The 71,457-nt window shown below is 37.3% G+C and overlaps 6 protein-coding genes and 1 long non-coding RNA gene across 8 annotated transcripts; 3 read left to right on the top strand and 4 right to left on the bottom strand.

Moving 5' to 3' along the window:
* Positions 1-31,467: 31,467 nt before the first annotated feature.
* On the bottom strand, positions 31,468-33,084 carry LOC103513476 (immediate early response gene 5-like protein). Its single transcript, XM_008478310.3, has one exon. The coding sequence runs from the start codon at positions 32,918-32,920 to the stop codon at positions 32,036-32,038; it is 885 nt and encodes a 294-aa protein (XP_008476532.1). The 5' UTR covers positions 32,921-33,084; the 3' UTR covers positions 31,468-32,035.
* Positions 33,085-33,676: 592 nt separating this feature from the next.
* On the bottom strand, positions 33,677-48,989 carry LOC113469164 (intraflagellar transport protein 81 homolog). Its single transcript, XM_026826660.1, has 14 exons — positions 48,841-48,989; positions 48,118-48,237; positions 47,815-47,951; positions 47,326-47,662; positions 46,808-47,003; positions 46,483-46,576; positions 45,914-45,992; positions 45,587-45,637; positions 39,440-39,653; positions 37,070-37,196; positions 36,317-36,330; positions 35,484-35,607; positions 34,059-34,117; positions 33,677-33,918 (listed from the first exon to the last, which is right to left on the bottom strand). Exons 2-14 carry the CDS (start codon positions 48,223-48,225, stop codon positions 33,875-33,877), a joined length of 1,584 nt encoding a protein of 527 aa, XP_026682461.1. The 5' UTR covers positions 48,226-48,237; positions 48,841-48,989; the 3' UTR covers positions 33,677-33,874.
* LOC113469162 lies at positions 42,225-43,873 on the top strand. Its single transcript, XR_003392667.1, has 2 exons — positions 42,225-42,459; positions 42,605-43,873. It is a non-coding gene; the product is annotated as an uncharacterized LOC113469162 (long non-coding RNA).
* LOC103513477 (myb/SANT-like DNA-binding domain-containing protein 3) lies at positions 44,531-46,443 on the top strand. The gene is made up of 3 exons (XM_008478311.3): positions 44,531-44,928; positions 45,437-45,701; positions 45,912-46,443. The coding sequence occupies exons 1-3, from the start codon at positions 44,719-44,721 to the stop codon at positions 46,214-46,216; spliced, it is 780 nt and encodes a 259-aa protein (XP_008476533.1). The 5' UTR covers positions 44,531-44,718; the 3' UTR covers positions 46,217-46,443.
* A 1,106-nt stretch (positions 48,990-50,095) lies between the features above and the next one.
* LOC113469163 lies at positions 50,096-51,239 on the bottom strand. Its single transcript, XM_026826659.1, has 2 exons — positions 51,073-51,239; positions 50,096-50,347 (listed from the first exon to the last, which is right to left on the bottom strand). Exons 1-2 carry the CDS (start codon positions 51,229-51,231, stop codon positions 50,096-50,098), a joined length of 411 nt encoding a protein of 136 aa, XP_026682460.1. The 5' UTR covers positions 51,232-51,239.
* A 189-nt stretch (positions 51,240-51,428) lies between these two features.
* LOC103513479 (intraflagellar transport protein 81 homolog) lies at positions 51,429-54,629 on the bottom strand. Its single transcript, XM_026826655.1, has 5 exons — positions 54,422-54,629; positions 53,666-53,802; positions 53,177-53,513; positions 52,081-52,344; positions 51,429-51,692 (listed from the first exon to the last, which is right to left on the bottom strand). Exons 1-5 carry the CDS (start codon positions 54,527-54,529, stop codon positions 51,429-51,431), a joined length of 1,110 nt encoding a protein of 369 aa, XP_026682456.1. The 5' UTR covers positions 54,530-54,629.
* A 2,905-nt stretch (positions 54,630-57,534) lies between these two features.
* Positions 57,535-63,160, top strand: LOC103513478 (PQ-loop repeat-containing protein 1-like). Of its 2 annotated transcripts, none has more exons than XM_026826657.1 (2): positions 57,535-57,588; positions 62,565-63,160. In XM_026826657.1, exons 1-2 carry the CDS (start codon positions 57,536-57,538, stop codon positions 62,755-62,757), a joined length of 246 nt encoding a protein of 81 aa, XP_026682458.1. In that variant the 5' UTR covers position 57,535; the 3' UTR covers positions 62,758-63,160. The 2 variants fall into 2 exon arrangements, with proteins under 2 accessions (XP_026682458.1, XP_026682457.1); XM_026826656.1 differs by lacking the exon at positions 57,535-57,588 and adding an exon at positions 57,689-57,748 and having other exon boundaries at positions 62,565-63,061.
* The last annotated feature ends 8,297 nt before the right edge of the window (positions 63,161-71,457 follow it).

The raw sequence follows: 71,457 nt of genomic DNA, 5'->3' as shown, positions 1-71,457 counted from the left end.
GCTACCACATGCACATAGTTGCCGGGTAACGGTGATTTATAAAACCTATACTGGCCTTGACTTGGGTCTTATCTCTTTTGTGATAAGCACCATATTACCTCGCTGGGTATATTCCTTACTAGTTGCTTTATCTCAATATTATGTTTGGTTGTATGATAATTTATTGTACGCCTTGTATAGCAAATCGTATTTCCAAGTCCTTACTAGTATGCTTACTTAGAACCCTACCTAACATTAGATCATACACTACAGTGAATACAGTGTCTGTTAGATCCGTTTTACTTGAGGTATGTTATTGGGCAGGTATGCCTGCTAGATCGCATGCTACTGTGCCTCTCATTTACACCAAGCTACATACGTGTTTCCGCGAACATTCAACATTCTAGGAAACTTACACTACATCTTTCTCAAGGAAGTAATAAGGTACCAAGGTGTAGGCACAACGACTACAGTAGATACCCAAGTTCCTGTGATCAAGCCTGTGCTTCTTCACATGAGAGACAACAAAAAGAACAACTAGACAAGATACGAAAGATATTATTATGAAGAAGCTCAACATTGCGAACGTCATCCACGCCTCTGACGTATTTTCCCAAGTTGTCCTCCTCACGGAAATACAAGAATACTCGGACTTGAGATAAAAATGTTCTTATCATTAATCAAACTTTCAAGTAGGTATCTTTTCAATGTTGATTTTCAAGATACCTGCAACATTATGAGAACAATTCCGAGTCTTGGGAATCCTTGAGTTGTTTACTTTGACACACGGTGAAGTTTACTTTCAGGTAAGATACGTCATTCCAAAATTCCAAGCGAATTAAAAGAAAATTCAGTGGAATTGTGGGTTTTTCTAGTATGATAGAAAAACATATTTTACTGAGCACCGTGGTGCCGTCTAATGTGATACAATCAGGGATACCATCACTGTGATTAGCGAAAATTAATCTAAATTTAAATTGACAAACTTCAGGCAAATCAACTTTGTCACATCGTAAAACTCAGAGATACATAGGTACTTCTCAGGTTTAGTAGGAACAGTAGACAAATTAACTTGTGTACCATCAGATTCCTAGTTTCTCAGTCTTCAGCTATTCCGATAAGTTACCTTTCATAAGTCAGCCAAGGATCCCTACAAGAACATTCTTGAAATTTAGAGAAGCGTTAATAACTTCCATAAGTCATCGAACCTCACAATGTTACGTATTCTCATGGCAACATTGGCATCGCTCGAGAAACTTTCCCTAGCTTCAATCCAGTTGTTATACATTAACATGGGTTCTATAGCGGCAAACTAAATTCTATTACGCTATCTGCTATAGATTCTGTACACTGTTGTGTGATGTACAGAGTACAGCTTTGGTTCATCAGCTCATCATATCTAGTCTTCAGGATGTTGTTGTTGTTGACGGCAATTTGCTCCTCTTCAAGGCTAAGGAATGTCGCCGCATTGACAGGGTCGATAAAGATGTTGGGCCGACTTGAGTGGGATCCGCGGGATAGTTGAAATGATGGTGTGCCAAGCATTCCCTAACTCAGGACAGGAGTCTGGAATACAAGTTTCTCTTGTATTCATGTTATCTTCTACTGACCTAACATAATTATGTAGTCTTGTATCAATGGATATCTACTCTGTTCCGCAATTTATTGTCACAAACTCATAGCACACGTTTGTATAATGCATTGCTAATACCTATTGTCATCCATATACTATCCGTTCCAAGATCTGTAGACGCCACAGTCTATTCATATAAGTCAATCCCTACATTCACTATAGGACAAATATCTACATCTACAAGTACATTACCTGTGGCGATCAAGTAGGCACATGCCATGAAAACTGATTTCATATGCATCCGATATTTCAATTGGCTTGTGATAAAATTGATAACACTCGCCATGATTTTTATCCAGTGTAGACTCTCTTGTCACCAATGTTACCTACTGAGAAAAATTGTTATCAGCCAAATAGGAGATCTGCCTGCGCGAGTGTTACATCAGTACCCAGTGAGGGTTCTCAGAATGGTATATTATGTATGTATGTACTTGAATAAATTATACAATACGGCTTCATATACATATTTATAAATTGGATACCTATACACCTGATCATTATTGTATCTAATCTAGCAGTATAGTGTTACGTCTGGGTTATATTGAAATCTGTCATCTGTGTGACCAAAGTTTGCTGGCTGTGATGTTATCCAAGCCAAAGTTTGATGTTTTCTGCCCTTATGTAAGTACATAGGTAGATATGTACAAGTAGTGTCCACTAATGCAATGCTATTGATTTTCATAAATCAAACTCTTACGGTCTGGTAATTGTAAATGATTTCTTTGATTACACGTACACGTACAGTAATAGACTGAAAGAATCGTCTACATTCATTGAAAGAATCGACCACCTTACGTGGAGTGTCCACTAATGCAATGCTATTGATTTTCATAAATCAAACTCTTACGGTCTGGTAATTGTAAATGATTTCTTTGATTACACGTACAGTAGTAGACTGAAAGAATCGTCTACATTCATTGAAAGAATCGACCACCTTACGTGACAAGGTTTCAATATTCTAGTAGTGGGTATCACTTTGAGTATCACTGGTTATTAAAATTGGCCTTGACTTGGGTCTTATCTCTTTTGTGATAAGCACCATATTACCTCGCTGGGTATATTCCTTACTAGTTGCTTTATCTCAATATTGTGTTTGGTTGTATGATATTTTATTGTACGCCTTGTATAGCAAATCGTATTTCCAAGTCCTTACAAGTATGCTTACTTAGAACCCTACCTAACATTAGATCATACACTACAGTGAATACCTACAGTGTCTGTTAGATCCGTTTTACTTGAGGTATGTTATTGGGCAGGTATGCCTGCTACTTGCTTGCTGAACAAATCGCTGGCCTGCTGCCCATGAAATCGGTTGAAGAATGAATTGGTTCTTAAAACGGTGACACTTTCTCATTTCACGGGAATGAAATCGGCTGCCTCAATATGGTCCTCATGATGCTTATCTGAAATCATCACTAATCCTCTAATCCAGTTGTCAAACGGTGGTATCACATAACTTCAGGGTAGAAGAGAAATGCCTGCTAAAGACCTCAAGGTCGCTCTCAGTCTTCCAAGGGCCATTACACAGCCGCTATCAGTAGATCAGTAACTGTGTAGGTATAATGCTGACAAATGAAAATCTCTTCTAGGCATATCATGCCATTAAATAACAAGACACGAGACTTTATACCACCAGGTACCTCTATTACCACCTACAACCTACAAGTGTGACATTTATATTTGCTCATAGACAGTTAATCTTTAGACACCTGTTACCATCCATACAAAGAATCTCTGCTACAAGCAGCAGGTATGTCTATTCTGCTATGTGCTGCATGGATCATAGGAACACGTATACGTATTGTGTTATTGATTAATACAAACATATTAGGTAGTAACTGTGTAGGTATAATGCTGACAAATGAAAATCTCTTCTAGGCATATCATGCCATTAAATAACAAGACACGAGACTTTATACCAGCAGGTACCTCTATTACCACCTACAACCTACAAGTGTGACATTTATATTTGCTCATAGATCACTAATATGAGTAGATGAGTAGGTACTGTACTTAATGACAATCCAAATGAAATAATAAGTGTATGAGTACCGATTAAAATTAATTCTCAAATAGACGAAACAGTAAACAGATAGGATGGTAATCTCATAAGAGAAATGCTAACAAAAGAGCCACATCTCTTTTCAATGAACGTAACTCAATATGGAAATCAATACAGACAACACCTCATCCAAACAAATTCAATCAGCTCAAACACTAGTAAAAGTAAATCTAGAGCCCCAGCAGGATGTACAAATCCACGCAGCGGAGGCGTTCTATCATTGTGGGTTTTTTCACCGAGCATGAAAGACACGAGCATCAAACAAAGTTAATCTTTAGACACCTGTTACCATCCATACAAAGAATCTCTGCTACAAGCAGCAGGTATGTCTATTCTGCTATGTGCTGCATGGAGCATAGGAGCACGTATACGTATTGTGTTATTGATTAATACAAACATATTAGGCATGATTGAATCGTTCAACACAATCTTCAATGACTCACGCTCTCACTATCAAGTTCAAATGAACAATATTGAGGGTTAATAGGGAGTTGGAAATGATTATCAACATACGTACGAGGGGGGGAATATTCTCTGTCACTTGGGAAAACATCAGGGTGTATTTAAAGATTTGTTTTCGTACCAGGATTACACCCATCAGTTCCGGAAATATCGGCTGCAATCGAGATTCAATCATTTTCTATACGTAGGAAAGAGTCTTCACATCCCCCAGCAGTTGATCTATTGGTTTCGTGATAACTCTCATGAGAGAAATGCTAACAAAAGAGCCACATCTCTTTTCAATGAACGTAACTCAATATGGAAATCAATACAGACAACACCTCATCCCAACAAATTCAATCAGCTCAAACACTCTGGTAAAAGTAAATCTAGAGCCCCAGCAGGATGTACAAATCCACATAGCGGAGGCGTTCTATCATTGTGGACTGTCACTTGGGAAAACATCAGGGTGTATTTAAAGATTTGTTTTCGTACCAGGATTACACCCATCAGTTCCGGAAATATCGGCTGCAACCGAGATTCAATCATTTTCTATACGTAGGAAAGAGTCTTCACATCCCCCACCAGTTGATCTATTGGTTTCGTGATAACCAATAGCTCCAATGTTAAGGATTAGTCAATAGGGTAAAAATAGCTAATAGACACACAGGAACACAGGTCGGTCATTAAGACCAGACGTACAAGGGTCCTGGAATATTTGACGGACTGTTAGAACTAGACAGTTCAGATAATAAAATGAAACACCTTATTTTTTCTGAAAAAATACTGATAACTAATAGCTCCAATGTTAAGGATTAGTCAATAGGGTAAAAATAGCTAATAGACACACAGGAACACAGGTCGGTCATTAAGACCGGACGTACAAGGGTCCTGGAATATTTGACGGACTGTTAGAACTAGACAGTTCAGATAATAAAATAAAACACCTTATTGTTTCTGAAAAAATACCGTACTTCAGCAGGAGGCTAGGTATACCATTACTGTGGTCACAAATTATGTTGGGGACAAATTTCATACCTCTTCTGGGAATTAAGCGTCTTGACCACTACTCAGAGTACTCAGGTGTCTGGGGTTTGAGACATCTCCACTAAAAAAGTCTTCAATAACATAATAACATGTGTCCATAATAAATTCCATATGTTTCATTTATCTGCCCTTCTACATAAAATAAATAATTATTCCAATACTTTTGACTCAACAGCTTGATTTATGTAGATGACTCAACCTTCATAAGGTACAAAAATATAGAGTTACCTCAGTTCACAGGAGAATCACACGAGAGTAAAAGAGATTATGATAATAGCAGACCAGTATAATGACATCAAGAACGTGAATTCTGGGTATTATCACGTGGTAATTTTCCTCCTCGTCAACTTCCTTCAGATGAAAACAATTGAGTTAAAAGTTTGAACAATAATGAATACAAGGAATCCAGTCAGTATTTACAATCATTTGCCAGAACTTCCCCTCGCTATAAAGAATAATATTGACTCCCCCATCTTCTGCACCTTCAGTTTTTACAAATATTTCCCCTACGTTTCCCGCAATAAATAGTAAAAATGAGGGTCAAGAAATGATTTTATTTTCATATGGAGGTAGGAAGAATAAGCTAAAGATTGAAAAGGAGGGTGTTTAATAGAAGATATAGGGAAGAAGGGTTGCAAGCCCCCTTCGAAAAGACATGGAAGTGACTCAGTTGTGAGTCATGGAATATGGAAGATATATCACAATATTAAATTTACTTGTGTGGATAATCATGAAAGCCTCCATCATTAAGTGACTCAGTTGTGAGTCATGGAATATGGAAGATATATCACAATATTAAATTTACTTGTATGGATAATCATGAAAGCCTCCATCATCCAATAGTAAGAAGAATGAGGAGCTATTGATTTTTCAAAGGAACAACAGGTCTTGTTGGAATTGTTCTTTTATTTGATGTCCTTTTATCATGAATTTCACAAGATACGTCTCTCAGTTGCTTCTGTTTGTTTACACTTACACCTGACATGAGTAGTTATTGAAAATAGCAATAGTTTATTATCAGCTTTATTTACTTATGCCTTTTTGTGGTATGGGTATAGGAGGAATTTATATTGTCACTATTCTCGCATCAATCAGAACAACAGGTCTTGTTGGAATTGTTCTTTTATTTGATGTCCTTTTATCATGAATTTCACAAGATACGTCTCTCAGTTGCTTCTGTTTATTTACACTTACACCTGACATGAGTAGTTATTGAAAATAGCAATAGTTTATTATCAGCTTTATTTACTTATGGGAGCCTTTTTGTGGTATGGGTATAGGAGGAATTTATATATTGTCACTATTCTCGCATCAATCACCTTTTTGTCAAATTTGCCAAACTTTTTGCGTCATCTTAGATAGATATTAGATAATCTTAGATAATACATAATAACTTTGTAACCACTAACCAATAAAATTTCCAACATGATTGGTCGAATTTGAATTTAAGCCAGACATTTTTCAGACTTCATCTGCGACCTGCACTGCGAGCGTGCAAGTGTTGTGAGTTTGAGAAACAAGACCTGGGTGTGGAAAGCAAACCTCGTGCATTCCTCTAAGAACCAACACCGTCAGTAAATTCTTGTCCATACTGACTTCTTTTGACGTGTGTAGTAGATACCAGAGATATCAAACATGTATGTAAGTACTTCATCAACTGGGTATACTAAATGCCCCTCCCCTCATCTCATTATCTGAAGTTACGGTACATGTGAAGAAGTTACGTTAGGTATAGGTAGATTATAGTGATATTTACAACTTGAAGCTCGTACCTACGATATAGCTAAGATGTTTATATTCCGTAACCAGGCTCGTAGTTGAAATCTTTGGTTCGATGAAATTATTTACGAAGATAGGGGGAAGAGTGTGGAGAGTCGGCGCGAACGACATGTACAAAACATTGTTAAAGCGCCTAATGGAAAAAAAAATAAAAAAAATAAGAGTGTGGAGAGGGAAGTATGTAGATTGCACTATGGTACAAAGTGACTCAGTTGTGAGTCATGGAATATGGAAGATATATCACAATATTAAATTTACTTGTATGGATAATCATGAAAGCCTCCATCATTCAATAGTAAGAAGAATGAGGAGCTATTGATTTTTCAAAGGAACAACAGGTCGTGTTGGAATTGTTCTTTTATTTGATGTCCTTTTATCATGAATTTCACAAGATACGTCTCTCAGTTGCTTCTGTTTGTTTACACTTACAGCTGACATGAGTAGTTATTGAAAATAGCAATAGTTTTATTATCAGCTTAATTTACTTATGGGAGCCTTTTTGTGGTATGGGTATAGGAGGAATTTATATTGTCACTATTCTTGCATCAATCACCTTTTTGTCAAATTTGCCAAACTTTTTGCGTCATCTTAGATAGATATTAGATAATCTTAGATAATACATAATCTTTAGATAAAACACCTTAGATAATACATAATACTCTACTCATTCCTTTCTATCATTATCCTAATTCTCCCACTGCGCTGTGAGAAGCCTTCAAGCCGGGGTCAATAGTTAGAACTTAAAGTTGTCATCATCATGTCAGAGGGTTTTCTCTGCCCTTGTCGTCCTTTTGCATGTTGTCATTTAATCTCTTATGGGAAAACATCATTAGCATGGCAACTTGTTTTGCTGTTTATGCTATGCTTAGTTATCCGAAACTATGAACACCCTTCTGCTTTCACTTCACTCTCTTCTCTTCTCCTCAGAGCTTTTGGTGTTTTCTCGTACCCTACATTTCCTAATAACTCCAGGTCATGCTTCAGGTTAATTAGAACTGTGTTCCATATTTCTCATCTTGTCCTCGCTTTTTCCTTCTTTGCAATGTTTTCTTTTTTCGAAAAGCTGTTTTCTTGAACATCTCAGAATGTATTTTTGAACTCTATCCTACTAACCCACATTTGCTGGATGAATGTCCCTTAATTTAAGAGCTGCTGATAAAGAACTCAAGATATGTTTATTTTCTTTCAAACAGTAGGTAACTAGGTACCCATTGTTTGGCCTAACTACCTAAAAAGTCCTTAACTATTGAATGAAACTTTAGAAGACTCTATACCTACCCGAAAAAATCACCAGGTGCTATTGCCGCTACTGGCCCATATGGAACAATGAACGTGTCTTACCCATAGACAGGCTAAAAATCAACAAACATAATAATAAAAGTACCTACCTACATACATTTTATATTGCATAACCTCCTCCGAAGAGACGGTAAAGAGTAGAGAGCATAACTGCTCCACGAGATTCCTACTTGGATTTGTAAAAAAAATAGAGTGAAATTCGTGACACCAAAATTGCCTGAAAGTTGATAAGGTAAAAGATCGGATTCGTCCTTCAAAATGGCTGAACTGTGTCAGCTGTGTGATATCGTCTTGACCTTTTTAGAACGAAAGTCAATAACTGTGAGACTATCATGGAAAATTGTTCAGTTACAATGTTTTATTGGTAGAGGAGCCCACAAAACGGCCTGAGCTAGGTTAAGGTAATTTTTCATACATTCATAACGAAAATATACTCGTAATATGGAGAGTCTCTTCTGTGAAAGATTCAAATACTCGTGTTACTTCTTCAAATGTAATTTATTTTAAAGAGAAAGTTCATTTGGTAACATGGATGGCTCTGAAATTCAACAAATGTTAGATAGTTGCTCCACGTTTCGTTAAAGAACAATGATACTCGGGTGTCCATTCAGACCTACCTTGTACCTTGTTGAAAGTTGTACAATTGTACATGGTCGAATCAAAGAAAGAGCTGATGGTGATGAATGACTATGAGCTACTGATCGCTGAAGTAACGATTAATACTGTTTTGATAGAACCCACAAAAAGTACAGTGTCTGTTAGATCCGTTTTACTTGAGGTATGTTATTGGGCAGGTATGCCTGCTACTTGCTTGCTGAACAAATCGCTGGCCTGCTGCCCATGAAATCGGTTGAAGAATGAATTGGTTCTTAAAACGGTGACACTTTCTCATTTCACGGGAATGAAATCGGCTGCCTCAATATGGTCCTCATGATGCTTATCTGAAATCATCACTAATCCAGTTGCCAAACGGTGGTGTCACATAACTTCAGGGTAGAAGAGAAATGCCTGCTAAAGACCTCAAGGTCGCTCTCAGTCTTCCAAGGGCCATTACACAGCCGCTATCAGTAGATCAGTAACTGTGTAGGTATAATGCTGACAAATGAAAATCTCTTCTAGGCATATCATGCCATTAAATAACAAGACACGAGACTTTATACCACCAGGTACCTCTATTACCACCTACAACCTACAAGTGTGACATTTATATTTGCTCATAGACAGTTAATCTTTAGACACCTGTTACCATCCATACAAAGAATCTCTGCTACAAGCAGCAGGTATGTCTATTCTGCTATGTGCTGCATGGATCATAGGAACACGTATACGTATTGTGTTATTGATTAATACAAACATATTAGGTATGATTGAATCGTTCAACACAATCTTCAATGACTCACGCTCTCACTATCAAGTTCAAATGAACAATATTGAGGGTTAATAGGGAGTTGGAAATGATTATCAACATACGTACGAGGGAGGAATATTCCCTGTCACTTGGGAAAACATCAGGGTGTATTTAAAGATTTGTTTTCGTACCAGGATTACACCCATCAGTTCCGGAAATATCGGCTGCAATCGAGATTCAATCATTTTCTATACGTAGGAAAGAGTCTTCACATCCCCCAGCAGTTGATCTATTGGTTTCGTGATAACTAATAGCTCCAATGTTAAGGATTAGTCAATAGGGTAAAAATAGCTAATAGACACACAGGAACACAGGTCGGTCATTAAGACCAGACGTACAAGGGTCCTGGAATATTTGACGGACTGTTAGAACTAGACAGTTCAGATAATAAAATGAAACACCTTATTGTTTCTGAAAAAAAAAAAAAAAAAATACTGTACTTCAGCAGGAGGCTAGGCAAACCATTACTGTGGTCACAAATTATGTTGGGGACAAATTTCATACCTCTTCTGGGAATTAAGCGTCTTGACCACTACTCAGAGTACTCAGGTGTCTGGGGTTTGAGACATCTCCACTAAAAAAGTCTTCAATAACATAATAACATGTGTCCATAATAAATTCCATATGTTTCATTTATCTGCCCTTCTACATAAAATAAATAATTATTCCAATACTTTTGACTCAACAGCTCGATTTATGTAGATGACTCAACCTTCATAAGGTACAAAAATATAGAGTTACCTCACTTCACAGGAGAATCACACGAGAGTAAAAGAGATTATGATAATAGCAGATCAGTATAATGACATCAAGAACGTGAATTCTGGGTATTATCACGTGGTAATTTTCCTCCTCGTCAACTTCCTTCAGAAGAAAACAATTGAGTTAAAAGTTTGAACAATAATGAATACAATAAATCCAGTCAGTATTTACTATCATTTGCCAGAACTTTCATCAAACATTCTAACATAAGAGTCTACAGCAGGTATAGTAGAGTCTGCAGAATTGTCGCTAGCATCCATATGTTCAGGAGTGGAGTCCGCCCCCCCACTCCACCAATCTATTCTGATTCTGTTATTACCAATTATATATTGGTCAATGGTCTCTGTAGTCTCGCAAGTCAGGTTATTCACCCGTTACCAAACTCCAAGAAGTTTCACCTGAGTATTCTCCCTCTACCTTGAGTTCTGTTCTGAGCTGCGAGGATTCTAGTGTTCCCCTTACTCAGTTCTTTATCCATTCCATTCTCTTCTCTACTTTCTTAATGTAAATGAACCCGGAGACCTAACATCTCTGCCTGTTGTAATGCTTCTTCTTATTCTAATTTCTTGATTTCTTACGTTTTTATAGTCACTACTGTCTTGTGTCTGCAGATCTTTCTTGGAGACTTGGACTCTGGTATTTCTTCTCCAGGGACTGTTTCATATAGACCATTTTTGTATCAAATTCAACAGACAGATTTTGTAGATCTGTAGATAGATGTAGATAAGTTGTGAAAATATTAAATTTAAGACTTCATTAATCTGCATTCTGATTTCTGAATATTCTTCGTTTACAAGCCTACCTATAATTTTTAATACCTAGCGGCTGTATTCACAATTTGGAAGCTGATTCTCTTGTAGATTAACATGTTTTTGAATTCATAAGATCAAAATAATGTCTTTATTAAGTGGGATAAGAGTGCTCCTTACAAAACCATTAAACTGTAGTTAGGTATGCAACTTCCTCATATACACAATCCACAATCAGCTTAAAACTGCCGAATGTAAAGGAAAAGAAAATGTACTTGGAAGCTGATTCTCTTGTAGATTAACATGTTTTTGAATTCATAAGATCAAAATAATGTCTTTATTAAGTGGGATAAGAGTGCTCCTCACAAAACCATTAAACTGTAGATAGGTATGCAACTTCCTCATATACACAATCCACAATCAGCTTAAAACTGCCGAATGTAAAGGAAAAGAAAATGTAGCCGATGATCATATAAAACATTGGTTCTGATTTCAAGACATTCCATAATGTTTTCGTTGGCGAGATTGTAATCTAAAAGTACCTTCATAATATTCATATTAATGAACGAATACTCCATGCACTCATGCAGTAACCACTAGTGGCAAACATATCAATCCGCTATCAATACATGTAGCAAAAACCATAGTGAAAGTTGCATTCACATTATTCAGATTGAAGAGAACATGATCTTACCTAGGTATTTCCTCCACTAGTGGCAAACATATCAATCCGCTATCAATACATGTAGCAAAAACCATAGTGAAAGTTGCATTCACATTATTCAGATTGAAGAGGACATGATCTTACCTAGGTATTTCCCATTATTTTATTTTAATTATTATTTATGAATATAGAAGTTTTATTTTAAAGAAATCCCCGTTCATTAACTTTGCACTCACCTCGAGCTAAAGTCTGAATTATTGCTTCGTTTGAAGTAATTGAAGTAGATATACTTATGTATTAAAGTGAAATCTAGCAAGCTAAACCAAATAGCAGACAAAATTATGGGTGGTATGATCTTGATCAATGCAAAGAGTTTTCTTAGTATTTTGTAGATGCTTAAGATTCTGATAAATATACATAATAGGTGACATGAATTTTAAAGGACTGGCAGTCAGTCCACACTACAGTTGACTGAGTTCGAATATCCTCTGGAACCCATATACCTAGAGTAATTAATTTCCGCGAAGTCCATTTTTCTCCTATATGCTGGCAGAAGAGTACCTATTGAAATATTTGTTCAGAAGTTAGAAGTGATGAGTAGATTATTGAGTTGTGTTATTGTTTCGCCAATTCCGCGAGCTATTTCGAGCATTTCGAACTTGAGCTTGACCCATTTTTGATGAATTCTGTTCGCATCAGCTCCGTATTTTCGAATTAATTGTGACGCAATCGGAAAAGCAATTGGACGATGGAAAATTTTCAAGTTCACGAAATGAACAATGAAAAATTGAAAATAATGCTTTGATTTTATCTACAAGAGGTAGGTACATAATTATGAATATAATGTGTATGTCCATTTGTTCATATTGGCATATTAGTGCATCGTTTTCACAAAAGTTTAAAAACCGGAAGGACGATCTGGATTATTAGCAGACAAAATTATGGGTGGTATGATCTTGATCAATGCAAAGAGTTTTCTTAGTATTTTGTAGATGCTTAAGATTCTGATAAATATGCATAATAGGTGACGTGAATTTTAAAGGACTGGCAGTCAGTCCACACTACAGTTGACTGAGGTCGATCGATATCCTCTGGAACCCATATAGAGTAATTAATTTCCGCGAAGTCCATTTTTTAGTCCGTCCTCCTTTATTATTACTAATAATAAAAGGTATAGTGGACGGACTATTGTATTCGCTTCGGTGTCTGTCTGTCTGTCAGTCAGTCAGTCTGTCAGTCCGTCAGTCAGACATTCTCCTATATGCTGGCAGAAGAGTCCCTATTGAAATATTTGTTCAGAAGTTAGAAGTGATGAGGAGATTATTGAGTTGTGTTATTGTTTCGCCAAATCCGCGATCTATTTCGAGCATTTCGAACTTGAGCTTGACCCATTTTTGACGAATTCTGTTCGCATCAGGTCCGTATTTTCGAATTAATTGTGACGCAATCGGAAAAGCAATTGGACGATGGAAAATTTTCAAGTTCACGAAATGAACAATGAAAATTTGAAAATAATGCTTTGATTTTATCTACAAGAGGTAGGTACATAATTATGAATATAATGTGTATGTCCATATTGGCATATTAGTGCATCGTTTTCACAAAAGTTTAAAAACCGGAAGGACGATCTGGATTATTCTAGTCTAGAGCAAAGTGGACGACGCAATGTATTCAAATAGATACACAAAAGATAATATTTACTCACATATTTAAATTTAGAATAGGTAATTCGTTTGACTAGCTCTTTACTTTCTATTACATTATTATAATCATTATCAGACTAGTGCCCTAGTGACCACTTCTCAAGTTGAAATTGTGCGTTTACTCGCTTGACTCTATTACATTATTATAATCATTATCAGACTAGTGCCCTAGTGACCACTTCTCAAGTTGAAATTGTGCGTTTACTCGCTTGACGCATGCATGACACAAATAAGCGTACATTTACAGCTAAGTTTGTGTTTATGACTCAGTAACTCTAAACATGCCTCTACAAATTACATACCTAGGAACAAGTAAGCAACAATGTCAACGTGCTAAGTTTATGAGGCAGTTAAAAACAACATAAAATACCAAAAGATTTAGAAGTTAAATGAGTATGTTATGACTCAGTAACTCTAAACATGCCTCTACAAATTACATACCTAGGAACAAGTAAGCAACAATGTCAACGTGCTAAGTTTATGAGGTAGTTAAAAACAACATAAAATACCGAAAGATTTAGGAGTTAAATGAGTATACCCCGTCCGCCGGACCATCAGTCTGTTCTGATTCGTCTCTAGAGAAAGGTGTTTCATATTTGGTCCGACGGACGCGGTCCGTCTAATGCTAATGTCTAATGTGTAGTCCACTTTAGTCTGAGTTACTGGTCCGACGGATCAAAAATCAAAAGTGTTTTGATTTCCTCCGGACCAGACCAATGGTCCGATAAAACGTAAAATTTGGTCCGGAGTAAACTACACATTAGTCCGTCGGACCAAATTTTGGTCCGACGGACGCGGTCCGTCTGATGTGAGTGATGTGTAGTCTGCTTCGTATAGGTTTTGCACAGGTTTCTGGCCTGGATAAAACTTGCAACGATAAACGGCATAGTTTGCTCAAATTCTCGTTTGGAGGTTTCATACGTCTTTCGTTGGATGAGCTGGTCATACTTTTTAAGAAAATATTGGTCCTGGTATGAGTGAGTGACCTTATTCCTAAGTAATGTGAAGGTGCCAAGACTACGATGTCTAAAACTCACAGCTTCCCATTAATCCCACCCATTTCACCCTCCCCCAAAGTGGATGTTGTCTAAAGGCTATAATGAAAACTAAATAACTTTTTAAGAAAATATTGGTCCTGGTATGAGTGAGTGACCTTATTCCTAAGTAATGTGAAGGTGCCAAGACTACGATGTCTAAAACTAACAGCTTCCCATTAATCCCACCCATTTCACCCTCCCCCAAAGTGGATGTTGTCTAAAGGCTATAATGAAAACTAAATGGAGAAAATCAAGTAAGATAGGTAGTTCTTTTCTGTAAAATAAAATAAAAAACTGATTTATTTTTCGTTTCTTTTAAAAAATAAATAAACTTAAAATTCAAAATAATAATAATAAATCATAGATAACGTCCATTTTTCCTCTATTACAGCACGCAATCGATCTAGCTTACAAAATAAGGAGGGTTTTAACACTTATAAAGACGAAATGAAAATGTAATGGAAAATTCAAATAAAATCATCGGCTTCGGGTTTGGTTTGAGTTTGAAATAAGTTCCACGGGATCATATTCGAAATTGACAGGTTTAGGGGAATCGAATCGAGGGAGAACTACCTATGAAATAGTAGGGTAACCTATGTATGACGTAAAGCAGAGAGAGGGGCAACTATCCTTTACACCTGGTTCTTTGTGTTGTCCCTTAATCTGGTTGAGTCTCTTCATTTTACAAAGGTAAAAACAAAATTATTTTTCTTGGTCTAGGCCAGGGCTACCCAAACTTGCATCCTTAGGCACTAGATTACATTATAGGGGAATCAGTTCAGAATCAGAGGAATACTTCAGAAGAATGAAAACCACCATGAGATTGGTACAGATGGATTCAACAAATACAAAAAATATTGGTAGGTATTTTTATTTTACTATATTTTTCACTGGGAGAAGGGATCTTGAGAATGAACAACTCATTCAACATTTGGAATTCTGAACTGATAGCCTCTCAATTTTACATAACTTAGATCTTTATTTACAAGGGAAATAAAAATATATCAATCAGGTAAATAAAACAATTAGGAAATCTTTGTGAGTGATTTCATTCCAAAATGGGAACTTGAGATCCAGCCGAGAGACCCCGTTAATACACCTAGGTCCTAGATAAATCTTGCGACTTGACTTGGACTCGAACCACCAACCTCCAGATCCGAAGTCCAACGCATGTTCCTTGTATCTCATTGACTGACAGCACAAGTAGTGCTTTTGATGACGACATCGTCATTTTCTTCTAGCTCATCATAACCTTTCACCTTCCTGATACTTCTTCTACTTTCTTCGAAATTTCTACCGCTTATTATCACACAGAAACATGGTTAGGTTGGTTAGGTAGATGGTTTGTTGGTGGATTGGTTGACCAGCTTCCTATAAAACGTACAAATAGCAACCAACTACGAACTACGTACCCCTGGTTGTTTATAATCTTCACTATAGTCAGTCGTCAACTATAACCCGGTGGGTCCGCATCTACTCGTATCGTTTCTATAAAAAGTGGTGACTTTCTTATCAAATCTTCATCTTCATATCTTGTCGAATCAAACAAAACATCTAACGTACCAAATGAAGCAGAGATTGAGGTGTTCATAGATCAGGAAGAAAACACGTTGAGTACGTGCACCAGAACCTTCTGCTAATTCTTCAGATCTGCTTTAGGTGCTACGTAATGTGAAAGTTTCGTTGAGCAATTTAAGTGCATCATACGAACATATGCGAGCGAATATATTGAACGCTTATTCCTACAGAGTTTTGTCACTTTTGTCTGTATTTGTAATCTGATGGTTGGATTTGGACTATTTGGAGTAAACTTGATTCCTCATCGCCAGCACCATCAGAAGAACGCCAGAAAGTGTCTCTTTGCTGAAATAATGCTGAAATAAGTGGTGTTTTAAAAATCATGTTGTCATTTAATCTCTTATGGGAAAACATCATTAGCATGGCAACTTGTTTTGCTGTTTATGCTATGCTTAGTTATCCGAAACCATGAACACCCTTCTGCTTTCACTTCACTCTCTTCTCTTCTCTTTTCTTCTCTTCTCCTCAGAGCTTTTGGTGTTTTCTCGTACCCTACATTTCCTAATAACTCCAGGTCATGCTTCAGGTTAATTAGAACTGTGTTCCATATTTCTCATCTTGTCCTCGCTTTTTCCTTCTTTGCAATGTTTTCTTTTTTTCGAAAAGCTGTTTTCTTGAACATCTCAGAATGTATTTTTGAACACTATCCTACTAACCCTCATTTGCTGGATGAGTGTCCCTTAATTTAAGAGCTGCTGATAAAGAACTCAAGATATGTTTATTTCCTTTCAAACAGTAGGTACCCATTGTTTGGCCTAACTACCTAAAAAGTCCTATTGCCGCTACTGGCCCATATGGAACAATGAACGTGTCTTACTCATAGACAGGCTAAAAATCTACAAACATAATAATAAAAGTACCTACATTTTATATTGCATAACCTCCTCTCGAACATATGCGAGCGAATATATTGAACGCTTATTCCTACAGAGTTTTGTCACTTTTGTCTGTATTTGTAATCTGATGGTTGGATTTGAACTATTTGGAGTAAACTTGATTCCTCATCGCCAGCACCATCAGAAGAACGCCAGAAAGTGTCTCTTTGCTGAAATAGTGCTGGAATAAGTGGTGTTTTAAAAATCTAATTTGGACACGAAATTGGTACATGTATGCAGTGACTTTTTCGGGGCCCCCGAAATGATTTGACCAGAGACCCCAGGGTCAATCAATAGTGGATTGATGGGGCGATGCTCCAAATGTTATCCAGATTGACAACATGTTTTCAGTGACTTTAAATGAAGGTAACAACAGATTGACCACTAACTACAACATGATAAAAAGAACATTGTAAATTATAGTCTGCATATTATTATGTACCAGCAATGATAAGTGACTGATTAAGAATGGACCTTAAGATTATAGTCTTTGAGTAGCGGTTGAAAATCTCAAAACGTCTAATCAGTTCAAAATAAATCGCTTGGATTATTGGCTTTGTCATATTGAAGTATTAATAGCAGTTTGTTCTTGTGTAGGAAGGCGTATGTTGATGATGATGATCTAGGTAGGATTTTGTCTGCAAATTTGAAAAAATCAGTATTGGGCACCTAATATTGTTGACATCTTGAAAAACTTGTACAATTCGTATACAATAAGTGATGGTGGTGGTAGATACCATTTTAATCTTTCTTTGGCCTTTGTCCCTTAAAGTGGACTACACATTAAGACGGACCGCGTCCGTCGGACCAAATTGGTCTGGTCCGCCGTGGTCCAGCGGACCAAAACAAAATTTGGAAGGACTACACATTAAACGGACCCCGTCCGCCGGACCATCAGTCTGTTCTGATTCGTCTCTAGAGAAAGGTGTTTCATATTTGGTCCGACGGACGCGGTCCGTCTAATGCTAATGTCTAATGTGTAGTCCACTTTAGTCTGAGTTACTGGTCCGACGGATCAAAAATCAAAAGTGTTTTGATTTCCTCCGGACCAGACCAATGGTCCGATAAAACGTAAAATTTGGTCCGGAGTAAACTACACATTAGTCCGTCGGACCAAATTTTGGTCCGACGGACGCGGTCCGTCTGATGTGAGTGATGTGTAGTCTGCTTTAGTAAGTTACGTAGTTATCTACCAAACCTAATCACCTAAAGTAGTGGCAGTAGTAGTGATCCTTCGTCTTACTAGCCTAGACTATTCCTGTTATTAAACAAGTGTTCTGCTAAAATTCATTCCATGCTTTATGATTCAACGTGTACACAAATGTAAGCGAAACAGTCAACAGTCAGTGTATAACTTTACTTCAGGACTGCGTCTCTACATTAGATGAGAAGGGTTTCCTATATTACACCCTCCTGTTTAGTAGGAATTTTACCTTATGAAGTTTTCTCCCGTCTCTAATATCTAAATAGGGGTGGAAAAATTCTCTCTCGCCACTTGTTTTGTTGTTAAATGCGCAATTATTTTATTGTGTTTGGCTTATTTAGCTTATAAACCGATGCTAGGAGATTTAGTTGAATCACATATCGTCAAAAGAGAAAATAGAAGATCTGGAGGTCGATTAAAATAAGCAACAGTTCTTTTATGAGGTTAATGTATTTACAGTGTACAAGATATGTAGTTACTACTGCGTTTTTACCTTTGAATTATTTTCTTCAATCAATACCGTTTCCTTTTGTTTTCGTTCAAAGGAGGTAGATTCAACACATCCACCAATATTGGAGGATGTGCAGATTTTCCATTTGATTTACGATCGTCACTATTTCCCTTCGTTGGAATAATTTTTAACTTTAACGCTAAAGACATCAATGAAAAACACTGTCTACAAGAGCTTGTAAAGCAGTATCTAATAAAAGATTACAGTTTGACTTGCAACTTACTACAGATCTACTGGATGAATATGAAGAGCTACCACATGCACATAGTTGCCGGGTAACGGTGATTTATAAAACCTATAATGCTTGCACTGAACAAAGAGTATGGTGCTCAAAGCGTCAGTCAGTAACACTAATATGAGTAGATGAGTAGGTACTGTACTTAATGACAATCCAAATGAAATAATAAGTGTATGAGTACCGATTAAAATTAATTCTTAAATAGACGAAACAGTAAACAGATAGGATGGTAATCTCATGGTCCTTTGTGTTAATCTGGTTGAGTCTCTTCATTTTACAAAGGTAAAAACAAAATTATTTTTCTTGGTCTAGGCCAGGGCTACCCAAAATTGCATCCTTAGGCATCAGATCCTGGCCTTTCTTATGGATTACTGAAGATCAACATTGTTGACAAGCGCGAGTAAGATGGTGAAATTTTTTCGACGTAGGGTACGTTTGGCTTCATTTGGATACCATAAGGTGGACATGAGGGAGCTATGTACTTGTACTTACCTACCTCCGTGACCGATGTTCCTTGTATCTCATTGACTGACAGCACAAGTAGTGCTTTTGATGACGACATCGTCATTTTCTTCTAGCTCATCATAACCTTTCAACTTCCTGATGCTTCTTCTACTTTCTTCGAAATTTCTAACAAGCGCGAGTAAGATGGTGAAATTTTTTTGACGTAGGGTACGTTTGGCTTCATTTAGATACCATAAGGTGGACATGAGGGAGCTATGTACTTACCTACCTTCGTGACCAAAAACGCATTTGAAAACGGTTTCGGCAACTCGGCAAGTCAATATGAGTAAAACGACGAGATAGTATTAAACCTGGTTTCACCCCTGACAGCAAAGAATAAACAGCTAGCTCATGAACGCTCCTTCGAGGTGAAAAAGACATCTTATTAAATAATTTACGGCAATTACGAGTATTGACATGTTTTTCCTTTACAGAGGTTTTCGCGGGTAAATCCAACACACCAAAACCCGTCACTCTCTGAAACTCTGAGAACCCCTCGAGCTATCGAGGGTTGAAGGGGAGGCCCACAAATTAACCGTGAATTTCGATTTTCATTTGTACAATGTGCGTACAGAAAGCGGATCTTGTTATTCACCCTCTATCATCAGGTCACGTAGGCACTAGTTTATCAGATTTGTAACCGAGAAAAAAAATCGTTCATGCATTTTACTGCTCAGTTATTTCTCTAATAGTTTGATATGCACTTGTTGCAGCTCCTGTGCACTTGTCTCAACAATGCAATTATCTCATCAGTGCTCTCCATTATCTCTATTAGGTCAAGAGTAGAGAGCGACCTCATTCATTGAGCTCGATATTGCTGATTGCGATAGGAACAGTCTCAACTCTCATTATTCTGAATATTCCTGTCCATAAAGTACTCGGATGTGGTAGGCGGCGGAGACAAATGAATATTAATAGACCGGTGATCAGGAATGGTCAAGTTTTGACGGACAAAGGGATTTGTCCTTCTGAGCCTAGCGTTCCTTGTTATCTTCTCCCCCAATCTTACCTATTTGCAACTCCTTTATTCCACACTTCGTAGTGCTTTAGATACAAGCAAAAACCAGGGAAATACAAGGATCTTGGTTTACCTGGAAATAGAAACCGGAAAGAAAGAAGAGCAGGAAAAGGATCAAGAGGAATTAACATCTCAGAAAGGAAGGAATTAGAACCCTCAAAAGAGCTCTTGAAAATCAGAAGTAACAATCGCGAACCTAATATCCCAACCCCCCCATCAAAACAAGAAAGGTTATAACCGATTCTAGAGCATCCATCTCCTCCCAAACCACGTGCTCAGGTATACTCAAATATCGCTGGTGGCTGTCATAAAAGCAACTCATGTACTCAAGCCACACAACCCAGTAATCTAATGCGGGAATAGTCACGACAGAGTATTTGCACGAGTAAATCCGATGATAATGATGCTGCAGAACCAACCAACCAACTCTTGCTGATAACACAAGAACGGAACACTTCAGGTACCATTCTAATTCCATAGCACCAAATACCTTGAGAGAAGATGAGCCAAGGTAGTCTCGAGATTTTGGCAAAGTCATCATTCCAGTGTTGATTTATAGAATCTACTTGAGCTATTATTATCTGTAGTGAGCCAGTGAGTGAGGAGCCATCAGGTATGCGGTTTATCCTACAAAGCTCTCGCCATACATAAAATGATCTCATACTAAAGACTCCCAAGTGCCAAGGCTCAAGTAGGTATGCGGTTTATCCTACAAAGCTCTCGCCATACATAAAATGATCTCATACTAAAGACTCCCAAGTGCCAAGGCTCAAGTAGAAAAAAATCTATTAATCTATGAAAAAATGTTTGGCTCAATTCCTCACACAGTTTTTCAATTCTTTTGACTTTAGTGATTCCAGTGCCTCTTCTAAACCTTGAAGATTGGTGAAGATCTTGTGCAGGAAAAAGCCAAATCTCCGTTGAACCGCCGCAAAAGATATATTCTTACCAGACTAACATAATAATTAGGACAAAGAGACATGAGACTTCCTACTTCAAATTCAAATGAGACCATCAGAAGTTCAGCCCCCGTTAAGGATCACTTTCTAGGTACTCCCCACGTAAACACGATTGTAATACAAAGTACTTACACGTATGTAATAGTAATCCTAGGTGCTATCTCCGTTGAACCGCCGCAAAAGATATATTCTTACCAGACTAACATAATAATTAGGACAAAGAGACATGAGACTTCCTACTTCAAATGAGACCATCAGAAGTTCAGCCCCCGTTAAGGATCACTTACTAGGTACTCCCCACGTAAACACGATTGTAAAACAAAGTACTAACACGTATGTAATAGTAATCCTAGGTGCTGAAACAAAGCTACACAGAACAATCACTCTACATGATATAGAAACAAACGATAATTCCCTAGGTGCTGAAACAAAGCTACACAGAACAATCACTCTACATGATATACAAACAAACGATAATTCAAACAAATACTCAAGTACCTAAGTAATATCAAGAATGCTGAATCCTGAACCAAAGCAGTGTGTAGATGTAGTAGACACAGGCACTCGAGAACTCAGAAGTAAACAGGCTAGCTCTAGTTGTGAGTGAAAGAGGCAGTCAGGCAAAGAGGCACCTACAACCTACAATCTCAGGCCAAGTGGTAGAGCACCAATGGTTATGCACTCTATGCTGGCTTCAGATAACCTTCTGTTAGATTGGAGATCTTGGCTTCAAGGTTTTATTGTCCTATTTGTATAGTCTTCGGAATGAATTTTATGTTGCATTGCAGAATGTTAGGTTAACCTTCTGTTAGATTGGAGATCTTGGCTTCAAGGTTTTATTGTCCTATTTGTATAGTCTTCGGAATGAATTTTATGTTGCATTGTAGAACCTTCTGTTAGATTGGAGATCTTGGCTTCAAGGTTTTATTGTCCTATTTGTATAGTCTTCGGAATGAATTTTATGTTGCATTGTAGAATGTTAGGTTTTACTTGAGATGGCTTGCTGCAGATTTTATTGAGGAATAGGTAATGTAATGTAATGTAAAGTTTTTTCTTTATTTTGATTATAATACAATACAATGAAGAAGGTAATAATAATAAACAAAGGTATTATGATTTTATTAGCTTTGGTGTCTGTGGCTGTTGTCTTCAGTTGGTTTTAAATCGTCGGAGATGTTCAGATACCTCTTGTTATCTGTACTTGGAAATGGCAACGTAGGAACAGACAGAAAAACAGACTGACTGATGGTACCAACCACCAACGTTCATTCTTCAACCAAACTACAATTCTATAAACTACTCGAAATTCCATAGACCTTGGTAAGTCAGTATCCACTGAAACGAACAAAATCATAGCGCTAACAGAAGTGATCGCACCTGAAATGGCGTGTTGATTCCAAATACATAATGAAACGAGCACTAATGACTTAATGACTAACATTACAGGTATCTTGTCTTCAGTTGGTTTTAAATCGTCGGAGATGTTCAGATACCTCTTGTTATCTGTACTTGGAAATGGCAACGTAGGAACAGACAGAAGAACAGACTGACTGATGGTACCAACCACCAACGTTCATTCTTCAACCAAACTACAATTCTATAAACTAATCTGTACTTGGAAATGGCAACGTAGGAACAGACAGAAAAACAGACTGACTGATGGTACCAACCACCAACGTTCATTCTTCAACCAAATTACTACTCGCATCTCGCAATTCCATAGACCTTGGTAAGTCAGTATCCACTGAAACGAACAAAATCATAGCGCTAACAGAAGTGATCGCACCTGAAATGGCGTGTTGATTCCAAATACATAATGAAACGAGCACTAATGACTTAATGACTAACATTACAGGTATCATAAATATACAGTTCCAGGTTACAGTCTCATTAATAGATTTAGAAATGGAAACATACAACTCTGGACATAGGACACCGGACATACAAAGAATATTCTAATAACCAGGTAACATTATTGTAGGGGGAGGACAAGAGCATGAGAAGTTAAGGGGCAGCTCACACTGAGGTCATTGTTTTGTACCGGAAAGTGATTCACCCTCGAGAGAGACCCGGCTTGAAAACCGGTAGGGGCTTTGTTTTTTGTTTCCCATAGCGTTGGAATACCAATACATAATAACATATTAGTGTGTATTAGGATTGTGTAGCTAGGACATCAGGTATTTTGTTATGATGTGTGACTGTGAGCAAGTTCAGTACCGCTCTTCCATATTTTTCAACTCAATGTTGGTCACCTTTTGAACGTTTCTCAAATGTGTATGCTTCTGCAGAAGCTAACATTTAACATTATGTCGACCTCATCAAGGGTCTCAGGGTTAGACATTAGTTCCTGTACATCAAAACTTGCGTTGAACTTTCATGAGCCCATGTCTCACTATCCACTCTATTCAGATTAAGAAGTTACTCAGATATTTAATAAGATAAGAGACAGAACTTCACAAAAAAGGTTGGCAATCAGGGATTGAAGAAGATGACAAAGAGGGTAAAGTAAAGAAGAGTCCAAAGACACAAACACCGGTAGGGGCTTTGTTTTTTGTTTCCCATAGCGTTGGAATACCAATACATAATAACATATTAGTGTGTATTAGGATTGTGTAGCTACGACATCAGGTATTTTGTTATGATATGTGACGTTGAGCCAGTTCAGTACCGCTCTCCAATATTTTTTAACTCAATGTTGGTCACCTTTTGAATGTTCCTTAAATGTGTATGCTTCTGCAGAAGCTAACATTATGTCGACCTCATCAAGGGTCTCAGGGTTAGACATTAGTTCCTGTACATCAAAACTTGCGTTGAACTTTCATGAGCCCATGTCTCACTATCCACTCTATTCAGATTAAGAAGTTACTCAGATATTTAATAAGATAAGAGACAGAACTTCATAAAAAAGGTTGGCAATCAGGGATTGAAGAAGATGACAAAGAGGGTAAAGTGAAGAAGAGTCCAAAGACACAAATATTCCAAATGAAGATATTTGACTCAGACCAAAAGTATTTCGGGTAGTGATTCAATTGTTTATCGAGAAATTCTTCGAATCTATCCACATGGTTATCCCTGATGAGTAATTTCCATTTGACTAGAATAAACATGTCCACAATATGAATATGAGTGTTACCTACGTAGATACAGGTTGGTTCCTTGTGTTCTTTGTTCCATGGAGGTGACGTAATGGTTCAGTCTGTGCCATGGTGGTTTCTCTCTAGACCTGAAGACTAGGCAGATTGTTGCTACGAGCAAAATTGAGGTGTGTCAAGATTTTTTGTCTTTATTGAGGGAATTGAACACTTGGTTTTTGGTTTAGCAAAGAATTTTGATGATCACCCAATACCTTTTGGCAAAAGGCCACAGATGACTTTGGTACGAAAATATTCCTCTTTGGAACTGCTTAATACACGGATTTGCCTTTCATTTGAATAAGCAGATAAACACTCAACAGGTAAAGAATGTCCAAATATGACATTGAGGGAATTGAACACTTGGTTTTTGGTTTAGCAAAGAATTTTGATGATCACCCAATACCTTTTGGCAAAAGGCCACAGATGACTTTTGTACGAAAATATTCCTCTTTGGAACTTCTTAATACACGGATTTGCCTTTCATTTGAATAAGCAGATAAGCACCCAACAGGTAAAGAATGTCCAAATATGACAAATTTTTAGGGGAATCAGTTCAGAATCAGAGGAATACTTCAGAAGAATGAAAACCACCATGAGATTGGTACAGATGGATTCAACAAATACAAAATATTGGTAGGTATTTTTATTTTACTATATTTTTCACTGGGAGAAGGGATCTTGAGAATGAACAACTCATTTAACATTTGGAATTCTGAACTGATAGCCTCCCAATTTTACATAACTTAGATCTTTATTTACAAGGGAAATAAAAATATATCAATCATATTTAATGCGATCAATTCCTAAAACATTTAAAAAAGATAATCGAGAACAAAAGGTCATTATTTAACTTGGTGTGAAAAAAATAATCTACCTACTACTTAGTTATAAATATTTTAAATAACCATTTTGAACTGGTTGGAACATCAAATTTTTACTTTCTTCTATAGGTACTTAATAAAAAAATTATAAAAGTGTCTTTGGGATAATCATTTGTTCAGATGATAAAATGTCAACATTTGTGTTTTTCTTTCAAATCAATATAATTATGTAAATAAGTATTCTGATTTGATGTACATATTCTGAGGCCCTACTACATAGGAAACATTACAACCGTTTGTGTTAGTTGAATTTCCAACATTGTAAATTGTTTCTGACGTCATGAGATGGAATAATGTGCGCGTTAGTATATAGTGCTGGGTATTGTTTTTAGTACAGGCGTCTGTGGGATTCCCCCCCCTCATGTGGTTCCTATTAAGATACTACGTTCAGGTTGTCCCCCCTCCTCTGAGAGCCAAATTATTATTAGGATTAGTTCTAAAAGTGGGAATTCCTCAAACGGAAACTGGATATTTCCAAGACAAAAAAACCATTCGGATACACCAACACCGGATTTTGTCTAGGAAATTCCTTGTTTTCATGTGAGGTTTTCCTATTCTGTGATTCGACCCCAAGATTAGCAGGTAGTCCCTCTTAATCCGCGTTCATAGGATCAGGCAAACTGCACAGTTGGTGTGATGTATGTACGATTGTTAGAGAAAAGTATGCAGTTTACGTATAGGTTTTGCACAGGTTTCTGGCCTGGATAAAACTTGCAACGATAAACGGCACAGTTTGCTCAAATTCTCGTTTGGAGGTTTCAGACCCTCCAGAATCTGACCACCACTGACCTGTGGTCTCATCCAAAAGCTGTTGCCGAGTTTGTCCTCGCTGAGTCTGACTAAAAGGAATTTCGCTACAATAACAACAACAACAACAACAACAACAACAACAACAACAACAACAACAACAACAACAACAACAACAACAACAACAAGCAGATGGTAAAGGGCCTGCAGAAACAGTGTGCAAATCCTCTTTGGTGAATTATTTGATTTAATTTCAATTAAGTACTTATTACCTATCTATAATATAACTTCAAATAATTAATAATAGTAAGCACTAATTCCTCTTTTTCACTCTCCCATCTCTACATGCCGCAACATAAATAAATTAATAACTCCAAGGTCACATAGCATCATATTTCCTGAGGGCTGATGAACTGAGAATACCATAAGAGAAACACACGTCAAGGTAGTTGCTGCTAGTTTGGAACGTAGATTCTGCTGCAACTTTCACTTGGTGAAGTATATTACCATCTAGTGAAAGTAGAGCGGGAGAAGGAACCCCTCTCCCTCCCGGTGAGGTGAGTACAACTTTGATAACAGCAGAGGATTGTGTGATATCTGCAAGCAACAATATGAAAGGAACCCCTCTCCCTCCCGGTGAGGTGAGTACAACTTTGATAACAGCAGAGGATTGTGTGATATCTGCAAGCAACAATATGAAGACGAGCGGTGATTAGACATTAACACACTCACTGCGATGATTTGGTTCAAGACCGTTCACTCCATCTGAAAAAGAAGTGATGGTTATGCGGCGGGGAAATGTAATCCATATTTCCATCCAGAAAAAGAGAAGACAGTCGGTCACGAAGACAAAGCAACGCAGGCTTTCTTGGGGTTTTGACCAAAAACATTCAAGAACCAAATCGAACAAACCGTCTCTTATTGTACAAATATTACCACAATACCTACATACACAAGAACAATCTCTACATTACTAAACACAAGAACAAAGTATTCAATTCAAAGCGCACAATACCACCCTACGGAGTACATGTTCCAATAGAATTTTATGTGAACGAGACGAATAAAGTTATAGGTATCACAGGTCATCAATGATTTTATTATGTGAGAGATAGTATTGGATGTTAGCACAGCAGACAAGCCAAGAGATCATGAAAACTGAGGCAAGGTGGGTGTTCCAATGTCAGTATCCCTAACAGAGATACAGAAAACCTAAGAACCTTAGTTCCGCTCAGGAGAATTTTGTTTCAAATCATTTATATGCTGGAGAACATACAAAACATAGGGTTACATAGGTATTAGGTATGATTAAGGTGTATCATCACATGTTGTTTTTAGTCCATTTAGTTCTCCATTCACTCGCATTCTCAAGAAACACCTTTGAATTTGGAACCCTATCATTATTTGATATTAGTGTTGTTTTGTTTTTCACTCTTGTTTCTTTTGTTGTCTACGGATTGTTCTTGTTGCAGGTTTCCCTCGGTCTATGCAGATAGTCACAAGCGCGAGTAAGATGGTGAAATTTTTTTGACGTAGGGTACGTTTGGCTTCATTTAGATACCATAAGGTGGACATGAGGGAGCTATCTACTTGTACTTACCTACCTCCGTGACCGAAAATGCATTTGAAAACGGTTTCGGCAAGTCAAAGTGAGTAAAACGACGAGATAGTATTAAACCTGGTTTTATCCCTGACAGCAAAGAATAAACAGCTAGCTCATGAACGCTCCTTGGAGGTGAAAAAGGCAGCTTTATTAAATTTGTACGGTGATTATTGACATGTTTTCTCTTTACAGAGGTTTTCGCGGGTAAAATCCAACACACCAAAACCCGTCGCTCTCTGAGACTCTGAGAACCCCTCGAGTTATGGAGGGTTGAAGGGGAGGCCCACAAATTAACCGTGAATTTCGAGTTTCATTTATACAATGTGTACAGAAAGCGGATCTTGTTATTCACCCTCTATCATCAGGTCACGTAGGCACTAGTTTATCAGATTTGTAACCGAGAATCCATTTAGTTCTCCATTCACTCGCATTCTCAAGAAACACCTTTGAATTTGGAACCCTATCATTATTTGATATTAGTGTTGTTTTGTTCTTCACTCTTGTTTCTTTTGTTGTCTACGGATTGTTCTTGTTGCAGGTTTCCCTCGGTCTATGCAGATGTACCAGACCAAATAAGCTGAATGCTTTTGATAAAGTGCTGCAACGGCTGCTACCACGTAAAGTATTAGTACAGAGGAAGGTTCAGCCCATTTTGACCTGGAATGCACTTTCCTGGGCTTTTAGTAAAATTTTTGAAAATTACTTTCGACAACAAAAGATGAAAGGCGACAAGATCATTTTGTTCGTCCCTATACTTAAATAATGTTTCAGAACTCTAACATTCAAATAGGGAGTTCCTGGTATTCCCAGTGTCTCGTCTGAGTTAAAGAGACTCATGAAATTTAGGCAAGGGTCGATAACCTCAACAATAATGTACGTTTTACTACTGTCGGTACCTCAAATAACTACTACGTTAACGGCTTACATAAAGACTATTTGGACAAGGGATTCATTGGAAGCTTAAAATATTACAAGACAGAAATGCATGAAAGATGAATTGCGTCAGCGGCTCTCAACATGGGCCAGTGTGGCCTTCAAGGAGGTACCTAATGTTCTGATAGGACTTGTAGAGTGGTTCATAGCAAGGAAGACTATGTTCAGAACCACTCAATTTGGGGAAATGTTCAAAGCTTCTAGTTTGCGCCCCCTGTAAATTTATCTCAATTGTCTCACACCTCAATCTTTTTCTTCTCTCTATAAGCATAAATTTCTCTCTCTTTTCTCTTCTTTGTAGGCCATTTCTTAAAACCCCTACCTACCTTGTCTCCTCACAATTTCAGGGAACACCATTATTTTAGGTAATCGGGCAAAGAGGTCCCTCAAATCTTCACGTTGACAAGGTTAACTAACCTCCCAGAGAAACATTATGATTTACTTGAAAAAAGACTGACCTTATTTCAGGGAACACCATTATTTTAGGTAATCGGGCAAAGAGGTCCCTCAAATCTTCACGTTGACAAAGTTAACTAACCTCCCAGAGAAACATTATGATTTGCTTGAAAAAAGACTGACCTCATTTCAGGGAACACCATTATTTTAGGTAATCGGGCAAAGAGGTCCCTCAAATCTTCACGTTGACAAAGTTAACTAACCTCCCAGAGAACATTATGATTTGCTTGAAAAAAGACTGACCTCAAGAGTTTTCCTTGGCAAAATAGCGAACTATGTACTTAGTTATAAATATTTTAAATAACCATTTTGAACTGGTTGGAACATCAAATTTTTACTTTCTTCTATAGGTACTTAATAAAAAAACTTATAAAAGTGTCTTTGGGATAATCATTTGTTCAGATGATAAAATGTCAACATTTGTGTTTTTCCTTCAAATCAATATAATTATGTAAATAAGTATTCTGATTTGATGTACATATTCTGAGGCCCTACTACATAGGAAACATTACAGAGGAGGAGTAGTGTACTCATTTATGAAACATGTATAATGGACATGAGTTAAAAATACTTTTCAAAAGAAACAATAACCTTACTGGCCGTCATAATTCTAATCGTTCGTAAATATGGCGAGGTGAAACTCCAACCAAACTAAACAAAACATTGAAGTAAAAATTATTTAATTTTATGCTCAAGTTTCAAAGCTCAATGGTTCTTTTTGTCAAAAAATACATAGTAGGTCGAAACATGGCAAGTACTGTAGAATCCTTAGATGCCTAATTAAAGGTATGTAAAGGAATAAAATTGAACAATAAGAAAGAGCAGTGAAACATGGCATGTTTTAAAAAAATCCTTCTATTGATTTGATAGCTCAGACATGTCTGTGATGAAAGTTAGGATAGACCATCACAAACTGACCATGAGAAAAATGCTTGATGGAGGGAAACCTTTGGGAATATTAGCAATATTTGGAACAAAATATGATCAAGTATTATGACAGATATCTATTTAGGAAAATTAACCAATATCAAACATGTGTGGGGTATCAAATCTTATATTTTCTACGTACGTCTATAAATATATATTTTATCAAAAAGAGGATACAGATGAAATTTACAGGAGAACATTTATATCTAGAAAATATTTATTTACTTTTTTATATAAAATACATAGAAAAATCTACGAGGGCAAAGAAGTTCATAAAATTATTTACACATTTTATTACATATATCTCAACTAAGTATGTACAAACATAATGAACATTCAACAGTAAACATAATAAGAATTTCATAAGAAGATTCAAAAACATATTATAAAGGAAAATCATTTAACAAAAACTGGGTAGCTAGAGGTACCTTGGAGGAAAAGTGAAAATAAATATGAAATTTCTTTTGCTAGTTTATTAGTAAGTAAACAGTTCTGGTTCTGAGTACTGATGTATGTTTCGTGTAATGTTATGGCGAAAAAAGTTAACAATGTCCAATTAGAACAAAATTCATGCAATTTTACAGCTGACGCTTCAAAAGAGTACATTTTTTCATGGAAAACATGAAAACACGAAACTGCACAAAAGCTTGTGAAAATGTCATTGAACTTTTCCAAGAAATACAACTAAAAGCATGGATACAGACTGTGTGTACCAGACCAAATAAGCTGAATGCTTTTGATAAAGTGCTGCAACGGCTGCTACCACGTAAAGTATTAGTACAGAGGAAGGTTCAGCCTATATTGACCTGGAATGCACTTTCCTGTGCTTTTAGTAAAAACTTCTTTTGACGTGTGTAGTAGATACCAGAGATATCAAACATGTATGTAAGTACTTCATCAACTGGGTATACTAAATGCCCCTCCCCCCCTCCCCTCATCTCATTATCTGAAGTTACGGTACATGTGAAGAAGTTACGTTAGGTATAGGTAGATTATAGTGCTATTTACAACTTGAAGCTCGTACCTACGATATAGCTAAGATGTTTATATTCCGTAACCAGGCTCGTAGTTGAAACCTTTGGTTCGATGAAATTATTTACGAAGATAGGGGGAAGAGTGTGGAGAGGGAAGTATGTAGATTGCACTATGGCACTTCCACCAAAAATAGTAGGTAGATAATTAAGTCTGCCAAAACTACTCAAAAGTTTCGAAGAAATTCAGTTGATTCCGTGGGAGATGAAAAGTGGCGGGAGGGATAAAAGAGAGAGGGAGAGAGATCTTTAGCACCGTAAGTTATGACGGTCTGAGCATGAATGGCAGGAAGTACTGGGCATAACTGTGGGATTTATTGATCTGCTAGTAAGGAAAATTGTTGCATTTGTATCAGGCTTAAGGAGGATGTATCAGTATACAAATGAAATCAATTGAATCATGTAAAAAGTAGGTAAGTAGTTAGGTAGGTACTTAGCTATAAAAACAGTAGAAAAATGCTTACTTATCATGTGTCAATAAATAATTACCTACATATTGTACTGTGAGTAAAAAGATCTGGACTGAATATAAGTAGGTAAGGTATCTTTGACAAGTCATTTAGGAGATATAGAAAAAAATGTCTGAAATTTTGTAGCACAGTTGGTCATTTAAGTACAAAATTTTAGACAACAGCATAATTTCAGTAAACCATGTTGTACCTAGGTACAAAATGCAAACATTGATGTCAATGCTCAGGTACATATTGCACAATATTCTCTTTAGATTTAAGAGACAGTTTAGTAAATGCACTTGATCATGAGAGTAATGCACAACTTGGATCTTGTCTTGCTGAGTGAGTAGTGTCTATCATCTTCTCATATAACTTGTACAGCACCACAATTAACAATAATATATGCACTTACACAGGAAGTTTAGACTGTCATGGCTAGGAAATGTCTCTGCTGTAGATCATGCTGATCCTTGGCTTGAGCAGAGCAAAGGTCTGGCGTTGATGAAGAGCGCGTCAACTTTGCAGATTCTGTTGATGTTGGAGCACCCAAGCCACCAAAACTAAATATTGACACAAGACTGGTTATCCTGTCAATTTCCATTGCTGAGCCTTCATCACTTTCTTCATCACTCGATGTTGGAGACAGTAATGTTGATTCATCTAGGAATACAGAATCATCTAACTCTGGTGTGGACCTATGTTTCTTGGGTAAAATAGAAAGGACAGCTTCTTCGGTTTCCCATTCTGCTATAATACGTTTCCTTTTAAGATTACTTTTAGTAGGTGATGTGCTCCTTTCCTTAAGAATAATATTGTCTGTATCCTTATCAAGGTCTAAGTAAGTTGTAGGCTCTAGGTTTTCTTTATCTTCTGTTGTACAATGGGAACTAGAAGTAAAATTTTCACTAAGGTTAAGGCTGCTACTTGTGGAATTGGAACTACAACTATCAGTTACACTAGGAATATTGAAGATATCACTACTTGAGCTAGGTACATTAGCACTACTGCTGCTGTTGCTATTGCTACAGTTATTGTTCTCTTCTTCTGTTAATGCTATCAAGTCCACTTCATCGTTAAATGCACTTGTGTTGTCAACAGGTTCAGGATTAGAAGAAGTTAAGTCACTAGCACTGGATAAAGGTCCATGAATCATGTTATATGCTTCCTCCATGAAAATATACCGTGCTTTTTGAAGTACTGTAGCTACTAGAAGGTTCTTATGTAAACTAAGTCCTTTCCTTTGACTTCTAGATTGGGCTATTTTTGTTAGGGACAGGCTAATTAATTTTTGAGCATCAGATGCCATTTTAAAATTATTTATTTATTTGATTTTAAAATTAGAAATCACTTTACATTAAATATGTTCACAGAAAGATATGAAACCTATTTTTCTAGGTTGATGGGATCATTTAAAATCCCATTTTTAAAATTGTTGGATAGACTTCTCAAATTATCATTACATAAATGTTTATGTTTATTTAGCAAAATGGTTTATTGTGAAAACAAACTGAAACCGAGGATATAAAGTAAAATATTTTACCTAAATGTTCCTAAAATGTTTAATAATTGTTCAATATGTAATTGATTAAATGTATGTAAATGTTTAATACCCAACTGATTTGTTATTTCACCTTGTTTCCATTTTATTCTTACTATTTTTTAGTGCTAGCAGCTACGTTTGAAGCTAAGTTGAACGTCGTAACGCCAAAGAGTTCCATCCATCGATTTTGGTTGCACTATACCGAAATGAAGCTAGAAGATTGATCTATGTCTTTCCTTTTACCCCTCCTTATTCCTTGAGTGTATTAATTCAGGATCAAAGTTTGCACCCGATGTTCACTGTCCAAATGTAGGGTGCCTTCGTTCTTCTTGAGAGCCTCCAGACTTTTCTGTTTCACTTCAAACAGCCTGAAATACAACATATTATAAAACATTTAACAACTTATGTCGAAGGATAGCTTATAGATTTTGATAATAAAATATTTTAGTATCTGAACGAAAGGAGGAGAAAAAAGAAAAATATTTCGCCACTTGGTTGTTTCGCTGGAGTTCAAATCTTTAATACCCAACTGATTTGTTATTTCACCTTGTTTCCATTTTATTCTTACTATTTTTTAGTGCTAGCAGCTACGTTTGAAGCTAAGTTGAACGTCGTAACGCCAAAGAGTTCCATCCATCGATTTTGGTTGCACTATACCGAAATGAAGCTAGAAGATTGATCTATGTCTTTCCTTTTACCCCTCCTTATTCCTTGAGTGTATTAATTCAGGATCAAAGTTTGCACCCGATGTTCACTGTCCAAATGTAGGGTGCCTTCGTTCTTCTTGAGAGCCTCCAGACTTTTCTGTTTCACTTCAAACAGCCTGAAATACAACATATTATAAAACATTTAACAACTCATGTCGAAGGATAGCTGATAGATTTTGATAACTCACTGTCCAAATGTAGGGTGCCTTCGTTCTTCTTGAGAGCCTCCAGACTTTTCTGTTTCACTTCAAACAGCCTGAAATACAACATATCAGAAAACATTTAACAACTCATGTCGAAGGATAGCTGATAGATTTTGATAACAAAATATTTTAGTATCTGAACGAAAGGAGGAGAAAAAAGAAAAATATTTCGCCACTTGGTTGTTTCGCTGGAGTTCAAATCAGCTTTTTTTAAGAGGTTTGACAGAGGGAACTGTAACTGCTATGGTCTTATCGTCCCGAAATCGAAGAGAGAAGGAAGACAGGATAGGAAAAAGCCAGCCGTTCCGAGAACGAACATTATCCCATCAGGATAAAATCCGCCCCGGGCGGGAATCGAACCCGCGGCCTAGCGCTTACAAAACAGACGCACTACCAACTAAGCTAACTAGGCTGGCTCAAATCAGCTTTTCATGCGCCCAAACGGTCAATTACTTCGATACCAACCAGCAGTATAGTTAGTTTGGAGGGTAACGCGTCTGCCTTGTAAGCGCTAGGTCGCGAGTTTCCGACGAACTTTATCCCAAACAGATAAAGTTCGCTCCAGGAACGGCTGACTTTCTCCTATCCTTCTTCTATTCGCTTTCTTCTTTTATTGGTCAAGATAACTTTAGAATATAAATTTGTTGTTTTTTTCAGTCACTTTTTACTTCACTTGAGCAATGTTAATCCAAAGTCCAGGCAGGAAGCAGAGAGGTATCCAATAAATTTCACAGGTCACTCACACAAATTAAAAAAAAATAATAATAAATACACCGTACGGTTCACATAAAACATTGAAAATAAACTAAAAATAATCCATGGAAATTTATTACAATTCAACTACTTTAAAAATTAACTATTGAAATTAATTCAATTTACGACTCGCACACACAACAACACGCGACTAATTTCAATAAAAGAATGAAATGTTTTTTTTGTGTTTGTGTTTACACACACATACAAAAAATAAAACAAGTAAACTCCATGCTCCGTGATGTCACATAAACAACCTACATATTAACCAATCAGATTACAATACGGAGTCATGACGTCACCAAAGTGAAGAACGTTTTTGTATGTTCCTACGTAGTACCTACTCACTCATGTAATCATGTTTATTTAAATACAAGGACAGTTCTCCACTGGTTTTGGCAAAAGAATAAATTAGTAGGTTAGTACCAGTGCCCAAATGTCCAGTACTTCTCAAAAGTGATCTTAGGAAAATAATGAAATTGGTGGTTTAAAATTTAACCAAGTTCCTATCTTTATTTTTGCAATGTTAGGTTTTATTCGCTTTCCGGATGATAAGACCTCCATTGCTACAGTTAGTTCCTTCTTTCTTTCTTTTTACTTTTTTATATTATATTATTTTTTTTAATTAAAGGAAATCATCTTCAATTCAATCGAATTCAGACATACCTGAGCAGATTGGTCCAGAGTAGTTTCTGTCGTACACTCTGCTCCTGTGAATCCTTCATCTGTTTATGTTGCTCCTTGAGTGCCCGGCCCACTTTCTCCCTCTCCTGAATCCTCTGCATGACCGCTATGTTTATTTAAATACAAGGACAGTTCTCCACTGGTTTTGGCAAAAGAATAAATTAGTAGGTTAGTACCAGTGCCCAAATGTCCAGTAAGTACTTCTCAAAAGTGATCTTAGGAAAATAATGAAATTGGTGGTTTAAAATTTACCCAAGTTCCTATCTTTATTTTTGCAATGTTGGGTTTAAATTCTTTTATTGGTCAAGATAACTTTAGAATATAAATTTGTTGTTTTTTTCAGTCACTTTTTACTTCACTTGAGCAATGTTAATCCAAATCCAAAGTCCAGGCAGGAAGCAGAGAGGTATCCAATAAATTTCACAGGTCACTCACACAAATTAAAAAAAAATAATAATAAATACACCGTACGGTTCACATAAAACATTGAAAATAAACTAAAAATAATCCATGGAAATTTATTACAATTCAACTACCGTAAGTGGGGGATAGATTGCCCAACATTTAAGCATTTTTTTCTTTAATCAGTCACAACTTTTTTATTATTTAACATATTTAAGAGTGGATTATTTTATATTGTAGCCAAAGGGATGTATTTCTAAGACTGATATGTACTTTAACCTGATCCTTTATTTTTCTACGATTTTTTTTTACATAAAGTCATGGGCAAAGTAACCTCATAGCTGGGGTTACTTTGCCCCATGTATGATAGGACATTGTAAAAGTGAGTTTTATTCGTTTTTGAGAAAAGATACCCGTTTGGAAACACCTGTAATGAAAAGAAGGGGAAAAAATCATACAGACCAAAAAAAATTTCGTCAAACAAAGTAATTTTAAGTGTATTTTTTCAATGGAAAAAAGGGAACGAAAAAAGTAAAGAGGAAGTAGAAATTTTCAGACACAATTTTTCACAAAAAAAACAATCAACCACTTTTTCTGAAATTTACGAGAACTGAGCGTACAAATTCAAATTTTTGCACCTCACACGGGTCCGACATAATGTAAACAAGAAAAATCCCCCCCAAAAAAATCTTTTTTGTTCAAAATAAATTCGTGAGATGGCGCCACATTTTATATTCAATGATGGGAAAAGTTACCCCTATATGGGCAATCTATCCCCCTACGACGGTATTTTTTTATTTATGTCTGCACTTGCAAGTAAAAATTTCAGTCTTAAATCGGTTGGTAGAAACCCCCTTTTGTATTATGTGCCTGAAATCCTGATATCGTTGATAAATATTGTCATGGTACCCTCACCATAATATGCACTGAACTCCGCGACCTTTAATTAAAAAATAAGAGGAGGAGAAGAAAAAAAAGAAGAAGAAGAATTGAATTGCATTGAATATGAATAAATTCTACCTTATTTTCTGAAATAGAATTAACACCAACAACACATCCCCTAAGTTAACCCCAAGCTAAGTCCAACTTCTATGGAGAGAAGAGGAAGAAGAAAAGAGATTAGCCAAGATACCTAGGTAAAAATATCAAAAATCAATCAAACTTACCCATACAGCAAAGCGGCCCCAGCTATCCCACCTCCACATTGGGCTGCCACAAACATCATGGCTTTGAAAGGGCTAATGTTCCTCGTCAGCGCCATAGCAATGCTCACAGAAGGGTTAATGTGAGCACCTGGGGAACAGAAAAGTTTGGAAATTATGATGTTCATGTTGAAAGTTATGATGGAAGTAGCAATTTCCTGGAAAGGACCGTACGTAAATCAGAGAAAGTACTTAAAAGTATACTTTAAAAGCGTTAAGAATCTCCCAATGGAAGAATTTTTGCTTTAAGAGTCTGCGAACCTTTTGGTGAACTTTTCTTCGCGTTAGTTCATAACCAAGCACACAGTCTGACTTCTCAGAATGTCGAAATGTTAAAAGTTATAATTACATCTTCGCACCTTCACGGGAAGACATAAGCTACAGCGGAAAACTGTGAAATCTAGTGTCGAGATGAGGGTCATACTGTGATACTTGAGTAATTGATAGGGCAAATTTCACCATTTATTTTTCAATAGGTTAATACCCGTCGGTAATCTAGTACCTAGGTATCGCCTATCGCTTACCGTACCTACCCCATGTTGAAATGTCTGAAATCACCCCTGGAAACCATCTATTCTAATACTACTAACGCACTCTGTTGGATTTTTATTCAACTTCATCGAGGCGATGTTATTGATAAAAACTACCTGAGCACTTCACTTAGGACTCAAGCGTTGCTTGCCCCTTACCCTTAGCCCCTTAATATTACCCTTAGACAAGGAACACTTGAGTCAAGGCGCCAACCTTAGGGATCGAGGGTTTGTCATTCGAAAATGGGAGTCACTCTCAAGCTTGTACGTTCTAATTTATTATTTTTCAATTTTATAAATTAGGTCAATTCGGGCCATATTAGCTCCAAAAAGCAGAACGAGCTGTACAAACATTTCATTTCTTTATGAATGAATGAAAAATGTGCCTAATTACATCTTCGCACCTTCACGGGAAGACATAAGCTACAGCGGAAAACTGTGAAATCTAGTGTCGAGATGAGGGTCATACTGTGATACTTGAGTAATTGATAGGGCAAATTTCACCATTTATTTTTCAATAGGTTAATACCCGTCGGTAATCTAGTACCTAGGTATCGCCTATCGCTTACCGTACCTACCCCATGTTGAAATGTCTGAAATCACCCCTGGAAACCATCTATTCTAATACTACTAACGCACTCTGTTGGATTTTTATTCAACTTCATCGAGGCGATGTTATTGATAAAAACTACCTGAGCACTTCACTTAGGACTCAAGCGTTGCTTGCCCCTTACCCTTAGCCCCTTAATATTACCCTTAGACAAGGAACACTTGAGTCAAGGTGCCAACCTTATCGAGGGTTTGTCATTCGAAAATGGGAGTCACTCTCAAGCTTGTACGTTCTAATTTATTATTTTTCAATTTTATAAATTAGGCAATGTAATCCTTGAAGTCTTCTCCTTTGAGCATGTCGATCCCTCCGGCTTTGACTAGTTCCATTTGTTTCTCCTGTAAAAAAAAAAAGAAAGAAATTAATTATGCCTTCTAAACTCCCAGGATGAGACATTAAAACCTTCTGAAAATTTGAAATAATTATGCAGAGATTATTACTTTTATAGGTAAAGGTTTTAATAGAGCGCAGGTGACATGATAGCAGTGTGGCTATCCTGAACGATGTTACCTACAATATTATGGGAAAACTTTGAACTACATCTTTCTGACTCCTCATGAGGTTGCGTGACGTGATGATAGTGTGTTTCTACCTTGACTATTACCAGGCAAGCGTGTTGACCACTACACCACCGAGGCAGGTGTGCAAAAATAATAATAAAATAAAAATAATGACTGTTTGTGGCTTGTGGGAATGGAAAATAAATAACTAATAATTCAATTGTAAAGATCAGTCGACCCCACTTGAGTGGGAAAAGATTAAGTAAAAGAAGAAGAGAAGAAAATATTGTGAAGATCAGTATTTTGGAAATGTAGTGAGAATACCATAAGAGAAACACACGTCAAGGTAGTTGCTGCTAGTTTGGAACGTAGATTCTGCTGCAACTTTCACTTGGTGAAGTATGTTACCGAGCACTTCACTTAGGACTCAAGCGTTGCTTGCCCCTTACCCTTAGCCCCTTAATATTACCCTTAGACAAGGAACACTTGAGTCAAGGTGCCAACCTTAAGAAAGCGAGCCGTTCCGAGAACGAAAATTTATCCGTTCAGGATAAAATCCGCCCCGGGCGGGAATCGAACCCGCAGCCTAGCGCTTACAAGGCAGATGCGCTCCCAACCAAGCTAACTAGGCTGGCTCCCAGGATAAAGGTTCTGTTGGAGCAGGATAAACACGGTATTTTCTCTTTTTCCTCACTTACATCTTCAGGAACGCCCAGTTGTTGTGACTTAGCGTTCAACAGATCCACAGTTCGCTGCAATACGCCTGTTTCCGATTTGAGAGCAGAGAGAACTGCCCTGTTCTGTTTGTATACAAGATTCCTTTGCTTGAGCTTGGCAATGTAATCCTTGAAGTCTTCTCCTTTGAGCATGTCGATCCCTCCGGCTTTGACTAGTTCCATTTGTTTCTCCTGTAAAAAAAAAGAAAAGAAATTAATTATGCCTTCTAAACTCCCAGGATGAGAAATTAAAACCTTCTGAAAATCTGAAATAATTATGCAGAGATTATTACTTTTATAGGTAAAGGTTTTAATAGAGCTCAGGTGACATGATAGCAGTGTGGCTGTCCTGAACGATGTTACCTACAATATTATGGGAAAACTTTGAACTACATCTTTCTGACTCCTCATGAGCTTGCGTGACGTGATGGTAGTGTGTTTCTACCTTGCCTGTTACCAGGCAAGCGTCTGAGTACTACTGTAGCTAGTTCCTATCTATTGTACATCTACAAGTTGCTTAGGTTGTGATAAACGTATAGCCAAGCTATTTCTCTAGTGTACAGTAGCTAGTTCCTCTCTATTGTACATCTACAAGTTGCTTAGGTTGTGATAAACGTATAGCCAAGCTATTTCTCTAGTGCTAGTGTACAGATATACAGGTCAGGTTTAGTCCTCGTTCTACTACTATATCTGTTGACTATTCCCGACCAGTCGAGTACACAGGCTAATATGATCCGTTACTTTATCAACTGTAACACCGGGACCAGAGTAAACTCGGTCTGACCAGTGCAGGCGATTCGAAACATTTGTTGACAAATCGGACGCTCTTGCTGATAGGTCACATGATCAGTCTCGCTAGTTACTTTATCAACTGTAACACCGGGACCAGAGTAAACTCGGTCTGACCAGTGCAGGCGATTCGAAACATTTGTTGACAAATCGGACGATCTTGCTGATAGGTCACATGATCAGTCTCGCTGTAAGATCATGATTAATAGGTCTGGCGATCTGGAAAAAGGGCCCAAGGTGATTTGAGACCTTTTTCCGGATACTTATTTTTAACTCAATTCCCTTTGGGGATGAGCTATTTCCTGTGATATATGGGGCCCAAGGTGATTTGAGACCTTTTTCCGGATACTTATTTTTAACTCAATTCCCTTTGGGGATGAGCTATTTCCTGTGATATACATACATAGAATCTGCGTCGCGTCGTAGACATAAAGGGAACCGTAACAACAGATGGGCCCAAGGTGATTTGAGACCTTTTTCCGGATACTTATTTTTAACTCAATTCCCTTTGGGGATGAGCTATTTCCTGTGATATACATAGAATCTGCGTCGCGTCGTAGACATAAAGGGAACCGTAACAACAGAGGTCTTATCGTCCCGAAATCTAAGAGCGAAGGAGGACATGATAGGAGAAAGCCTACAGATTTTTACTTTTAAATCTTCCTATTATTTTGAGTTTAACGTCACTGTTATAGCTGCTAAGTGGGCCGGTAAAAGCCAGGAGCATGCCATTGCTGAAATGACCAACCATTCGGATACCAACTACGCGCAACGTTCCTTAACTTTAGTAATCCATGGAAGACTGAATTTAACGTGCTGTAGCTGCTTATCTTCTTCTTCGCCTTTTCCCGTGTTCAGACGGGGTCGGCGTTTGGGGCTGATTGAAAGGCTGCTGCTGATGAGATTGGAATATTGAGATGGTCCAATATTTTAATAAAGCTTCAAAGTTGTTGAGTACACTATCTGAATTACCTAAGATCATACCTGGATACACTTACCTATTACTCCCACTACTATTAGAATTACTAGAACTATGTATTACTGTTAACTTTATGATTACCATATGCTGCGTATGCATATTTCACTGCTGCTGATGAGATTGGAATATTGAGATGGTCCAATATTTTAATAAAGCTTCAAAGTTGTTGAGTACACTATCTGAATTACCTAAGTTCATACTTGGATACACTTACCTATTACTCCCAATACTATTAGAATTACTAGAACTATGTATTACTGTTAACCTTATGATTACCATATGCTGCGTATACATATTTCGGTTTGATCGATATAGTAAAAAGTAAGTACTTAACTAACTACTCTAAAGTATCCCATAAACGAGAATTCAAAAAAACATTTCCATGTGATTGCGTTAAGACTCATAGCACCGTAAAATACATATGTATTAGTGGAGATGCCAAAATTCCAATCACAGCGCGCTGCGTACCACTAGCTGTCTTCACCAAAAGAAAATTTTACACATCCACCAAACTTGATGAAATCATTAAAATCGGAGACGTATAAGCACCGTAAAATACATATGTATTAGTGGAGATGCCAAAATTCCAATCACAGCGCGCTGCGTACCACTAGCTGTCTTCACCAAAAGAATATTTTACACATCCACCAAACTTGATGAAATCACTAAAATTAAAATCGGAGACGTAGACGGGAGGGATAAAAGATAGAGGGAGAGAGATCTTTAGCACCGTAAAATACATATTAGTGGAGATGCCAAAATTCCAATCACAGCGCGCTGCGTACCACTAGCTGTCTCCACCAAAAGAATATTTTACACATCCACCAAACTTGATGAAATCACTAAAATTAAAATCGGAGACGTATAGCTTATTATAACTTGGTTTTATCCGGAATTCGAACCCGTGCACCGCGGACCTGGTAACTATCAGCATCTGAAGCTAGCCTCTGTTTTGTAGTCTAAATAAAGCTAAGAGTACTACTAATAGCGAACTAAGTTTGTAGTAATAACCTACCTTTCTGTTGCTCAGGGACATTGGAGTGTTGCTACAATACAATTCGTCCTTGAACCAATATCCTCCCTGCTATTTCTATTTGTTTTAACGTTTGCATGTTCAGTTTTAATATCAGAGAATATATTGATTTTAGACGCTTTGAAATGAAACATGCACTCGTACAGGTAACTTGAGGATAGGGGCAGGGCTTTAGAGAAAATGAACAAGTATGGACAGTAGACTTTTATCTAAATTAATTCTCAACTTCTCTGCCTTTTAAAAGTTGAACCAAATATGCTAGTCTTGAAATGAAACATGCACTCGTACAGGTAACTTGAGGATAGGGACAGGGCTTTAGAGAAAATGAACAAGTATGGACAGTAGACTTTTATGTAAATTAATTCTCAACTTCTCTGCCTTTTAAAAGTTGAACCAAATATGCTAGTCTCAACTCTCTCCTAATGTCTCTTTCCCTTATTCTTTCTTGCTTGCGATTCATAATATCAGTCAGATCAGTCTTTCTCATCCTCTCTCTCTTCTATTTGATTACTCTTTTTCTACCAAAGTAGATTTATTATTCTACACCTCAAAAGTGGTTTACTTTTGGAATAATTTTAAGCACAGTGTGTAAGTATCTAAAAATTTAACACAAGTGGTATCTTCTCCTGTCTAGGTAGTATGGGGACTAGACCTACCATATAAGACTCCTACACATGGTCATTTCAACATGCATTTCTTCTTATACGCATATAAGTACCTACATTGATATATTTACCCACAATACAATACACAGCGTTAAGTAACAGAGTTCAGTTCTTTTTACTTTCGAAATGTTTTTGTTGTTCAGTTCTTTGTAACTCATCTCCCCTCTTTACTTATATTATTCATTCTATTTTTTACAGGGTGTCTTCACAATTATTAGGAATGATCCTTTTCATTATGTAATTTTATTTATCATGTATTTTTGAAGTATTAAAGTCTAACTCAAGGTAAGTAGGTACTTCAGATATAATGTAGGAACATAACTCGGCATGGCAATAATAGGTAATGGCCCTATTTATGAACACAAATTTTCACTCTCAAGTGAGACTGAAGTTAATTTTGGCCAATCAAAAATCAAATGGTTGGACAGATTCTTCAGTTCTACTTAAGAGCCAGATTTTGTTAATAATCTGCAGTGTAAGTAAGTAGGTACTCATATTGATAATTCACTTAATTCAGGCAAAAGTCATTTTCAATTATTTATGTATACCTAGTACCTTCATAGTACCTCAGTGTGTTTAAAAATAACCGTGTAAAATGTTCAAATTCTCTCTAAAATAGGTACCTATTTAGATACCTACTCCTATTTTATTTGATTTCCCTTGAACATAAATTCATGGTGTTCAGTGGAAAAAAAGACACCCTGTATAGGAAGTTAATACAATACAAATTCATAGGTATAAGAAGGCAAGGAGAGCATAGTTTTAGAAGTTGCGCGCGCGTTTTCTTTCAATCTAGTATTTTTATACATTTCGATATTGGTAAAAATATATCAAGGGGAGAGAGGAGACACACATAAACATCATAATGATTCCTTTCATTTATACCTACTTGGAAATTTCCAATGTGAGTAAAGCCTGACACACACGCTACGATTTTTTCTTGCCATCTGATCGTGCTAGTGGACGTGACACTGAGACACTGAGTTAAATTCCTGTATTTAGAGTTATGCCGTCCATTGATCCATTCACGCCGAAACCATCTGACAGACCCAGATCTCACAAACTGTGGTCTCTCAGACCATTGTTACGTGTGTGTTTGAAAAAGCTTGAGACCTAGGCCTGTCAGACGATCTGAGAGACTTGGGTCTCGAGATTTTTCCGCCACACATGTTAAAACGAAACATCATAATGATTCCTTTCATTTATACCTACTTGGAAATTTCCAATGTGAGTAAAGCCTGACACACACGCTACGATTTTTTCTTGCGATCTGATCGTGCAATGTAAATCGTCCTTGTGGACGTGACACTGAGACACTGAGTTAAATTCCTGTATTTAGAGTTATGCCGTCCATTCACGCCGAAACCATCTGACAGACCCAGATCTCACAAACTGTGGTCTCTCAGACCATTGTTACGTGTGTGGTTGAAAAAGCTTGAGACCTAGGCCTATCAGACGATCTGAGAGACTTAGGTCTCGAGATTTTTCCGCCACACATGTTAAAACGGGAAGTGGGTTAGAATTTGTATACGTGAGTCAGTGAGTGAGTGAGTGAGTCAGTCAGTCAGTTACACAAGGGGCTGTATATATTTTAGTTTATAAATTAAAAAAAAAGAAGTAATTTTTTACTCATAAAGTTCCTCTACAGCTAAACATACACTTAATTCCTATCATTAAAAATTTTCAATAGGGGACATTTGAATTATCCTTTCCTTTAAGTATTCCTTATCCTTTATCTGCCCCAAGGGCCCTAACCTTTAAGGATCAGTTAAGGATTCAGCCTTGAACAGGATGGCGGGTGTCTATGCAATCTATAATACGACCGAGGCGCCCAAAAAACATTTTTTCACCTCGGCGGAGAAGAAGTTCATAAAGGAAACGGTGATGTCTCATAGTATAATAGTAAACAACAAAGTTACCGACGGTCCAACTAACGCCCTGAGGAACCAAATTTGGGACAAGATTACCATGCAGTTTAACAGTAAGCCGGAATTTAACAAGGTAAGTTCCTAGGTAATGTTATACCCATCCGAACACTGTCAATAACTAGACACTTTTATTTAGTATAATTTTTATTAGTACTGTAGGCACTTATTTAGCGAAACGTTATCGAGGTCTTACGCGCTACGTAAGACCAAATTGGTAAAAAAAACATACCTAACTAAAAATAGCGTGGTATCTATTTGACGAAATTTTTATTTGGTTGAGGTTCAAATTCCATCCTATTACCAGGGAAGGAGAATAACTACGTACATTAATTTCATTTTTCGATATTACCCTACCAAACCGGGTCCATCTCGTCTGTATCTTTCCTATGATTGTCTTTCAGGTATTGGATTTCTGACGAAGGGTTCTAGCTCAGGTACTTGCGGACCCAACTCGGATGATACATTTCAGATCTGGGACGCAAATCGGGACTCAAGTCGAATTTTTCACTCGGGACGGGACTCGGAGCTCCCCACACACTTATGTACTTTGTGGTAACGATACTCACCCATTCCTATTTCAGAGAAACAAAAAGCAGCTCAAAAAGTTATGGGAGAATATGAAAATGGACCAGAAAAGAATGGCCAAACGGGTCCAACTATTGACGGGCCGGGATCCGGACACGGACAGGGCCTCTAAGGAGCTATCCTACATGACGGACACAGGGCCTTACTCTGTAGAGAGTGAGCATGAGAACCCTAGCAATGAGTTTAGCGCAGAGGACCTGGAGGAAAAACCAGAACCTGTGTTTATGCATGGTGTTAACTGGAATCATTTTCAATCAACAGGTAAGGAGGATTGTTTTTCTTCCCTGTGCACGTGTCCACAAACAGTCGACCGGCCATCGATCGATTTCGACTGAATCGTCCACACTGCCTCGACAACACAGTTTTATCTCGTCGATTGACGGCCGGTCGATTATGTTTGGACACACCTTTAGAAGGGTCTTCAAGGATGGAACCTCTAGCATTAATAGATATTATTCTGATCATTCTCAGACAACTCCGATACCAATGGTCATCATGAGGACAGTGAAGATGTTTCCAGAGATGAGGAAACCCCAGAGGAGGAACACAAGACTGAAATCAAACGATTACTCATAGAAGAACACAAAGAGAAAGTCAAACTAGCTCGCCTCAAAACCAAAGAACAGGGAGACCACTTGGAATTCCTCAAAATCAAGAGAATCAAAGAGCTGGAGCTAATGAATGAAGAACTCAAAATTAAGAGACTGAACGTGCTGGTTTTAGAAAAAGAACTGGCGGCGAAGATGGAGAAAATGCAGAGAAAAGATGAAACATGAGGTGAAAGTTCCTATATTGTCACCTCTGTGGTCAAACTTCATTGTGTACAAAAATGTAAAAAAGAAGAATATAAAGTTGGAAATCAAAAATTAAGCAAAATGGTTTATTGTGAAAACAAACTGAAACCGAGGATATAAAGTAAAATATTTTACCTAAATGTTCCTAAAATGGTTAATAATTGTTCAATATGTAATTGATTAAATGTATGTAAATGTTTAATACCCAACTGATTTGTTATTTCACCTTGTTTCCATTTTATTCTTACTATTTTTTAGTGCTAGCAGCTACGTTTGAAGCTAATTTATCCTTCACTATGAAATCAGTCACTTGGATTTCTTCTTCCAACTTAGACATCAAAGCTAGTGGAGAAACACGAAAATATTGTGAGTTGTGGGTAAATATGTTTGAAGAAGAAAAAAGACGCTCCCCACAAGAATGATTAAATAAATGTTTCTTCCAAACTGATATTCGAGAGTTCCTTGCAAAGAAATTGACACAACTTTTTACAACTGTGACATAAAAGTTGTGAGGAGATTCTCCAGCCTTACTATAAAATTGCAAAAATTAATTATTTAGATTTCCATATTTACATTGGGGTGTGGCGCCCACAGTAGCTTTCTTGATTTCCATGAGCTGTTGTGATAGTCTGTTGTACCTCTGCTGAGCGCTATGCAATGCTGCTATCTCATCTGATAGTTGAGTGAGGATTTCCTTCTTTTTGTCTCGCTCTAATCGAAGCTGATTCACTGCTTTCAGTATCTGGTCCTTGTTGCTAACATTGTCGATCTGAAATTTAAAAATTGTTTTTCATCAGTACATCAGTAGTCTATGGAATTCAGTTGACTCATAGTTCTGTTGTGAATTTTTAAAGTCAACAACCACAAGATTACCAACCACAGTAGGTATTTCCAAGGTTGGGTTTGTCTTTTCGAACTTTGGAATAATAATCATAATATGGAATGTGTGTTTTTTTTACTTACTTTCCGCGACATTTGCTCAAGTCTTTTGATGACAATGTCCCTTTCATTCTCCATGGCCATCAGGTCATTCCGCAATTCATTGATATTGACACCTGAGTTTTCAATCGCTTCACTCTCCTTATGAACACTTTCCGCGACATTTGCTCAAGTCTTTTGATGACAATGTCCCTTTCATTCTCCATGGCCGTCAGGTCATTCCGCAATTCATTGATATTAACACCTGAGTTTTCAATTGCTTCACTCTCCTTATGAACGGCCTTGAAGTTTTCCACCAAGCTTTCATACTGTTCGTAAATATTATAGATGTCCACATCGGTGAGTATTTCATTGGGAATCTCAAGTTTGACCAGGTATTTTCCCAAGTATGCTCTCTTCTGAAGATCTTTGGTGTTCTTGAGAAGCCATTCAAGAATGGGATGGATGATGTGCTTGTCACCATTGAGTAAACCTTGACGAAATACTTGACTGGAAAATAACAACCAAAATAAGGAGACAAAGAAAAAAATTATAGACAAAGATAAACAAAAAAGGATGATTGTAAAAATAATTGCCCTTTAATAAATAATAATAATATTCTCAAGTATTGAGTAGGTATTTTTGACATCCAGAATACTTACGGGGATATTTCAGAGTTTGGCCTGTACTTTAAAACCCTTAGAAATGAAAGTATTCGAACAATAGTTTGCTCAGGTACTTCAATTCGAAGATCTACTTTATGTGATGCATCCAATTCTCCCAATACATCAGAAACAACCTAAAATAAAAGAAAATTGAATGAGTTCTTTTCATAGTGACTTTATTAAAGGCTTATTTACATATTTAGGTAATATTACAGATACCGTGATATCAAGTGCAGAGACGTAATTAAAATTCAGTGTAACAGAAAAACCTGAATAAATTGAAAACATATAATTGCTTACTTGCAATAAATCTTCTGAGCTCAATGAATCAAATGAGACAATATTGAATCTTTTATTATAAGGAGGCTTGTTAAGCTCATTAACAATGTACTTTACTGCTGAATGCATTTTGAATATTTCCTGGAAGCACAAGAATTGTATTGTTTTCCCTATGATATCAGGTTAGAGCTTCAAAAGTTTAAACAAGAGTGGAAAGATATTGAAGGTAAAAGGTGAAAGATAAATAAAGGTAGATAACACAAACCCTTTTATTATGTTTCTGTTTATTTATGATGGTTACCATGGTAATAATGCTCAATAGAAACTTTACGAACTATTTTAGTACTAGTACCTCCCTACAGTTATTTAGAATTATGTAGTTTAGATGTAAATAGTGATGTGTTTCATTTAGTTTGTGTAAAAAAAGTTATTACCTATGCATGGAATGGCTAAAACAGGCAGTTCCCAATAAGTGTCAGTTGAGTGAGGTATTTTAAAGAGTTTTGAACTTCAAGCTTGTGGAAGTCCAGGGGCATTTAGAGGTCCCATGTATAGGGATAATTAGGGGCCCTCAAATGTGGTAATACACCAGTCCTTTTCTCTGAGAAGTCTACAGTTCACTGAAGCACTGTTATAAGAATACTTACATATTACAAACTACTCCCATTGCTGCTATGGTGCTGGTTATGATTACTAACATTGATTATGATTTTAAACCTTGATTTGTTTATAAATACTACTTACTAGCTGGGTATTTCGGGCTAAAGGCTAAACTCTCCAAATCCCTATTGCTGTGACTGTTCTAGTCAAGACCTTCAACCAGCAGCAGTAGCAGCTTTATCTTCCTTATACTTTCTAAGTTTCTACTTTTTTACTCTTTTTTTTTCATTTCTTTAAAATTTAAATTTGAAAATCGGCGGCATTTTATATCTCTTGTTGCTATGGCAACAAAAAGGGTTCGTTTACATGAAACCTTTCAACATCAAAAATGAGGAAGTAAACTCTAGATTTTTGATGTGAGGAAGTAAAAAATAAACAAAAACAGCTGACGTTTCCATGGTAACGTACAACCCTATTGTTTTTCTTTTTTTCTGATTTTTCGCTGAATTTTTCCTGTTTAAATTTTTTATCTCGTAAAAAGTTAGTTTCTCGTGAACGTGAACTATTGTCGTGTGTGGTGATAATTTTCCAAGTTTTAATAAATTTTCTCCGGAGATTATTGTTTATCTGAAATCTTCTGTCTACAGCTCGAAGCAAATGAGTAAAATTTCAGTGTGTAATGCTATAAGTATGTGTAAATAAATGTTTGTTGGAAAGAAGTTTCGCTATGTTTTTCTAGGTTCACAGGTAATGTTCATTCAACTTTGTTTATCCCTTTTTTCATTGCCAACTCCTAAAATGTCACAAGTTTAGAAAATGAATTTTTCCTAATCGTTCAAATGCCTGGCCTGGGGTCAGATGCAGAGATTGTAAAGACTACTATTTGTATGACCTCCTGGTCAAATATAGAATAGACCACTGTGTTAAATTTGGTAACATTTACTAGAAGTACACAGGTTTAGATAAAAGATCAAACATTTTAATTACCTACATGAATAGGTTCCTATTGGAAATTTCCAACATGATTGGTCGAATTTGAATTTAAGCCAGACATTTTTCAGACTTCATCTGCGACTTGCACTGCGAGCGTGCAAGTGTGGTGAGTTTGAGAAACAAGACCTGGGTGTGGAAAGCAAACCTCATAGGTAAAGGTTTTAATAGAGCTCAGGTGACATGATAGCAGTGTGGCTGTCCTGAACGATGTTACCTACAATATTATGGGAAAACTTTAAACTACATCTTTCTGACTTCTCATGAGCTTGCGTGACGTGATGGTAGTGTGTTTCTACCTTGACTGTTACCAGGCAAGCATCGGAAAGTCAAACTAGCTCGCCTCAAAACCAAAGAACAGGGAGACCACTTGGAATTCCTCAAAATCAAGAGAATCAAAGAGCTGGAGCTACTGAATGAAGAACTCAAAATTAAGAGACTGAATGTACTGGTTTTGGCAGGTGTGTAAACCTACCTCAACTTGTGTCTGCAAGACATTGTATCGGTTCATAGCATTACGATAATTTTCCAGTAGAGAGTCCTTCTTACGAACTATGATGGCCGCCTGCTGTCTGAATGGTGCCAACTTATCATTGGAGTTGTTCTGCGAGTGCTTTTGTTTCTCCAGCAAAGCGTTCACTTGTGTTCTCACAAGATTGATCTGAGGAAAAAGAATGTGATATAAGCACATGAGATTATTGAGACTCTTATTTAAATCTAACTTGGCTTTCTAAGAATTTAACAGAGTTCTTTGGAGGCAAGCAGTCTGGTCGGCACGGGATTCACATATCCCTCATACGCCTTCGGAATGAGTGAAGTGAGTGTTGTCCTTCCAAGGCGATGGATATGCCCAAAAGTTTTCGGTTTGAATGGTTTGGAAACAAAAACTAGGCAAGTTTTCATATAATTTGTCCCAAAATGGTAGCTTATATCTCATGAGTCTTTTACGACAGACATGGTAATAATGAGGTAGATTACTCATAAGATAGGAATGACAATAATGAGTATGAGTAAACCCTATTTTGTACCCTATTTAGTAAACCTATTTATCAAATCAATGAATCTTTGTGGTAAAGCGGAGAGCTTTTTCACAACTTTGTGGGTATCACAGTATTACAAGTCTTTCATTTACTCAATCACATTTATTAACCCTCGTCTCTTCGACTTGTAATGCCGCCACTGGTCGCTACTCGATTAAAGTAGCTACTCAATTGTCCTCACGAGGCTGAGTGCACCCCGAACTCCAAGCAAAGAGCCGAAAAAAACCTCGGCCCCGCCGGGAATCGAACCCGGACCTCCTGCGTGCAAGCCTAGTGTGATACCCACTCGGCCACGGAGATTGCTTAGTAAACCTATTTATTATTTAGTAACCCCTATGAATCTCACCTTTGAGTTCAATGTTTCCAGAGTAGCCTTATTGATGTAGCTGTCGTTGGCGACATTGTTGCAGATTTCATGCTGTCTCTTCAAAACAACCAGATCCCTGGACAGTTTATCCTTCACTATGAAATCAGTCACTTGGATTTCTTCTTCCAACTTAGACATCAAAGCTAGTGGAGAAACACGAAAATATTGTGAGAAGAAGAAAAAAGACGAATGAATGATTAAATAAATGAATCATTCGCTTTCCGGATGATAAGACCTCCATTGCTACAGTTAGTTCCTTCTTTCTTTCTTTTTACTTTTTTATATTATATTATTTTTTTTTTAATTAAAGGAAATCATCTTCAATTCAATCGAATTCAGACATACCTGAGCAGATTGGTCCACAGTAGTTTCTGTCGTACACTCTGCTCCTGTGAGTCCTTCATCTGTTTATGTTGCTCCTTGAGTGCCCGTCCCACTTTCTCCCTCTCCTGAATCCTCTGCATGACCGCCTCCTTCATGGCTTTCCCGGTGTCTCCACTTGACCTTTGGATCTCCACGCGAGCTATCTGCGCTTTCGACGCCAACAGGCCGATCTCCAGCTCTGTACTGAGCTTCTCCTCTCTCAGACTGGACACTTCCTGGAAATCAGGTGTGAAGGATTACACTGACGATGCCGTGATGGGCGAAAGGGCCATTTGAAATAACATTGAAAATATCGGCACTAAAGACGTTAGCAGTTACACAGTTAACAGTTAAATCTCTATCAAATAAAACCAGTTATATCAGCAGGATAAAATAGATATACTAATACTACACTGTTAGTAAGATAAAGTTGAAGGGAAGTGGGAGAAAAGTTGAGTTGGAAATGACGAAAAATCATGAAACTCTATTTCATGTTAATTTAGGCCGGGAGGCGCTTCAAACTCTTCGCGCGCCTCCCGGCACGCTTGATGGGACAACTTGTTCTAAACTAAACTGGCAGTCTAAATAAAGCACTATTTATATTTATTTTATTTTCTTCTATACCTGCGACAGTTTCTCAGCTCCAGTCTCCAGAATAGCGCTGGTTCTGTCGTAGTTCTTCTTCACCTCCTCATATTCTGCGCTCACATTAGCTGCTTCTTCGCGCAAAGGTCTCAGCTCTTCCAGCAAAGGCATCATGCGGTTTTTATGCGTTGCTATGGAATTGCTCACTTGCGCTATGAACGCTGTGAGCTCTTCCCGATTATCTGTATCGTGTGGAATGCATTTACCCGAGGATACCGAGGTGAGGGCTTCTAGAGCCTTCGGCTAGGGGACAAAGGAGAATAACAGATGGGTTATACTTACAAAAAAAAAACCTCTACATGAGATACAACACATCCCCAATATGGGACACAGCATCTCATTAACTCTATCTTTCTTCCACTACATAATTATTCTTTTTCACGATTACTATTCCTTTTATTCCATCTACTATTATGTAATGGTTGTTCGATTTGTTAATGAATTGTAAATAAATAAATCTGAGTATTTTGTTGGAAAAAAAGGAGGCCCATTTTCTGTACGGTATTCTACTAAGAAATGGCTCTTTCCTGAGAGACCACTATCTATTTTTCTTCCACTACATAATTATTCTTTCTCACTATTACTATTCCTTTTATTCCATCTACTATTATGTAATGGTTGTTCGATTTTTTAATGAATTGTAAATAAATAAATCTGAGTATTTTGTTGGAAAAAAGGAGGCCCATTTCTACTAAGAAATGGCTCTTTCCTTAGAGACCACTTAAAAAAAGAGGTTTGATAGAGGGAACTGCAAATGCTAGGGTCTTATCATCGTCCCGAAAGCGAAGAGAGAAGGAAGACAGGATAGGAGAAAGCGAGCCGTTCCGAGAACGAAAATTTATCCGTTCAGGATAAAATCCGCCCCGGGCGGGAATCGAACCCGCAGCCTAGCGCTTACATGGCAGATGTGCTCCCAACCAAGCTAACTAGGCTGGCTCCCAGGATAAAGTTTCTGTTGGAGCAGGATAAACACACACAAGATTACCAACCACAGTAGGTATTTCCAAGGTTGGGTTTGTCTTTTCGAACTTTGGAATAATAATCATAATATGGAATGTGTGTTTTTTTTACTTACTTTCCGCGACATTTGCTCAAGTCTTTTGATGACAATGTCCCTTTCATTCTCCATGGCCATCAGGTCATTCCGCAATTCATTGATATTGACACCTGAGTTTTCAATCGCTTCACTCTCCTTATGAACAGCCTTGAAGTTTTCCACCAAGCTTTCATACTGTTCGTAAATATTATAGATGTCCACATCGGTGAGTATTTCATTGGGAATCTCAAGTTTGACCAGGTATTTTCCCAAGTATGCTCTCTTCTGAAGATCTTTGGTGTTCTTGAGAAGCCATTCAAGAATGGGATGGATGATGTGCTTGTCACCATTGAGTAAACCTTGACGAAATACTTGACTGGAAAATAACAACCAAAATAAGGAGACAAAGAAAAAAATTATAGACAAAGATAAACAAAAAAGGATGATTGTAAAAATAATTGCCCTTTAATAAATAATAATAATATTCTCAAGTATTGAGTAGGTATTTTTGACATCCAGAATACTTACGGGGATATTTCAGAGTTTGGCCTGTACTTTAAAACCCTTAGAAATGATAGGATTCGAACAATAGTTTGCTCTGGTACTTCAATTCGAAGATCTACTTTATGTGATGCATCCAATTCTCCCAATACATCAGAGACAACCTAAAATAAAAGAAAATTGAATGAGTTCTTTTTAGTGACTTTATTAAAGGCTTATTTACATATTTAGGTAATATTACAGACATATGTTAATTTAGTATACCATGATATCAAGTGCAGAGACAATTGAAATTCAGTGTAACAGAAAAACCTGAATAAATTGAAAAAAAATATATGTAGAAAAAAATTATAGACAAAGATAAACAAAAAAGGTTGATTGTAAAAATAACTGCCCTTTAATAAATAAATAAATAAAATAATAATAATATTCCCAAGTATGGAGTAGGGAGTAAATATTTTTGACATCCAGAATACTTACGGGGATATTTCAGAGTTTGGCCTGTACTTTAAAACCCTTAGAAATGAAAGTATTCGAACAATAGTTTGCTCAGGTACTTCAATTCGAAGATCTACTTTATGTGATGCATCCAATTCTCCCAATACATCAGAAACAACCTAAAATAAAAGAAAATTGAATGAGTTCTTTTCATAGTGACTTTATTAAAGGCTTATTTACATATTTAGGTAATATTACAGATACCGTGATATCAAGTGCAGAGACGTAATTAAAATTCAGTGTAACAGAAAAACCTGAATAAATTGAAAACATATAATTGCTTACTTGTAATAAATCTTCTGAGCTCAATGAATCAAATGAGACAATATTGAATCTTTTATTATAAGGAGGCTTGTTAAGCTCATTAACAATGTACTTTACTGCTGAATGCATTTTGAATATTTCCTTCAATCACAAGAATTGTATTGTTTTCCCTATGATATCAGGTTAGAGCTTCAAAAGTTTAAACAAGAGTGGAAAGATATTTGAAGGTGAAAGATAAATGAAGGTAGATAACACAAACCCTTTTATTATGTTTCTGTTTATTTATGATGGTTACCATGGTAATAATGCTCAATAGAAACTTTACAAGCTACTTTAGTGCTAGTATGCTAGTACCTCCCTACAGTTATTTAGAATTATGTAGTTTAGATATAAATAGTGATGTGTTTCATTTAGTTTCTTTCTTTTGTGTCAACCCTTTTATTATGTTTCTGTTTATTTATGATGGTTACCATGGTAATAATGCTCAATAGAAACTTTACAAGCTACTTTAGTGCTAGTACCTCCCTACAGTTATTTAGAATTATTAGTTTAGATATAAATAGTGATGTGTTTCATTTAGTTTCTTTCTTTTGTGTCCGGAGATTATTGTTTATCTGAAATCTTCTGTCTACAGCTCGAAGCAAATGAGTAAAATTTCAGTGTGTAATGCTATAAGTATGTGTAAATAAATGTTTGTTGGAAAGAAGTTTCGCTATGTTTTTCTAGGTTCACAGGTAATGTTCATTCAACTTTGTTTATCCCTTTTTTCATTGCCAACTCCTAAAATGTCACAAGTTTAGAAAATGAATTTTTCCTAATCGTTCAAATGCCTGGCCTGGGGTCAGATGCAGAGATTGTAAAGACTACTATATTTGTATGACCTCCTGGTCATATGATAACATAGAATAGACCACTGTGTTAAATTTACTAGAAGTACACAGGTTTAGATAAAAAATCAAACATTTTAATTACCTACCTGAATAGGTTCCTATTGGTTTTTGGGGTAGTTTCAGGTTCTTTGCATTGCATTAATTTTCCCATGCCGTTTACAAACACAGGAAGAGAACCTGTGTTATCACACCAACTGAATATTATCAATCCATAAAAAAATATGATTTTTAGAATTTAAAATCACAAGTTTTTATCAATCTGGTTTGAATACAAATCAAGTTATCATGTTTGTAAAACCAGTCAATGATTTATTTTTTTACTATATGTAATAGGTCAATAATAAAATAAAATAAAAATAATGACTGTTTGTGGCTTGTGGGAATGGAAAATAAATAACTAATAATTCAATTGTAAAGATCAGTTGACCCCACTTGAGTGGGAAAAGATTAAGTAAAAGAAGAAGAGAAGAAAAATATTGTGAAGATCAGTATTTTGGAAATGTAGAATACACTCAAATGTCAAATAGTTTCATTTTCTCTCCAAGTTCATTCCCTATTTAGTTCCCTTCTTCCCTCTCTCTATAGCAAGAGCTCTAATTTCGCACGCAGATATCTACCTCCAACGCTAATGACACGACGCGCAACGTAGGTACGGCCTTCTTAATTTGAGTACCTCCGCATTTAATACATTTAATCTCATCATTCAGTACCACATCTTTCCCGTCGGCATGAAACATTTCTAATTCTAAACGCACGATAATCTTGTTTACATGCAGGCAGGTTTTGCAGTTTCTCCAAAAAGAAGTGACGTGAAATCGTGCTCTCTGGAAGTGACAGAATTATCTCACGTCAGTAGTACCTAGGAAGAGTGTCTTATTAATAGATCTCTGTGTTTTTGTACAATACTAATATGTACTTGAGTATTACTTGTATTAGGCAGTCCTGGTATATTATAAGAGTGTCTTATTAATAGATCTCTGTGTAATACTGATATATACTGAAGTATTAGGTGCCAGGCTGCTATTAACATTGAGACAATGACTGACGTCGCTTTGAGTCTAAGCTTGTTCAAATAATGATGAATTGGATCTAAATGTAGACCCTAGGGTCAACAGTAGTCAAGACGAGGCAATTATGACTGATTTCACAGGCGAGAGGTTAAGTTAATTGAAGGATTTACAATTCTAATAAGTAGATAGCAAACTGAAACGAATAGTTATCAAAGGGTTTTGATGGTCAGCTATTAGTTAACTTGAGGAGTAAAAGATACCCTAGGGTCAACAGTAGTCAACACGAGGCAATTATGACTGATTTCACAGGCGAGCGGTTAAGTTAATTGAAGGATTTACAATTCTAATAAGTAGATAGCAAACTGAAACGAATAGTTGACAAAGGGTTTTGATGGTCAGGTATTGGTTAACTTGAGGAGTAAAAGATTTTTTTTAGTCCTTTTCGAGCAGGATAGTCAAGGGAGAGAGAGAAGTCTTCTAAATCATACTTTTTGAGAGGACATTTTCTATCACTCACCCTTGCTCCCACCCTATTTCTCTCTTCTTCTTTCCTCTCTTCTCCCTCTCCCCCTCCCTCTCTCTCCCTCTCCATCTTTTTTCTCTTCCCATTTCTCCTCCAACCTGTATTGCTTATTGCTCACAAAGTCTTTATATAATCAATGTCACAAAATAAGAACTAATACCCATCATCTGTTTAGTATTCATATTTGATATTCTATTGTTGACTATAGCTCCTCTGTTCCTAGTGATTTAATAATACCAACGACCCACGAATCCTACGGTTTGAACTCTGTTATCTCTCCTCGTACCTCATAGTGTGTCATAGGATAGATAGCGAGGGCTTGTAAACTAATTTGTTCAAATAAGAAGAGGTGTAGGTCCTTTATTTGAATAACGTGGTCCAGGGCCGTAGAGTAGGAAAGCTGAGGGGGTCGCCCCCTCACCCACTGACTGAGCTTTAGGGAGTGGGGCATACACAAAAAGCCCGAGGCTTAGGTGTAGGGGCAAACAACCCTAAAGGGTTTGTAACACATCAGTTAAAGCACCTAGGTAACTGGAAAAAAAGTGAAGTCTGCTTATGTATGTTTCTATTAGTCACTCTTCTTGTTGTTTCCATGTAGACACTAGGTGTTACTTCATAGGTACCTACTTTTCATTGTGCAGCATCTTCCTAGCACATAGGAATGCTAGAGTTATTTCAATTTTGTTCAGGAATATTTCAGTGAGGCTTCTCTATGTACGTGTGTCTGGCTCTTCTCATTGCCAACACACTGCGTATACTCTTCTGGTAAGTGGTATTGTAGTCATAATTGGTCCTAAAGTGAAGTCTTGGCGCAAACGACATGTTGTAATGTAACACATCAGTTAAAGCACCTAGGTAACTGAGGCTTCTCTATGTACGTGTGTCTGGCTCTTCTCATTGCCAACACACTGCGTATACTCTTCTGGTAAGTGGTATTGTAGTCATAATTGTTCCTAAAGTGAAGTCTCGGTGCAAACGACATGTTGTAACACATTCAGGAAGGGTAGGAGAGAAAAGATTCTGAGGTGGAGAGATAAGGTTGAGAAAGACTTGAAGGAGAAGGGGTGGCGAAGGAAGGAAGGAAGAATAATAAGAGCAGATAGGTAATATGGGGTATGGAATCTATTAGTCACTCTTCTTGTTGTATCCATGTAGACACTAGGTGTTACTTCATAGGTACCTACCTTTTCATTGTGCAGCATCTTCCTACCACATAGGAATGCTAGAGATATTTCAATTTTGTTCAGGAATATTTCAGTAACTTTACATGTGTACTGTTGCATAAGGAAAGAAATTTCTCTGTGCTATTTTCATTATTCAACCGCCCATATCAAATGAAAGTTGAGTCCCAAGGAGGGAGGGAAAAAACAAGAAAGAAAGAGAAAAAGAGAAAAAAGAGGAGGGAGATAAAATAGTGAAAGAGAAGGAAATGCTGCAAAAGCACAACTAGTGATATGAGAGAGGGGTGGGAAGAGAGTATGGAATGGAGTGTGAGTGGAAGGGAGCTTCAAACTGTGTACTTAGATATTTATTATAATATTCTTGTAGGGGTGGAAAGGGGAGGAAAGGAAATTGGGAAGAATACTTACTTAGATTTTTCTTTCAAATGTCAAATAGTTTCATTTTCTCTCCAAGTTCATTCCCTATTTAGTTCCCTTCTTCCCTCTCTCTATAGCAAGAGCTCTTTTTTCCATTCTTTCTCTCTCCTCCTCCCTCTCTCTTTTATTCTTAATGGTACATATTTTATTTTACATCTTCATAGCTTTTCTATGCTCCAAGTCTACTATATTTGGAAAGCCTGGTAACAATAGATCTGTAATGAAATGTGGTGATGGTGTTTCTTTCCCCTATTGAACAGCATAAAAAGGAGATGAGAAAATGTTGTTGTAGTTTTCAATTTCCAGTAAAAAATTTGAATGAGTTTTTTTTTTCTTCTTCTTCTTTCCATTATTAATTCTAAAGAATTCATCGCCTGTGACGAAATACCTCCCTCTCTCCTTCACTATTCCTCCGTCCTTCCCACCTCCCTCTTTCATTCTCTCTTTCCCAGTTTCGTTCTTTATTCGGAATAGAAAATTTCCCATTTTCTCTTGAATATGGATCGCCTTTTATCTTTTTTATGGCTCTTTTTTACCATTTGTTTTATGATCAGGGGTTTGTTGGAGCTTTAGTACTTTAAGAGAAAGACTCTTGGTTAGAAGCAGCATCTTTTCAGTTTTTTTCTAAAACTTCATACAACTTAGAATAGAATACAATGCATCCTTGCTAGATAGTGTCTACACTGCCAGACTGAAACTGAAAAGTTCAATCTTCGGATCCTCTCCTCTAAAAAAAAAAAAAAAAAAAAAAAAAATCAGCGAATTTTGAACGGGGTCCTTTTCCAAATAGTAGAATGAAAAGAAATGGGTAGAAAAGGGAAATAACGAAAGTCTCTTGTCAAAGGTCAGGAGGAGATAGAGGTAAAATGTTGAGTGTTATGTCTAGATAGAGGAGGAAAGGGGAAATGGAAAAGGAGGTCATCTGAAAAGTGTAGAGAAGACAGAAAGTTAGGGAGAAGACGAAGAGAAGAGTAGACGTAGGAAAAGAACGCTGTACTTAATAGTATCTTAGTTCGCCGGATGAGAGTTTATGGAAGACATTTTGATCTCTGGAAATGAAAACCGTCTTCTTCAGAAGTCACAAGAGAATTATGAGCTCACGGTAACGAGTTTTATATTTTTCAGTGGGTAGGAGGGGACAAACAGTATGTCTTCGTAGGACATTTGTTGCATTTCTCTGATCTTTTTTATAGTTTTCAGTGTCCCAGTCCGTTTTAATCCCCGAGCTCACAATGACATTCTTATCTCCAAATGATGGGACTTCAAAACTTAAAGGTAGAAACACACTACTATCACGTCAGGTGAGCTCTTGTGAAGTGAGAGTCGTGTGTTTCTCCCTTAATGCATTTCTCTGATCTTTTTTATAGTTTTCAGTGTCCCAGTCCGTTTTAATCCCCGAGCTCACAATGACATTCTTATCTCCAAATGATAGGTCTTCAAAACTTAAAGGTAGAAACACACTACTATCACGTCAGGTGAGCTTTTGTGAAGTGATAGTCGTGTGTTTCTCCCTTACCAAGGTTTCTCCATTTCTACAGCTCCTTCTGCTCCTCCAATACACATTCTTGTAACTCGGTGAATAACACTGACAACCGGGCTCTCAGGCAAGTCATTATGTTTGAAAGGCCTTATTTCTTTCTTTCCCTGAAAGGCCTGAAAGGAAAGGCCTGAAAGGCCTATTAAAAGGCCTGAAACGACCTCTTAACAACACGAAAACCATTGGAAACTACTGGTCGAGTATTCCAGGCCACTTGCCTGATTGATACAATGATACACGGTGTTACGCAGAGCTGAGCCATAGCTGACGGTTAGAGCTGAGCCAATGCAGCCAGTGTGATAAGGGCTTGAGCCCATAGGTACTGAGCCGTTATCCCTTCTATTAGTCACTCTTCTTGTTGTATCCATGTAGACACTAGGTGTTACTTCATAGGTACCTACCTTTTCATTGTGCAGCATCTTCCTAGCACATAGGAATGCTAGAGTTATTTCAATTTTGTTCAGGAATATTTCAGTAACTTTACATGTGTATTGTTGCATAAGGAAAGAAATTTCTCTGTGCTATTTTCATTATTCAACCGCCCATATCAAATGAAAGTTGAGTCCCAAGGAGGGAGGGAAAAAACAAGAAAGAAAGAGAAAAAGAGAAAAAAGAGGAGGGAGATAAAATAGTGAAAGAGAAGGAAATGCTGCAAAAGCACAACTAGTGATATGAGAGAGGGGTGGGAAGAGAGTATGGAATGGAGTGTGAGTGGAAGGGAGCTTCAAACTGTGTACTTAGATATTTATTATAATATTCTTGTAGGGGTGGAAAGGGGAGGAAAGGAAATTGGGAAGAATACTTACTTAGATTTTTCTTTCAAATGTCAAATAGTTTCATTTTCTCTCCAAGTTCATTCCCTATTTAGTTCCCTTCTTCCCTCTCTCTATAGCAAGAGCTCTTTTTTCCATTCTTTCTCTCTCCTCCTCCCTCTCTCTTTTATTCTTAATGGTACATATTTTATTTTACATCTTCATAGCTTTTCTATGCTCCAAGTCTACTATATTTGGAAAGCCTGGTAACAATAGATCTGTAATGAAATGTGGTGATGGTGTTTCTTTCCCCTATTGAACAGCATAAAAAGGAGATGAGAAAATGTTGTTGTAGTTTTCAATTTCCAGTAAAAAATTTGAATGAGTTTTTTTTCTTTTCTTCTTCTTCTTTCCATTATTAATTCTAAAGAATTCATCGCCTGTGACGAAATACCTCCCTCTCTCCTTCACTATTCCTCCGTCCTTCCCACCTCCCTCTTTCATTCTCTCTTTCCCAGTTTCGTTCTTTATTCGGAATAGAAAATTTCCCATTTTCTCTTGAATATGGATCGCCTTTTATCTTTTTTATGGCTCTTTTTTACCATTTGTTTTATGATCAGGGGTTTGTTGGAGCTTTAGTACTTTAAGAGAAAGACTCTTGGTTAGAAGGGGATCAGCATTTCGATTCACACCCCAAAACGAACGATCCTCTCTCTCTCTCTCAAAAAAAAAAAAAAAAAAAAAAAATCAGCGAATTTCGAGCGGGGTCCTTTTCCGAATAGTAGAATGAAAAGAAATGGGTAGAAAAGGGAAATAACGAAAGTCTCTTGTCAAAGGTCAGGAGGAGATAGAGGTAAAATGTTGAGTGTTATGTCTAGATAGAGGAGGAAAGGGGAAATGGAAAAGGAGGTCATCTGAAAAGTGTAGAGAAGACAGAAAGTTAGGGAGAAGACGAAGAGAAGAGTAGAAGTAGGAAAAGAACGCTGTACTTAATAGTATCTTAGTTCGCCGGATGAGAGTTTATGGAAGACATTTTGATCTCTGGAAATGAAAACCGTCTTCTTCAGAAGTCACAAGAGAATTATGAGCTCACGGTAACGAGTTTTATATTTTTCAGTGGGTAGGAGGGGACAAACAGTATGTCTTCGTAGGACATTTATTGGATTTCTCTGATCTTTTTTATAGTTTTCAGTGTCCCAGTCCGTTTTAATCCCCGAGCTCACAATGACATTCTTATCTCCAAATGATGGGACTTCAAAACTTAAAGGTAGAAACACACTACTATCACGTCAGGTGAGCTCTTGTGAAGTGAGAGTCGTGTGTTTCTCCCTTAACAAGGTTTCTCCATTCTACAGCTCCTTCTGCTCCTCCAATACACATTTCATAACACTGACAACCGGGCTCTCAGGCAAGTCATTATGTTTGAAAGGCCTTATTCGACCTCTCAACAACCCGAAAACCATACACAAGAAGCCCACTCCGAGGCTTAGGTGTAGTGTGTAGGGGCAAACAGTCCTAAAGGATGGGTTAAGCTTCTACGAATCTACGAAAACGAATACCAAAAACATTCGCAAAAGATGACGTCTGAGGAGCAAAGGTCTCTTTTTGTTTGTTATAATTAATGGGTATTAACATAAAATATGTCCATTTATTATTTATTTATGTATTTTTTTCGAAATAACTGGATATTTCTGTACTCTTTTGTGTCCCTCAAGTTCGAAAAACGTTACGAGCTTCCTCTTCTAGTACAAAGCAAAGGTCTCTGTTAATTTCTTGTTTTAAATTGGTATTAGTATTAAATGTGCTCATTTATTTCTTTAATAATTGGTTATTTTGCTCTTTCGTGTCCCTCAGGTTCGGAAAACGTTACGAGCTTCCTCTTCTAGTACAAAGCATCATCATGAACATTCTCATGTTGGCCATGATACATCTGTGTGTGCGAGTACGCAACAAGCATAACCTCATATCCTTGCGGGGTCAGGACAAGTACTTCACAGGTAAGACATTTTCCTTTCCTTCTAATACATACACAAAAAGCTCAAACTGAGGCTTAGGTGTAGGGGCTGGACAGTCCTAAAGGATGAGTTAAGCTTCTACGAATCTTCCTTCTAATATCTGATCTGCAATCGACTAGACACTCCGGATAACCTGGCTTTTGCAAACGAAAAAGCAATGCATGTGGCAAATCACTGGAGATTCCAAATCTAAAGTTGGTGACATTTGCGAACACGGAAGGTAAAAAAAAAAGTCCTTCTAATAGGTAGGTAATGTCTTATCCCCAACAATTTCCACAGAACATTTTTTCCTTCTTTTGCATATTTATATTCTCTTCCTCCTCTTGTTTCCTTCCTGTCCTTCCTAGAATGGTCTGGCGATAGATGCATTCATTGGTGAATCTACCAGGATGGCTGAAACTTGACAACTTTTAGCTCTTCTCTCTGAATATTTCTTAAAACCTCAACTTCAAGTTTCTCCTTACTAATCTAGCGACTCGAATAATCAAATAAATTTTCTCAAAAATATTTGTGTCTTTTGCCACCTGAGCCAAAACTTTACATTTTAATCCACAAATCTATTGGGAAACTCCCTGCTGAAATATTAACAAATCTATGAAGCCAAGCATCCAAAGATATATTCCCTTTTCTCTTCTTCCATTTTCTCTTTATTCTCTTCCTTGTTTCCTCTGTCTGTGGACTCATCCGTCAATTGTAAGCATTATCTTTTTTTCTTTCGTCTTGTCCTTCCTTCTGCCCTTTTTCCTTTCTCTTCTTGTCTCTCCTTCTTTCTCTCTCTTCCTTCTTCTTTTCTCTTGTCTCTTCTTCTTCTTCTTCGCCTGGATTCACTTTGTGTTGGATGTCTTCCATTTCAGTGACTGTGATATTTATGCTTCATTCCTCTCTCTCTCTCTCTCTCTCTATCCTTACCTCGGTGTCTTCGTTTCCCCGGGATTCAAGTCTGAGGTATTAATATTTTAGCTGAGATTTCCAATGCTCAAGTCGTCATTACTGCAGCGCTCTTGAGCAATGAATATTGTATTCTTTGAATATTTATATTTTTCCAAATGCTTTATGTACTTTATTTTGGTAAGGGTAAAACAATCTCACATAAACCCATCTAGTCTGGTTCGGAAAACGTTACGAGCTTCCTCTTCTAGTACAAAGCATCATCATGAACATTCTCATGTTGGCCATGATACATCTGTGTGTGCGGGTACGCAACAAGCATAACCTCATATCTATGCGGGGTCAGGACAAGTACTTCACAGGTAAGACATTTTCCTTTCCTTCTAATACATACATAAAAAGCTGGGCTCTTGGGAAACTCTTTAATAATGACAACAAGTGAGTGATGTTTGATCTCAGCAGTTAATCTTTAATCGGTCTTTTACCTTTTAGTTTGCTATCTATTTTCGCTAAGTCTCGAGTAACCTGAGTTTGAAAGAGACATGAACTCTAATGGCTCCTTACACTGCCTATTATTTTGCTATGTTTTAGATCAGTCAGCAGTACTACCCACTTGGCCCTTGATATTTCATTTAGGCTCTAATTGATTCGATACTAAGTGAAATTGATTTAAAAGTCAAGTAAATTTTGCATTGATTCCCTAATTTTGTCTTTAGGTTAGGCCCACCAGAAAATGATTTAGGTAGATAAAGGTATTGGAAAATAGACCACCAATATATTAAGAAGTTACACTCATAGAAGAATGAATTTCGCACGCAGATATCTACCTCCAACGCTAATGACACGACGCGCAACGTAGGTACGGCCTTCTTAATTTGAGTACCTCCGCATTTCATACATTTAATCTCATCATTCAGTACCACATCTTCCCCGAAGTGAAATTGATTTAAAAGTCAAGTAAATTTTGCATTGATTCCCTAATTTTGTCTTTAGGTTAGGCCCACCAGAAAATGATTTAGGTACCTAGATAAAGGTATTGGAAAATAGATTGTATTTTTAGACTTTACCACCAATATATTAAGAAGTTACACTCATAGAAGAATGAATGTCGCACGCAGATATCTACCTCCAACGCTAATGACACGACGCGCAACGTAGGTACGGCCTTCTTAATTTGAGTAGGTACCTCCGCATTTCATACATTTAATCTCATCATTCAGTACCACATCTTCCCCGACGGCATGAAACACTTCTAATTCTAAACGCACGATAATCTTGTTTACATGCAGGTAGGTTTTGCAGTTTCTCCAAAAAGAAGTGATGTGAAATGGAACGAAATTTTATCGCATAATGATGCCTTTTTGGTGATTAGTTCATTACTTAGCATTAGCAAATTATTTATAGTCGGAATTTTATCGTGCTCTCTGGAAGTGACAGAATTAACGATAATCTTGTTTACATGCAGGCAGGTTTTGCAGTTTCTCCAAAAAGAAGTGACGTGAAATGGAACGAAATTTTATCGCATAATGAATGATGCCTTTTTGGTGATTAGTTGATTACTTAGCATTAGCAAATTATTTATAGTCGGAATTTTATCGTGCTCTCTGGAAGTGACAGAATTATCTCAGTAGTACCTAGTAAGAGTGTCTTATTAATAGATCTCTGTGTTTTTGTATAATACTAATATGTACTTTTGTATTACTTGTATTAGGCAGTCCTAGTATATTATAAGAGTGTCTTATTAATAGATCTCTGTGTAATACTGATATATACTGAAGTATTAGGTGCCAGGCTGCTATTACATTGAGACAATGACTGACGTCGCTTTGAGGTTAAGCTTGTTCAAATAATGATGAAGTGAATCTAAATGTAGATGTAGACCCTAGGGTCAACAGTAGTCAACACGAGGCAATTATGACTGATTTCACAGGCGAGCGGTTAAGTTAATTGAAGGATTTACAATTCTAGTTAGTAGATAGCAAACTGAAACGAATAGTTGACAAAGGGTTTTGATGGTCAGCTATTGGTTAACTGAGGAGTAAAAGATTTTTTTTTTTTTTAAGTCCTTTTCGAGCAGGATAGTCAAGGGAGAGAGAGAAGTCTTCTAAATCATACTTTTTGAGAGGACATTTTCTATCACTCACCCTTGCTCCCGCCCTATTTCTCTCTTCTTTCCTCTCTTCTCTCTCTCCCTCTCTCTCCCTCTCCCTTCATCTTTTTTCTCTTCCCATTTCTCCTCCAATCTGTATTGCTTATTGCTCACAAATTTTTTATATAATCAATGTCACAAAATAAGAGCTAATGCCTATCATCTGTTAGGTATTCATATTTGATATTCTCTTATTGACTATAGCTCCTCTGTTCCTAGTAATTTAATAATACCAACGACCCACGAATCCTACGGTTTGAACTCTGTTATCTCTCCTCGTACCTCATAGTGTGTCATAGGATAGATAGCGAGGGCTTGTAAACTAATTTGTTCAAATAAGAAGAGGTGTAGGTCCCTTATTTGAATAACGTGGTCCAGGGCCGTAGAGTAGGAAAGCTGAGGGGGTCGCCCCCTCACCCACTGACTGAGCTTTAGGGAGTGGGGCATACACAAAAAGCCCGAGGCTTAGGTGTAGGGGCAAACAACCCTAAAGGGTGGGTTAAGCTTCTAGGAGCTTCAGGGAATAGTTCAGGAAGGGTAGGAGAGAAAAGATTCTGAGGTGGAGAGATAAGGTTGAGAAAGACTTGAAGGAGAAGGGGTGGCGAAGGAAGGAAGAATAATAAGAGCAGATAGGTAATATGGGGTATGGATAGGTAGGATAAAATGGAATTGGTAAAAGGTGCACCAGAAGAAGAAGAAGGGGAGAAAAGCTGTAAGTAACCTTGGAAATATCTGAGTTATTGGAACCCAAAACCTATTGCTGAGAAAGACTAGCACGACCAGTGGTCAAAAACTGTAGGTAGGTACTTATTAGCAGAAAGACTGCAACAAGACAGCAGACAGTAATAATAACAAAATGTCCATATCATTGGGACGAAAATAGTTCCTTGCAGGTTGACATATAAAATGTTCGTACACAATGGTACATGTAAACCTTTGTTGTAAGTGTGTTGAGAAGTGAAAATGGCACCTTTTTGCTGGGAATTCCTAGATCCAGCACTGATCAGCTGAGGGGCATCAACAGCTTTATTTGTTCTTATCAGGTGTCGACACTGACGTTCCCCATGATTTGTGATCTCTTTGTAAACATCATGATTCTATGCTTTGCTCGCGAATTACGCAAAGCTATAGCTTCGCTTTGGGTTTCGGTACTGCTGTGATAAGGAAAATGTAATGCTCTAATAGTGAAGGGTAAAGGCATCTAATGGGCCTTATTCTGAGAATCATTATCCTACTTTGTATTGGGTGATGAATTCCTCCTTTTCCCATTGGACTGCCTTGTGTAAAGCATTTATGCTTTTATTGTTTGAAAAATTGATGTAAGGCCAGCCACTCACACTCTGACAGACCGCGGTCTATCGCAGTCGGAACGTGTTAGGCGGGAAAGGTTCAATACTTCAAACCTAGGTCTGTCACACCGTCTGAGAGTCACCTGGGTCTGAAGAGTCTTCCGCCACTCACGTTCCACGCGACGGTCTAAGTGAGTGGCCGCCATAAGGGTCATAATCATAACGGACCAAAATTTGTTGATATTCCTATCGAAACTTCAGTGCTCTATCCACTGAGGTACCAAACCCGTTACTTGTTGGAACTTTGTTTTGCAGATACTTCAGAACTTCAGATATACTCTCAGTAGGTCAAAACTCAGATAAAGTAACTTTCCCCCCCCCTTTTAAGTTCTTCAACACTATGGAAACTTTGAAAGGTCGAAAATTCAATTTGTATTCGCCGTTCTCATGAAAAAGTACACTCTTTGATGGGTCTGTCAGCTTGTCATAACAAAATTCTAATCCAATAAGTCACCTGAGTGCAAAGTGCAAGTGTGACGTACATCTCAACATCCGCATAAATTCTGTCTCGTGTTTGGAGAAAATGATGGTATTAATCAAATTCCAAATTTGTGTTGCATTAAAAAATTAAATTGGCGACAAGTTTACGAACGCGGAAATCCCATGTGCTGATGTTCTCGATGAAAATGAGTTTATGATGTTAGAGGTATCTTGATGCAAGTGAGTATATGATGTAGAGGTAGCTTGATGCAAATAAGTTAATGATGTATCTTGAGACACTTCTCGTTGCCACGATCTCCCTTGATGTTAATTAACTTAACACTCGCCGAGAATGTTTGATATGATTTTCGTAAAAAGCAACCTCAGTGGTGTAGTGGTTGCCTCCGGATCTGGAGGTTGGTGGTTCAAGCCGAAGTCAAGACCTATCGAAAAGTCTTTTCAAGTCCTTTAGTAGGCCTTACAGCTCGCTAGGTAATATGGCACATGTACCTATCCCCATACATATACGGATCACTTCTTTGGATTTGACCGCATGCTGACGTCAGAACTTTTGTTGTCAGAAATCTTATGCAATAAATCCATGATCTAAATCTGTGTCCAGACATGGTCGATGCCATAGACTATGTGTGAACACAGTTTTATACATACAAACAGGTACCTACATAAATACAGTCGAACCTGGATATAAGAGAAAATTTTCTGGGCCCTTCATTTTTGAGCCAAAACCCTGGATATAAGAGAAGAAATATAAGGGAAACCTGGATATAAGAGAAAACCTCGATATAACAGCAAAGTGCAAGTGTGACGTACATCTCAACATCCGCATAAATTCTGTCTCGTGTTTGGAGAAAATGATGGTATTAATCAAATTCCAAATTTGTGTTGCATTAAAAAATTAAATTGGCGACAAGTTTACGAACGCGGAAATCCCATGTGCTGATGTTCTTGATGAAAATGAGTTTATGATGTTAGAGGTATCTTGATGCAAGTGAGTATATGATGTAGAGGTAGCTTGATGCAAATAAGTTAATGATGTATCTTGAGACACTTCTCGTTGCCACGATCTCCCTTGATGTTAATTAACTTAACACTCGCCGAGAATGTTTGATATGATTTTCGTAAAAAGCAACCTCAGTGGTGTAGTGGTTGCCTCCGGATCTGGAGGTTGGTGGTTCACCACTCGCCGAGAATGTTTGATATGATTTTCGTAAAAAGCAACCTCAGTGGTGTAGTGGTTGCCTCCGGATCTGGAGGTTGGTGGTTCAAGCCGAAGTCAAGACCTATCGAAAAGTCTTTTCAAGTCCTTTAGTAGGCCTTACAGCTCGCTAGGTAATATGGCACATTTGGCACATGTACCTATCCCCATACATATACTGATCACTTCTTTGGATTTGACCGCATGCTGACGTCAGAACTTTTGTTGTCAGAAATCTTATGCAATAAATCCATGATCTAAATCTGTGTCCAGACATGGTCGATGCCATAGACTATGTGTGAACACAGTTTTATACATACAAACAGGTACCTACATAAATACAGTCGAACCTGGATATAAGAGAAAATTTTCTGGGCCCTTCATTTTTGAGCCAAAACCCTGGATATAAGAGAAGAAATATAAGGGAAACCTGGATATAAGAGAAAACCTCGATATAACAGAATTTTTTTCTGGTCCAAGGTAATCGATTTACCTCTATATAAGAGAATTCTCTACCTCGGACCTCTATGTAAGAGAATTAGATATAAGAGAATTTTTTTCTGGCCCAAGGTAATCGATTTACCTCTATATAAGAGAATTCTCTACCTCGTACCTCTATGTAAGAGAATTATCTACCTCGTACCTCTATGTAAGAGAATTCTCTACCTCGGACCTCTATGTAAGAGAATTATCTACCTCGTACCTCTATGTAAGAGAATCCCCTTACCTCGGACTTCTATGTAAGAGAATTTGTCCAAAAGTCACATTATAAGAGAAACTGGATTTAGTGGAAACCTGGATAAAAGAAAAAAAGGTCGGTCCCCTGGATTCTCTTATATCCAGGTTCGACTGTACTAAGAGAAACTGGATTTAGTGGAAACCTGGATATAAGAGAAAAAAGGTCGGTCCCCTGGATTCTCTTATATCCAGGTTCGACTGTATAATATTACTAAAATTATCTATGTACCTTCTCTCTTCTATGTATGTACATTGCACACACTAATAATGCACTCATACATTACAAATATTACAATGCAATGGTGCTCCTATAAAAATTTGTATGCAAAATTGTACAATACATGTCTTATTTATTTGTTTAGTGAAGAGTGGGGGAGCCCCCCGGGCATCAATTTAAACATTATATAATTGGTTTCCGGCTCCACTATATTATGGCCTAGTCCTGAGATAATTGTGTCAATTACATCAAGTATTATAATTAGCCGTCCGTGGTGGAATGGTGGATAGTCCGTGATATAAGGATACAATCGTATGAGTAGGCTTGCCAAACGTCCCGAATTGGCCGGGACAGTCCCGAATTTCAAGGGGTGTCCCGGCGTCCCGTTCAGTTTTTCATTTTGGGGCGTTTTGTCCCGAATTTCCGTTTTTGTCCCAGAAAAAATTCGGGACGCGTTTTTTAACTTTAAAATTAGGTACCTCTATAAATCAGAATTTGTTCCTAACTTGTTTAAATTTGTCATGCTTTCATCACTTTGCTCTTCCACTTTGCTAAACCTTTATAAACGAGAAAATATTGTATTAAACCGCCTTAAACGAAAAAATGAGATGGTCCCTTGGATTCTCGTTTATCCAGGTTCGACTGTATTTTGTTATCTGTTTTTAATAATAGGTATGTTACCTATCACCTATCGTACCTATAGGTATATGTACATATCGTACCTATGTGATTTCGCGATCATGTTCGCGATTTTGTTCGCGGATTTCGTGATTATGTTCGCGGATTTGGCGATTTTGTTCGCGGATTTGGCGATTATGTTCGCGGGTTTCGCGATTATGTTCGCGGATTTCGCGATTGTGTTCGCGGATTTGGTGATTATGTTCGCGGATTTCGCGATTATGTTCGCGGATTTGGTGATTTTTTTCGCGGATTTCGCGATTATGTTCGCGGATTTGGTGATTTTTTTCGCGGATTTCGCGATTATGTTCGCGGATTTGGTGATTTTTTTCGCGGATTTCGCGATTATGTTCGCGGATTTGGTGATTTTTTTCGCGGATTTCGCGATTATGTTCGCGGATTTGGTGATTTTTTTCGCGGATTTCGCGATTATGTTCGCGGATTTGGTGATTTTTTTCGCGGATTTCGCGATTATGTTCGCGGATTTGGTGATTTTTTTCGCGGATTTCGCGATTATGTTCGCGGATTTGGTGATTTTTTTCGCGGATTTCGCGATTATGTTCGCGGATTTCGTGATTATGTTCGCGGATTTGGCGATTATGTTCGCGGATTTCGCGATTTTGTTCGCGGATTTGGCGATTTTGTTCGCGGATTTGGCGATTTTGTTCGCGGATTTTGCGATTATGTTCGCGGATTCGCGTCCCGAATCGACATTTTGGATATTTGGCAAGCCTACGTATGAGTATGATTATATCTCCACCACAATGGGAGACCAGTGGTTGACTAGTTGGGAGTAAAATTGGTAGAATAGAATATATCCTGTTAGCCTTGTTTATTTACTTATATTTATTTATACTTTATGCTGCCAAAATAAAACTGAAAAGTCCCTGGTGGTTCAAGCCGAAGTCAAGACCTATCGAAAAGTCTTTTCAAGTCCTTTAGTAGGCCTTACAGCTCGCTAGGTAATATGGCACATGTACCTATCCCCATACATATACGGATCACTTCTTTGGATTTGACCGCATGCTGACGTCAGAACTTTTGTTGTCAGAAATCTTATGCAATAAATCCATGATC

The sequence above is a fragment of the Diaphorina citri genome, unplaced genomic scaffold (assembly GCF_000475195.1).
Source record: "Diaphorina citri unplaced genomic scaffold, Diaci psyllid genome assembly version 1.1 scaffold976, whole genome shotgun sequence".
Taxonomy (NCBI): Eukaryota; Metazoa; Arthropoda; class Insecta; order Hemiptera; family Psyllidae; genus Diaphorina; species Diaphorina citri.
This window is presented reverse-complemented; position numbering and strand designations above follow the sequence as displayed.

What these genes read in the sequence shown, in the direction of transcription:
- LOC103513476 (XM_008478310.3), bottom strand. Translation starts at nt 32,920, where the DNA reads ATGGCATCTGATGCTCAAAAATTAATTAGCCTGTCCCTAACAAAAATA.
- LOC103513477 (XM_008478311.3), top strand. Translation starts at nt 44,719, where the DNA reads ATGGCGGGTGTCTATGCAATCTATAATACGACCGAGGCGCCCAAAAAA. An exon ending in GTAAGCCGGAATTTAACAAG is followed by an intron (nt 44,929 to 45,436) that starts GTAAGTTCCTAG and finishes TTCCTATTTCAG; the next exon opens with AGAAACAAAAAGCAGCTCAA. An exon ending in GAATCATTTTCAATCAACAG is followed by an intron (nt 45,702 to 45,911) that starts GTAAGGAGGATT and finishes GATCATTCTCAG; the next exon opens with ACAACTCCGATACCAATGGT.
- LOC113469164 (XM_026826660.1), bottom strand. Translation starts at nt 48,225, where the DNA reads ATGCATTCAGCAGTAAAGTACATTGTTAATGAGCTTAACAAGCCTCCT. An exon ending in TGACCATTGGTATCGGAGTT is followed by an intron (nt 45,638 to 45,913) that starts GTCTGAGAATGA and finishes TTTTTCCTCCAG; the next exon opens with GTCCTCTGCGCTAAACTCAT. An exon ending in CTCTGGACCAATCTGCTCAG is followed by an intron (nt 34,118 to 35,483) that starts GTATGTCTGAAT and finishes GTTGTATTTCAG; the next exon opens with GCTGTTTGAAGTGAAACAGA.
- LOC113469163 (XM_026826659.1), bottom strand. Translation starts at nt 51,231, where the DNA reads ATGTCTAAGTTGGAAGAAGAAATCCAAGTGACTGATTTCATAGTGAAG. An exon ending in TGGAAACATTGAACTCAAAG is followed by an intron (nt 50,348 to 51,072) that starts GTGAGATTCATA and finishes CTTTTTCCTCAG; the next exon opens with ATCAATCTTGTGAGAACACA.
- LOC103513479 (XM_026826655.1), bottom strand. Translation starts at nt 54,529, where the DNA reads ATGCATTCAGCAGTAAAGTACATTGTTAATGAGCTTAACAAGCCTCCT. An exon ending in CCAAACTCTGAAATATCCCC is followed by an intron (nt 53,514 to 53,665) that starts GTAAGTATTCTG and finishes GTTATTTTCCAG; the next exon opens with TCAAGTATTTCGTCAAGGTT. An exon ending in TTGAGCAAATGTCGCGGAAA is followed by an intron (nt 52,345 to 53,176) that starts GTAAGTAAAAAA and finishes TTTGTCCCCTAG; the next exon opens with CCGAAGGCTCTAGAAGCCCT.
- LOC103513478 (XM_026826657.1), top strand. Translation starts at nt 57,536, where the DNA reads ATGTACGTGTGTCTGGCTCTTCTCATTGCCAACACACTGCGTATACTC. An exon ending in ACACTGCGTATACTCTTCTG is followed by an intron (nt 57,589 to 62,564) that starts GTAAGTGGTATT and finishes CGTGTCCCTCAG; the next exon opens with GTTCGGAAAACGTTACGAGC.